Genomic DNA, 62,500 nt, shown 5'->3' with positions numbered 1-62,500 from the left:
CTTCAGAGACCCTCAGAGACCTTGAGAGACCTTCAGAGATTGTCAGAGACCCTCAGAGACCTTCAGAGACCTTGAGAGACCTTCAGAGATTGTCAGAGACCCTCAGAGACCTTCCGACACCCCGGGTCACATGACTTCACGCAACACGAAGCTAACATTGGACTAGTCCGCGTCGATGTCGTCTCTTTAGCGTTTTGTGCGCACGTAGCACGTTCGGGTTTTAAGGAGTTTCAAGTTCTTTATCATTGTTTTTCCTCCATTTCACTGCCAGCGTTGTGTTTTTTTTTATGTTCATATGTGTATACTTTTGCATATACATTTGTATTTATATTTGTAAACCTTTTATGCTTACCTTTGTTTCATTTTTTTGTTTATTTGTCTATTTCTGTGCACGTACGTTGAGAGCAACGGAAAATACGGAGTCAAATTAATTGCATGTGCAACACACACACGGCTAAAAAAGTCTGAGTCTGATATGCACAACAATTACAGCGAAGCATCTCAGGCGCCCTCGCCATAAATATGTACACACATATACACACACACATACATATTTATGAACAGAAATCATACAAGTAAAAGCGAAGTGAGAATCTGAGACGTTAAACGTAACATAAACATGTGCGAGACGGTATTTCAAATGGATAAACAGAAAGTGTTCATTCCAACGTGTGAATTGAACTTACAGTAAAACGGAAGTGTGAACGTACACAACGCTGTACACACACACACACACACACACACACACACACACACACACACACACACACACACACACACACACACACGTGCGCCTCGTGGATCTGATGTCTGGACAGAGAAGCTGTCAGAAGGCTCCGAGTGCCTCCCAATGGTCTGCTGTTGCATTTTCTGTGTAAAAGGTTTAATTTATTATTAAATATCTCACACAAGAAGAAAGAGGGAACACTAATAATATGTAATAATATGAAAGTGAGGGAACTGTGAATAATGTGTGTACATTGTGTGTTTTTACATTTCAGGGTGTAGAAAAACATGCTGTCCCTGGAAACAGAGGACGGAGCGGAGGCGGGACAAACGATAGGCTGAGCTGTCAATCAAACAGGTTCCATGAAAAGACCAAAAGCCCTCTCTGTGTTAGTCCGTGTATGAATACCAAAACATACAATTTCAAATACTAACAGAAAAAAATGAAGTCTGAGCGGATTATTGATATTTTTTAGGTTGACCTTATTCTATATTGACACCAAAAATATGTTAATCCGCCCCTCAAAGCGGCTTTAACTCAAATGAGAGGAAACATGTGTGCATTTGTTTGGGACTATTTCCAGCGGCGGATTAATCCACATTGGGTGCTCTGCGAGTATTTTTAGACGGCAGGGCGGTGAATGTAAAAGTTAGTTCAACTAAATGATGTTGTGTGTGTGTGTGTGTGTGTGTGTGTGTGTGTGTGTGTCCATCATGATAAACATGTCAACATTTTAGCTTCATGAATGAAAAAACTCATAGACGATAAAATATAGACTATATATATAGACAATAGAAATATAGACTATATATATAGACTATAGAACTATAGACTATAAATATATGCTATATATATAGACTATAGAAATATATACTATATATATAGACTATAGAACTATAGACTATATATATAGACTATAGAAATATATACTATATATATATATATAGACTATAGAAATATATACTATATATATATAGACTATAGAAATATAGACAATAGAAATATATATATATATATAGACTATAGACAATATAAATATAGACTATATATAGATAAAATAAATATAGACTATACATAGTCAATAAAAAATAGACTTTATATATAACAATAGAAATATAGACTGTATATATAGACTATATGTATAGACAATATAAATATAGACTATATAGACAGTATAAATGTAGACTATATGTATAGACAATATGAACATAGACTATATATATATAGACAATATGAATATAGATTATATATATATATATATATATATATAGAGATATAAATATATATATATATATATATATATATATATATATATATATATATAGATATATATAGATAATAGAGCGCTGTTGTTTTGTTCTTCCACTTTTATACGTGTTTTAAAAAAGACAAGTAGCTCAACGAGAGGACGAAAACGACATCACAGAGAACATTGCTGAGGTCATGTGACGTGGTTGTTCATTTACGTTAGCTTTTCACTTCTGGTGATTGCATTTAAGCAAAAAAAGATTTTCTTGCTGAATAAAATGTGTGAGTACCACAGAAAAAAAATCAAGAAAAAAATCTTATTTTCTGCAACAATCCAATCCTTTTTGTCGAGGGGACGAGTGTGACGTTAACTTCTGGGTTGACTCCCGATTGAGCGCTACATTTTTAAATCATATTTTAGCTAAAAAAACGGCTTAGTGTTGTCTTTAATTTGTATTATTTGGTAGTTTTTGAATTTATCGTTCTGTACCGTTTACAGACTTCCAATAGTCTTCTATTTTCTATAGAGCCGGCCTCTAGTGGCCACTATAGGAACTGCATGCACTTAGCACTTCGCACCGTAGCTCCTGCAGTGTGGTGGATAGCGCCTGGTTGGTTCTCACTTTCAGACAGCGAGACACCAGAAAAGCTGTCGGTGAGTAAGGATGAGTCTTTATTGGTGTTTTGGAGGGGGAGGAGCCAAACTACATATCCCATCATCCCTGTGGACACAATGCTGGTGAGGAGTCAGAGTAGTGCTGCGCTCGCTCATGGGACTTGTAGTTCATAAAAACAACATAACAACATGGAGAAGTTAGCTGAGAATCCACAAAGTAAAAGGAGAAATAAACAAGGTACATTATTGCTATCATCATTATTATTGTTGTCATAACTACCCGCAGTGCTGTTTCCTCCTACAGCGGAATACTGTGAAGACGCGCTCAACAACACCGTTACACAGGAAAACAGAGCTGTCAAAAGGTTTCTGCAACGTCTGTGAAGATGTCCCACATATCAAAAAAGCAACAAAAAAAAACTATATGACTTTTTTTTTAAGAAATTTTGAGAATTGTCTTCGAGGGATTTAACGTGTGCGTCTGTGGATCCGCTTTTAGACATTTATTCCCCAATAAACAAGAAAAAATCAAATAAATACATATATGTTTATCAAGGATAGAACCACAGCTCCCATAATACACCTGGGTGGACTGCGCGAACAGCAAAGCTATTTTATTATTCTCAAAAGGAGATTTAGGTGAGAATCAAATCCACAGCAATTACACATAAAAACTAGGACTGAGGAGCAGGTCACACAAACTTTAAACCTTTTAAACAAAATGAAAAGCTCTAAATTAACCGTCCATTAAGCCCCTCCCCCAAAACCACGACTGTAGCGGTAACCAATAGCCATTGCTGAGGCCAGACGGCTAGCATACCATAAGCTAACTGCATCATTGTTTGGCGTAACCGGTTGCTACAAATTAAGTGTCCAACATCTTAATTTACGGCTCGCTATTCAGAGTAAACTATTCAGTGTGAGGGGTGGAGCCTAAACATCTGATTTTAGACGCAGCGTAATTGTTCGCTAGCTATAAAATCCTCCACTGTTGACATAGTAAACGTTAAAAAGTTAAACAGGAAGTTCGAGAATGCAAGGCTTGATTGGCAACAGCAACAAAAGGGGCGGGGCTTAGCCAACGGTCAATCCGGTTGAAGGAAACCAGTTTCTTTTGGTCCCATTGCGAGTTAGAAATAAACTGGGAAACAACAGAATCAAAACCCATCATGCATTGCAACAGGAAGAACAATATAAATCCCTCCCCCAAAGAAAACAAATAAAACCACAAATTCTGTGATCCAATCAAATACTTTTTTTTAATGTGTATTTAATAACTCAGACAAAAACACCTGAGAAAAAACTGACAAAATGATTCCAATGGGATTTTCTGTAATATATTCAATTATGTATATTACAACTATTATCACAATAATTCAAGCATATATCATATACATATATATATATATATCTAGTGAGAGAATAGTTTAATATTCAATAGTACAGTTGTATGGTACAGTAGCAGAAGGGTGCATTTCTCGTTTCTCATTGGGTAAAGTTTGAAGGAGAGGTATAGACAAGTGTTCGTGTGTAAATCTATATACGATTTATCGATACAATATGCAACAAAAGAAAGAAAAGATAAAGGAATAAAAGACAAAGAAAGGGTATCGGCGGTTCAGTACTGTGTTTGAGATGGTGGAAGTGTTTGCACGTGGGATTTCTGTCAGTGTGTGTGTGTGTGTGTGTGTGTGTGTGTGTGTGTGTGTGTGTGTGTGTGTGTGTGTGTGTGTGTGTGTGTGCGCGTGCGTCAGGTGAAGGATCAGATCCAATCAGCACCATAGAAGTCCATAACAACATCAACAACAACAATGAGGGTTAAAACCTGGGTCAGGACTGTGTGTGTGTGTGTGTGCGTGTGTGTGTGTGTGTGTGTGTGTTGGTTGTGCGTCTGCATGCTGAAGGTTTCAGTCACTGTTCGATCTGGGCAAATCAACCCTAAACCAGTTAGCATTTCATTTTTGCACGTCCTGGACAAATCGTGGAGTAAACAGAGAGAGAAAGACCGCGACCACGTCGTGGTACTGAAAACAGATTGTCTGTCAGTGTGTGTGTGTGTGTGTGAGTGTGTGTGTGTGTGTGTGAGTGTGTGTGTGTGTGTGTGTGTGTGAGCGAGACACGTTCAATAAAAAGGCAAACCTGCCAGTGAAATTCTCCACCGTTCACATTTTCAAACATCTGCTCACATCCAGCTGTTTTGATGGCTATTTGCTTCCTGTTGTCCTCTCTCTCTCTCTCTCTCTCTCTCTCTCTCTCTCTCTCTCTCTCTCTCTCTTTTTCTCTCTTCTTCACCTTCGAAAATAAAAGCCCTGCGATTGTAAAAGAAAAAAAAAACGGAATCGAATAGAAGATAACAAATCAAGTGCTTTGAACGAGCCCACAAAGAAAACGAAACACAACAAAATCTTAAAACTATACAATTTTTGTTTCACCGTCTTCCATTTTCCTTTGCCCCTCCCCCTCCTCCACCCCCACAACCCCCGAAAAACAATCGTTACTAAGATGCCCCCCCGCCCCGCCCCGCCTCGCATCGTGTGAAATACCTGATTCAACCGTGATACATTCTCCGTTACGCCTCCGGCCTGCGCGACTCAACCAGCTCGGTGAAATCGAAAATAGATTATCTGTTGTTTTGCGATAAGCGTCCGGGAGGGGACGAGCGTTCCTGTGGCCCCCGTGTGGCCCCCGTGTGGCCCCCGTGTGGCCCCCGTGTGGCCCCCGTGTGGCCCCCGTGTGACTGTCCAGCTAAGCAGCCCCTCCCCGCCCATATATAAAATATACAAAAGATTATCTCCAAAATCCTCCTCCTGACTATCTCTGCTAATAGAAAAATATACAATAATCCTTTGTCAAAATCTCTTTGCGTTATGGACGAAAACCCCGCACCTCTTCCTCCTCCTCTTCCTCATTTTTGCTGGACTAGTCTTGCCTTCCTTCCCACTTCAAAAATATACATGTTTTTTTTTCGTCCTATTTATAGAAAAAAATTACACATCTGCCCTCCAATCCCCCCCCTGGCTTGAATCCGTGCCTTGAGCTTAAAAAGTGAGACTTCACTGGCATAAGTGTGAACTCGACACCCTGTTTTGAACCCGCGGGACGCACTGCCTGCTGGGAGCGGAGCGCCGTGCGACACCGGGGGGTGGGGGGGACGCAAAAAAAGCAACAGCACCGAGGGGTGACGCGTGGAAGCTGCCGAGGTGACGCGACGGCGAAACGGTACATTGAGTGGAGACGGCGAAGCAGCATGTACAAAGAGAGTCAAACTGGGGGGCGGGTGAAGAAGAAAAAACAAGATGGCGTCGCTGTGCTTTTCCTGTCGGGACGCACTTTAATTTTTTTGGGGGGGGGGTGTTGGCGCCCCCGGTGTCGCAAAGCGCTCACTGCAGATCTCCGCTCACCACTTCAACTAAAGTGCTGCTGTTGTTGGGTTTTGCCTTGTACCCTTTTACCCCTTCCTCCCTCTTCCTCTTCCTCTTCCTCCTCCTCCTCCTCCTCCTCCTCCACCCTCACAAGTCTCCGTGCCGGCTCTCGAACTTGTTGATGATGTTCCTGCAGCGGCCCAGCTCCTTCCTCATGTCGGCCACCTCCTGGCGGAGGGCGCCGTTCTCCCGCTCCAGGAAGGCGGCGCGCACGGAGATCTGGTTCTCCTTCAGCCGCCGGGCGTCCCGCGAGCGCTTCGCCGCCTCGTTGTTCTTCACGCGCCGGCACCAGTACTTGTCGTCCTGTCGTCGGGGAGGGAGAGACAACAACAACCGAAAAGAAGAAGAGAGAGTGTGATGAGTGGTGTGGAGTCAGATATGTGGTGAGAGGGAAGGTGGCAGGAAAGGAACACAATCACCGATGAAGCTAATTCAACATAGTGGCCAAAGGGAGGAATTACAACGTGCGGCCGCGAATTACTTTTTCCCATAGACTTACATTGGGAACATCTATTACGATAATTTCTTTCGCCGTAAACCAACTTCCCATTATTTAAATAATTAAGTCTTAAAAGGTCCCTCCATCCTATGTGAGGCCCGGGAGGCGGGGCTAACGGGAAAGCTCCGCCTCCAACGACCTATCCAGTTGTCTTTAAACATAAATGGAAATGTAGCCAAATGAGCTATTTCCTTTCTTTCTTTCAATCATTGTATTGCGTATGCAGGTTACACATTGCCTCAAACTAGACAACAAACAACTAAATAAATAAAAAAATAATACATGAACAATCAGACAGAAAACATACCAAAAAACACAGACAGAAATCAGACATAAATCATCATCCTCCATATTGAACCTACTATAACAATTATATATTAATGCATATTGTGCAAATATGCCCTCAGGGGTCCCTTGGATGATTAGCTATATTATCTACTTCCAATAATCTCACGTCCTAGCTGCAGTAAGATAAAGTGCAGCGATGGTTCATGACGGTTCTCTGGATGTTTTGATGACTTTTTCCATCGTATGAATGAGGATTCATTGCCACCTTCCTCTCGTGGGTGGCCGTGGCATCAGAACCGTAACACACCCAACACGTGTAACAACACAGCTAGCAGATAGAAACACATTTAAAGAGACAGGCACCAAAGCTTTGATCAAATAATTTTCCCCTTCTAGGATGACGAAGGTAAGATGGAGAATAATAAAGATATTCGTATTATTTCTGGGTTGAACGATGTTGTTTTTTTGGGACATGAAAGCAGCTTGAAGACGATGAGGCTCTCGTGAGAGGACGAGTGGAAACAGACTGTTGTGTTCAACGTTTGGACCGGAGAGCGAAATAAGAGTCCAGATTGAAATTAGAGATCTGTATCTGAGAAGATTAATGTCGGTGGAATCACTGCAGGCCCAACGGCGTCTGGTCGTCCTCAGAGTCTCAACTGGAACGTTGACACCATCCCACTTTAAACACAAAATCATGCACTTTCTGCTAAAGACGTATTTCCTGGATCCTCGACATATTTTCCTGCTCTTCAGCGGAGGGTTGGTATTAAACAAAGAGATGGATGTAAAATATAATTCAGGAGGAGCTGCAGAGCAAACCTCATCTTTAACTTTACTCAAGAGATCGTTTATTTTTCATACAGATGAAATCTTTCTGCAAAACATTCGCAGTTTGGAAGCGTATGTTGACATTTGAAATGTCATTTTAACTTTCTATTTTTCTGTGATTCCACTTCTATCCGATTTTATTTGCGGCTGTTTTTTTGTGCATTTATTACTTGTTTATTTCATCATTAATGAATTTGTTATTTTCTGTTATTTCTTTCTAATATAAATCACTAATTTCAGGACCTTTCTGTAAATTATTTCATATTTTGAACAACAAGGCAGCTTTATTAAATAAAACATGATTTAATAATTATTTAATAAAATACGCAAAGCAATATAACATAAAATCTATATTATTTTGTCTTATTTTAAGAAAGTAAGGTTATATTCAAATTACAGACAATAATAAAGGATATTTTTTGCAGCTTTGGTACAAATAACTTATCTTGTGTAACTTATCTTGTGCAACTTATCTTGTGTTTTTCCTGAAACATTCATGAATATGAGAGTGGAAACAAACAAAAACACACATATCTGCTCGTTGGCCATCAAAAACACGTATCTTTCAGTCAGAATCTATGTATTTTTTTTGTGGTCCGTGGGACCGCAAAGGACTGTGGGAGATGTAGTACCTTCTGCTCATTGGGGACCAGCATCTTCCGGGCCTTCTTGATCATCGGCTGAGGCTTCAGCTCCTCGTCGGAGAAGCGGTGCCGCCGCGGGTCGAAGGCCTCCTGGCCCGGCACGCTGGACAGCGCCAGGTCCGCCGGGTCGGGGTCAAAGTTCACCGAGACGTCGCTGCTGTTGCCGCTGGAGTCCCCCGCCGCCGGAGGCCCCGGGGGTCCCGGAGGGCAGGTAGACGTGGGGGACTGGTCCTGAGGCACCGCCCGACCACCTGGAGAGAGAGAGAGAGAGAGAGAGAGAGACTCAGTTTGTTATTCCAAACCGTTTCTGTGAAGCTCCGCCCACAACACACACACACCTTCTGGCAGCCATATTGGAGTTGTGCTGTTTTATTTTCATTTATTAAAAAACATGCAAAAGAACTTTACCTTTCTTAATATAATCACATGACATTCATTACATAACTACTAATGTTTAAAGTATAGTTATACAATATTTATTATACAGCTTGTTGGTCATTCACATGTTCAGATGACCTCAAAACTTAAATTCCTCTCATATATATATAGACTATAGTAATAATAATACTTTTATTTATAAAGCACATTTCACAGACAAAAGAGGTCACAAAGTGCTGTACAGTTAAACAAACACAGTAAAAACACATTAGAAGATGGAGGAATAAAAAACACAATAAAACAAATAGTGAAAATAAAATAAAAACAAACGCCAGCGATATTTATACATGTATATATAGCTTCCTTTATGTATATATATAGATCATATATATACATACATATATATATATGGATATATATATATATATATATATATATATATATATATATATATATATATATATATATATATATATACATAAAGGAAGCTGCCAAACTGTCTCCTTTGTGCCAGACGTGGATGCAGAGATGCACGACACAACTGCGAATCTATTAATAGTCAAAGGAAGGTCGGAGGTCAGTGGAAGGTCAGTGGAAGGTCAGAGGAAGGTCAGAGGAAGGTCAGAGGAAGGTCAGTGGAAGGTCAGTGGAAGGTCAGAGGAAGGTCAGAGGAAGGTCAGAGGAAGGTCGGAGGAAGGTCAGAGGAAGGTCAGTGGAAGGTCAGAGGAAGGTCAGAGGAAGGTCAGAGGAAGGTCAGAGGAAGGTCGGAGGTCGAGCGCGGCTGCAGACACCCTTGATTTGGAGTTTTGCTTGTTGGTTTGAACTTGAAACTCTTCAGTCCTCTGATGGTTTATATACAAACAGCCACCAGAAGGTCACTTTGCACGCCACTGAAACGACACGAAATCCAAGAAAAGCGAGCGAGGAAAGGAGGACGTGAGCGAGGAAAGGAGGACGTGAGGAGGAAAGGAGGACGTTAGAGAGGAAAGGAGGACGTGAGGAGGAAAGGAGGACGTGAGGAGGAAAGGAGGAAAGGAGGAGGAAAGGAGGACGTGAGCGAGGAAAGGAGGACGTTAGAGAGGAAAGGAGGACGTGAGGAGGAAAGGAGGAAAGGAGGAGGAAAGGACGACGTGAGGAGGAAAGGAGGACGTTAGAGAGGAAAGGAGGACGTGAGGAGGAAAGGAGGACGTGAGGACGAAAGGAGGACGTTAGAGAGGAAAGGAGGACGTGAGGAGGAAAGGACGACGTGAGGAGGAAAGGAGGACGTTAGAGAGGAAAGGAGGACGTTAGAGAGGAAAGGAGGACGTGAGCGAGGAAAGGAGGACGTTAGAGAGGAAAGGAGGATGTGAGGAGGAAAGGAGGACGTGAGGAGGAAAGGACGACGTGAGGAGGAAAGGAGGACGTTAGAGAGGAAAGGAGGACGTTAGAGAGGAAAGGAGGACGTTAGAGAGGAAAGGAGGACGTGAGGAGGAAAGGAGGACGTTAGAGAGGAAAGGAGGACGTGAGGAGGAAAGGAGGACGTGAGGAGGAAAGGAGGACGTGAGCGAGGAAAGGAGGACGTTAGAGAGGAAAGGAGGACGTGAGGAGGAAAGGAGGACGTGAGGAGGAAAGGAGGACGTTAGAGAGGAAAGGAGGACGTGAGGAGGAAAGGAGGACGTGAGGAGGAAAGGAGGACGTGAGCGAGGAAAGGAGGACGTTAGAGAGGAAAGGAGGACGTGAGGAGGAAAGGAGGACGTGAGGAGGAAAGGAGGACGTGAGGAGGAAAGGAGGACGTGAGGAGGAAAGGAGGACGTGAGGAGGAAAGGACGACGTGAGGAGGAAAGGAGGACGTGAGGAGGAAAGGAGGACGTGAGGAGGAAAGGAGGACGTGAGGAGGAAAGGACGACGTGAGGAGGAAAGGAGGACGTGAGGAGGAAAGGAGGACGTTAGAGAGGAAAGGAGGACGTGAGGAGGAAAGGAGGACGTGAGCGAGGAAAGGAGGACGTTAGAGAGGAAAGGAGGACGTGAGGAGGAAAGGAGGACGTGAGGAGGAAAGGAGGACGTGAGCGAGGAAAGGAGGACGTGAGGAGGAAAGGAGGACGTGAGCGAGGAAAGGACGACGTGAGGAGGAAAGGACGACGTGAGGAGGAAAGGAGGACGTGAGGAGGAAAGGAGGACGTTAGAGAGGAAAGGAGGACGTGAGGAGGAAAGGAGGACGTGAGGAGGACACTTTCAAATAGAAAAGATCTTTTTAACTATTGTTCATATTTACATTAGAAAGTAGTGAGAGTAGAAGGACCCATAAAAGGGAATAAACAGCTACATACTGGGGCATAAACATAGCCAGTGGAGAAAGTATTGACATTCAACTCATATTTGTGCCATTTTCTACATAAACCCCCCCAAAAAAAGATGCAAACCCATCCCCATCTCCATCATGGTCTTCATGTATTTGGGGTAACAGTCAGCAAACTCGTCTAAAAAAACTATACAAACAATGAATAAACTATAAATCACACACAGAAATAAATCAATATGTTGGCGTCCGTGTTTGATGACACAATAGCGATGAATGGCGGTCGCTTTGCCGGCGGGTAACCGGGGGCCTCGTCACGGTCGCGTGCACAGGGGCCCCTGAAAACTACCCCCACCGCCCCACCGCCCCACCGCCCCACGGTAACAGACGACTTTGTGTCCCGAGGGCTTCGTGTCGGAGTGAGACGTCCCGGACTCTCTGTCTCTCTCCAGCGAGCCGAGAAAGAGGCCCACATTTAATTCTCTGTTTAAAAATAAATGAAACGCTCTCTGTTGTTTCCTGCAGTGACGGCGACTCGCCACCAGATGGCGGTTTCGAGCCAGAAGGGGGGAAAAGCTGAGCGGGGCAGCGAGTTCACATCACGCCGGATTTACAGTACAGCAAGCAGGGGGAGATCAGGATTGTGTTTAACCCTTTGTGGCGCTCCGTGTGAGGAAGAAAAACATTTAAAATCATCCCTCATCTCTAACACAGAGCAACGAAACGATCATATCTGAACCACAGCGAGGAAATTAAAGAAAATGTGGTCATGAATCAGACATCTTGTGCCTGTTTTGGGTTTATTAAAGCTCTGGTGAACGACTGCAGATGATGCTGGTTGGTTGACGTCCATGTTTTTCTCCGCCAATTGGATTCCGGCACGCTGTAGCGGCAGCACTTCTCACGCGTGTGTGTTGAAAATAGATATAAATCAAATGTAATAAATCAAAACGTTACAATAGCAGGAATTTAGTTTAGTATTAGTAAGTAATATTAGTAAAGTGTGTGGCAGAGGATGTAAAAGCTCCTCCACGGTGCTTCCACCCTGCAGATATTCTGCATTATCTTTATTTCAGCACGAGAATAGAGTCCATCTCTTCACCAGGCAATTATTGACACAATTATTTTCAAATTTATTTTGTTTTTCTAGACGTTTCCTCTCTGGAATACCAGCGTCAGCTGAGCAATCATCCAGCAGCAGTCAGAACAGTTTTTTGTGGCAGCATTTGAACGACACATTTTTTTTTTTGGTTTGGTTTTTTAATGTGGAGCCACAGGCTTATAAATAACCGCAGAGCTGGTGACCGATATCGACTGAAACGGTAGAGGAAAGATTTTTGGGATACTTGCGAAACACAGAAAAGAGATTCAGCATTACGTTTCCTATACACACACACACACACACACACACACACACACACACACACACACACACACACACACACACAGCTGCTTAGTGAGCCAGTAAATGTCAGAGCAGCACAAACTGACACTGATTTGCTTCTGATTTGAGCCGCCAGTCATTTTTTTGTTACGCTCGTCAACTACGATACCACAACCAGGGAAATCAGGCTGACGCCGCATGGCGAGCGGGAAGGGGGCGGGGCCTATTTGACGTAGATGGTCGTTGCCCTCCTCCCAAATTCAGCAGAAAACACTTTGACTATATGCAACGAGCAGAGCAGTGCAGCGACAAGAGCCGGGCATTTTGAGTTTAAAATATTGGACGTAAACACAATCTGTGTGTGTGTGTGTGTGTGTGTGTGTTTGTGTGTGTGTGTGTGTGTGTGACGGGGTGGAGTTCTTCTTATGACAAGCGATGACACTTTCTGTACATTCTGTGAGAATAAATCCACGTCCACTACTTTCCGCATCGCTGCAAAGTATACGTCCGAGTGTCCCAGTTTAGAGCGCTGGGTTTTACGTAACCTCCAGTGTGCCATGAAGGCACCGTTCCGCTCTGCAGTTATAATCCTCTACGGTTGCTTCTCCTCGGCCCGAGTGGAAAACATCTTTAGTGTATTGAGTTATTTTTGGGGCTCCTAGTGCCCGGCTGCAATCAGCAGGCTCGTAAACAAGAGTCACGACGGCCGAATGCAGACGCGTGTTGACGAGACAGAGTCCTGCAACCTGTCGTCCTGCAACCTCTCGTCCTGCAACCTCTCGTCCTGCAACCTGTCGCCCTGCAACATGTCGTCCTGCAACCTCTCGTCCTGCAACCTCTCGTCCTGCAACCTCTCGTCCTGCAACCTGTCGTCCTGCAACCAGTCGTCCTGCAACCAGTCGTCCTGCAACTAGTCGTCCTGCAACCTCTCGTCCTGCAACCAGTCGTCCTGCAACCAGTCGTCCTGCAACCAGTCGTCCTGCAACCAGTCGTCCTGCAACCTCTCGTCCTAAAACCTCTCTTCCTGCAACCTGTCGTCCTAAAATCTGTCGTCCTGCAACCTGTCGTCCTGCAACCTGTTGTCCTGCAACCTCTGTCATCATGCAACCTGTCGTCCTGCAACCTGTCGTCCTGCAACCTGTCGTCCTGCAACCTCTGTCATCATGCAACCTGTCGTCTTGCAACCTCTCGTCCTGCAACCTGTCATCATGCAACCTGTTGTCCTGCACCCTTTCGTCCTGCAACTTCTGTCATCATGCAACCTGTCGTCCTGCAACCTGTCGTCCTGCAACTTCTGTCATCATGCAACCTGTCGTCCTGCAACCTCTGTCATCACGCAACCTCTCGTCCTAAAACCTGTCATCATCCAACCTGTCGTCCTAAAACCTGTCGTCCTGCAACCTCTGTCATCATGCAACCTGTCGTCCTGCAACCTCTGTCATCATGCAACCTGTCGTCCTGCAACCTCTGTCATCATGCAACCTGTCGTCCTGCAACCTGTCATCATGCAACCTGTCGTCCTGCAACCTCTGTCATCATGCAACCTCGGTCATCATCCAACCTGTCGTCCTAAAACCTGTCGTCCTAAAACCTCTGTCATCATGCAACCTGTCGTCCTGCAACCTCTGTCATCATGCAACCTGTCGTCCTGCAACCTCTGTCATCATGCAACCTGACAACCGACATAAATCATTAATATCTTTTCTAACAAACGGTGGGAGTTACAGCCGCTTATCAATCTCATGAAGGTAGAATGTAAGCATGTAAATAGTTTATAACGCACTGTCGTGTGGTTCTAAGCAGATATACGTGTTTATTTATGTATTATTGTCACTATAACTCCTCCTCTTTTGGCATGGAGGCCTGATAGGAATGACACCGTCTAGATTATAGTGTGTTATAAATAATTTATGCATGTTCGTATACTGCTTATAAATAACTTGAAATCCATGTTTCGTACATCGATGGAATTTTTACTAACTGGAAGGAAAGTTTGATTATTTTTAAATTATCATAAAGAACATTAATTCTTGATATGCATGTTCATGTTGTAGAATTATTTATTTTTAATTCAAGAGCATTTGCACAATAAGCACAGCCTGTTTGTTCTTTTTGCACACTGCACTTATCTTATTTTAAGCTTTGGACGCGAGTACTTTTTACAGCCCACAATGCATTGCAGCACCTCCTCTCCATCCGTCCTCCGGTCCATCTGTTTGTGCGCGAAGCCCGAAGACTTTCATTAGAGCGAACTGCAGCCGGCTCCATCGGACGCTCTGGCAGCTGGACGGCAGCTGATCCCGGATCAGTCTGCCCTCCAAAGCCGCGTCCTAATAACAACCATTTTGGGCAAAAAAAAGAGTTGAAACCGATCCAAGAACACGGCTCACTGCTGCTGCCGGGTAAACAGCCGGCCAAGCGCGGCTTCGCCTGGCTTCATTTCCTGTCTGTGAGCCGGAGCCATTTGGGCGAAGATTCTCAGATTCTCTGCTTTCATTAATTTAGCTGAGATTATGAGTTCTTCTTCTTCTTCTCTCCGCCTGTCGATCTCCGTTTCTCCGCGTCCATCAGCGGCTGAAAGCAGCGCATATATATATATATATATATATATATATATATATATATATATATATATATATAACGATTTTGGGTTTTAAAAAGCAGCTAATTCTCAACGCCAGAAACATTGATTCTACTACTTTAACTTTCAAGGTCTTTGAAGGTCTCGCTTTGGTGAAATTCAAGGACTTTCCTGCTTGAAAACCTTCATATAAAAATAAAAATGTAAATAAATAAATAAAGTAAATAAATAACATGAATAAAATACATTAAATAAATAAAATAAATGAAAATAAATAAAATAAATAAATTAAATAAGTGAAATAAATAAAATAAATATATATATATATATATATATATATATGTGTAAATAATGTAATTTAAGTGTATTTAGTTGTATTTTATAAAATAATAATTAAATATAACATGCACTGTGCAGCTGTGTTATGAGTTTGGCAGCCGTACCATCTCAAATCTCCATCCCAGCATGCAAAGCGCTGATCCTCGGGCGGAGACGCACGCTGATGAGTTTGATCGATGTATTTGTGACTTAACAACCCGGAAAACTGCATGAAAAAAAACACGCAAAGAAAGGTCCAAGAGAGAAGAAAGAAAATCAAACGGTTTCTCTCTCCAGCCGCCATTTTGCTGCGTGTTCAGCGAACAGGAGGAATCATCTTTCTGCCTCCGTGGGCAGAGTCGCCCACGGAGGCAGAAAATAGAGGGAGGTCGAGGTTTGAGAGTCAGGTGAGCCACTCTTCCTCCTGACTAATCGCCTCGCTTCATCTAACTATACTATACGTTCACTGGATGCACCTCCGGTCCGCACACTGAACTACACAAGCTCATCCTCGTCACCATCATCATCATCATCATCATCATCATCAAGTAGCTGTTTCAGTAACTTCTTCTGTAATAAAGGGAAACCAACGCAATTAAATGGGACAATGAGACAATTATGCTAATTGTACAAGCATGGAGGGAACAATATACTTCTATTGTGATTACTGTAATCGACACTTGTGCTTGTATCAGTGCTTTTAAGGCCATTTAAAGGTCATTTAAAGGTCATTTATATGTCTACTTTTTGCCGTTGAGGCTCAACGTCCGTATGGAATAAAGTTGCTGAATCACTGAGGTGAGTTTTTTTTTGTTGCAGTAACGACAAGAACGAGAAAGAAGTGACAGTGCTAACTAGCGGCTAACTAGCAGCTAACTAGCAGCTAACTAGCGGCTAACTAGCGGCTAACTGGCTAGTTGGCCAACTCACCAATTCCACGATGCTTTAAAGATGCACTGGTTATCAAAAACAAACAGCCAATGAGGTGCAGCTGGGACTAACGCAACCAACAACACTCAGCATTATTATATATATATATATATATATATATATATATATATATATATATATATATATATATTTGCATTATTTATTATTTTATATGAGTGAAATGGCCGCAGGAAACAGTTCAATGTCTGTTCTGGCAATCTTCTTAACAGCAGTACTAAAATAATGACTGCCAGTCCTTGAAGTAGTAGTAGAAGTAGTAGTAGAAGTACTAGTAGAAGTAGTAGAAGTAGTAATAGAAGTAGAAGTAGTAGTAGAAGTAGTAGTAGAAGTAGTTGGAAAAGTAGTAGTAGAAGTAGAAGTAGTTGTACTTTCATCACTAGAAGTATCAGGACTATATTTATAGAAGTAGCAGTACATGTAGTACACGCAGTAATGGGAGTCGTCTGAGCAGCAGCTGCATGAACTGAACACTCAACACTTGTAGCCCGAGCAGCAAGTGTCAGCAGTCATAGAACCGACACTATATCAGTAGTAGTAGTCGTAGTAGTAGTACTTGTAGTAGTAGTAGTACTAGTAGTAGTAGTATGAGTATGAGCCGGCTACAACCTGCTATCGGCGGCGGTGATCAGATAAAGATCAGCACTTCTAGCTGTCGCTGCAGCAGCAGAAACGTGCGCTGGATGTTCACCACACGTGGAATGTGATATAGGAAGTGTGTTACATAAGGGACGACCCCACACACACACACACACACACACACACACACACACACACACACCCCGCAATGTAAACACACCATGTTTGGCCTCTTCCATACTTCTAGAACACAGCAGCAGCGACGGGATCCTTCAAACAAAAGTACAAACGAGTATTTTCATTATTTATTGGTCTGATTAATTAAGTGTTTTGGTCCATGAACCTTTTTTTTTCTTTTTTAGGCCCAAAATGGCACAAGAAAAACATATTCGCATATTTAAGAAGCTGAATAAGAACAAATAATACAAATGTAAACCAGAATGTTTTTTGGGTTAATCTTCTGTTTAATTAACACACAGCCGAACACACACACACACACACACACACACACACACACACACACACACACACACACACACACACACACACACACACACACACACACACACACCCACACACACACCCACACACACACCCACACACACATGCAACTGGACAAACTGGTTTGCATCATGGTTTGGGATTTTTTATTTTTATGATTTAGACTTTTTACATAGTTTAGTTTCACGACTTTAGTCCTTTATTCGTGAAACTATTGACTGTTTTAATGTACTTCGTACGGAGTGACCTGTATATTTTAAAAGCAGGGCTAAAGAAGCACAAACACACATTATCTCCTAAATTAAATCCCCTTTTCATTAATGTTGGTCCGTGGAATAAAAGAAAAGTAATCAGCGTTGAATAAAAGACATTTCTGTGCGAGCTGCGTGATCATTTTTGTTTTCTTCTCTCGGCTTTCATCTTAAGACATCTGGTTTTAGTCTGGGTTCACGGTTTCACCGTCAGACACACACACACACACACACACACACACACACACACACACACACACACACACGCACACAAAGCAGCAGGCTCGAACTCGCCTCTGCACACACAAACAAACACCCAGCCAGGCACGTGCACGCTTACATGAGTGTGCAAGAATCCCAGTGAACAAACACAAAACACACACACACACACACACACACACACACACTCAGTTCAGGTGACACACCCTGGGAGTCTTGTTCCTGGAGTTATGTCACCACGTGTTGTTATTCGGATTCAGAGACACTGGCGGGTTTACACGTAACTCAGAACTTCATAAGTCATAACTTCATAAGTCATAACTTCATAACTCATAACTTCATAAGTCATAACTTCATAACTCATAACTTCATAAGTCATAACTTCATAACTCATAACTTCATAACTCAGTTCTGCATCAGGAGTTCAGCGGTTTGTTCACGCTGGACACAGAGCTCCACAAATACTACACAAAGTACGACAATTTTACTGCTTTAAAATACTTTACTTTGTTTGATGTAGAATCCCTGCGTTGGCTTTCATGTATTTATTTATATCCACGGATGGCTTCCTGTTATTTATTTTTATTTTTCATTATTTCATGGATTTTATGAAGTCTTGTAAAAGGCAAATAAAATCAAATACAATTTTATTAGAAAATAAAATAAAATTTTATTAGAAAATAAAATACAATTTGATTTAATTTAATTAAATTAAGTAAAAATTAAATTAAAAATTAAATTAAAAATTAAATTAAATTTAAAATTACATTTAAAATTAAATTAAATTAAAAAAAGAAATATTACAAAAATGCAAAAACATTTTTTGATTTTTTTTACAAAAATGTAAAATAATTTAATAAAAAAATACAATTAAACACAAAAAAATACTATTAAATTAAATGCAATTGTATTTAGTTGTATTTTATTTGATAAAATAATGAAATATAATATGCACTGTCCTGTGTTATGAGTTAGACTTTCCAACAAAAAACGATAATACAGTCAAACACAAAATCCTGTCCTCACCAGAAAAAAACCCAGTATTAATATTGTTTGTTAAGTCTTAAGTCGAGTGACGCAACGACAGCACAAAACCTCTTAGAGTGACGCCAAAGCTTCTGACTTTTAGCCGTGCTCATAATCTCCCTGCAACCTTCACCAGGTGGTCTGAGTTGCTGCAGCGGTGCGTTCAGGTACCAGTGAGACGAGGACACGCAACCCAGCAACCTCATCCTGCTGCAACTCCACATGTCAGAGTCATCTCTGCTTCCAGAGACGCTGCGCCGCTGCACGCCAACCAGCGTTCGTCTCTCCTGTTTGTTTGTTCCATGGTGCCGTTGTCAGCGTGGACACGACCTCAACGTGAAACACGCATTAGCATCGGCCGCCGCACGCGCTCCATGCATAATACAGGAGCCGGAATCCGGCACATCGGGAAGAGCGAATACGATTTAAAGTAAATCCCCAAAAAACGATGCACGCCGTCGCTGAGGAAAAAGGACAATGATGATGATGATGATGATGATGGTGGTGGTGCACCACTTGGTGCACGTCGGTGTAATTCTGCTTTTAAGCCACGAAGGCGGCACGTCGACAAGGAAAGGTCGTGCTCTTAAAAGGTCAAATGCATTTTTGGAAGGTGCCGACAGGTGATCACAAATATTCATTATGACGGCTTGTTTCGGTTTGATGAATTCAGGACATTCTTATTGGACATGCCGCTCAGGCAGATATGTGAATTTGTGCAGTTATTAGGGAATAATTAGCAGTATTATGTCTTTTTTCAATAGTATATATATAGAGAGAGATATAGATATATATACATATGTATCCTGCTACACAAAGATCTGCTTTAAACCTCCATTAAAATTCTCCTCCGAGCTCAATGTTTGCTCTGCCATACGGAAGAATTTTCTTCTTTTTTTTTGCCTCAGTGTTTATTCTCTCCGTAATCTCCACTGTTTCCTCTCCCTCTCCTTTCCTCCCTCCTCCCTCCCTCCTCCCTCCCTCTCTTTCTCTTGCATGCTGGCTCTCTCGCTCCGATGATTTCTGCAGCGGCACGTGACGTGGCGGCTGCACATGGCCCGATCGTGTGAGAGCGAGAGAGAGAGAGAGAGAGAGAGAGAGAGAGAGAGAGATTTCAAAACATGCACAGCGAACACTCTTGACTCGCTCTCCCCCCTCCAGCGTTGCTCTCTCTCTCCCTCCCTCCCTCCCTCTCTCTGTGCAGTGTTCTAGAGTGCAGAGTCAGTGTCTCGTTTAACCCTTCGTCTGCCAGGATTAATCACAGCCCTGAATGTTAAATCACTGCATTATCCTGCACGCTCCTCTCTTAAAGAGACAGCGCCCGGCAGACTCTCACTCTGAATGCGTCTGTCGCCCATCGATGTTCCTGAAGTCTAGACGCCGTGGTCTCTGGTCTGGTTTGGAGGTCCAGGTCTGAGAGTGTTTGTCTGCAGCGATACGGACCGCTGACCTTTTCCATGCACTTTGTTTTGATGTGTTTTTCTCTCAGCAGTAAAAACAAAGAACTGTAAAAGTATTTTTTGAATAATGTAGAACAGCAGCTCTCAGGGGGGCCGCGAGTTAAAGCAGCAGCGTTGAGGGGATCTATTGGCGGATATTAAATGTGATATTATAAAGTACGTTTTCGGTAGCACTTTATAATAAATACACACTATTTAGCATTAGTTGAGTAGTATTAATTCAGAAGTTACTACTTAACTAACGAGTAGTCACTCCCAAATGAATCATGAATTGTAGCATTTTGTTTTAACATTTACAAAAACTTTACAAATGATCTTATTAATCATCTATAAGTCCTTAATACTTCATTTACAAATGTGGAATCCATCATTTATAAAGTAGGAAACCATAGCTTATTAATCAAGAATGAAACATTTATAACTGTGTTTATGAATGAGTTACTAATTACTGGAATAATGCTTTATAAATGATGAATTCTGTGTTTTTTCATGCTTTACTTATGCTAAATAGTGTGCACTTATTATGAAGCTGAAACCTAGTTATCCTTAACGGAGAGTTTCACAGCGATACGACCAAAAAAAAACACAAACGTCAACGTCGTGTTGCCGCTAGAGGAAAGGTCATCCTCTGGGAACCATGAATCCATCGAGTGGATGTTAAGATATTCAACAGCATTTATACGTGAGAACTTCAAACCTGCTGGTGGCGCTAGAGGAAAAGTCAAGAGGATCGACAACGTCATAAGAAATTGTCCTTTTCGATATTTGTTGCAAGTTTCACTACAAAAAAAGAAAAATCATAAATGTTTAATGGAAGGAAAACCCCATTATGAAACTCTCTATTTTCAATTAACCATCTATTCTGCTTTTATTTCTGGATATTCAATTTCATTTCTGTAATCTCAAAAGTTTCATGAAGAGAAACAGGATAAAAATTCAAATATGTTACTTTACTTTTTAGTTTGTACACACTGTTTTAAGCCTTTATAACATATAATAATGACAAATACTCGCCAGATGTTTAAAGTTACATTTCTCCTGAAAGAAGGAGCAACATAATTTAGCCAAAGGGACATTTTCTGACATATTTATTGATAAATAAGACAAAAAGGACCTGGCGGACTGTCATCATTACAGATTTAAAGTCCATATAGAAGTGCGGTTGCTCAGAGCATAAAAAACAACTTGTGGGCAAAGAGATACCAGTCAGCTGAGAATCATCTGAAGATGGCAACTTAGGATGAAACTGAAAATGTTTAAAACACGAGCACTGAAATCTAGTTTATGAATAAGTAAAATGTCAAGTTCCCAATTTAGCTGCTGCGTGTGAACTCCGGTTTGCCTGTTTTTGGGGTTCAGAGCCCATATTGCAGTTTTGTCTTCATCTGCAGCCTCACCACTGAAGCCTGTCAGTCGCTCTGCGGGGTTTAAAAACCCGTCTGCGTGAGAGATTCTCTCAGCAGCTGCTTCATCGCAGGTCATCGGGTCCGTGCAGCCGGTGTAGAGATCTGTGTTTGATTAGGAAGCTTTGTGACGCAGGGAGCTGACCTGGAAGCTGCAGCCCGAAAACGGGGAGAAGTTACGCTGATCTGGTTCCTTGTAGGGAAGTAAGGAAGCAAGGAAGTAAGGAAGTAAGGACTTGATCTTGAGGAGGGAAAGAAAAGATAGACTCGGTGGGTTGAAGAGCATCGTTAGCGGTTCAAGGTGATTTAATTGAGCTTCAGATGACGTGACTATTGTGTTTTATAGTAAAAACGTTCTGTTCCGCTCTTGTGGAAATTATAAATGTTTTTCTAAATAATCCAGCAAAAATCATTTCTGATAAAAAATGATGAAAGAAATAGGCCATGAAGGGAGAAAATGTTTCCTCTAACAACACAGTGATTGCTAAATACCAGTTAAGAGCTCATTTATTATGATTTATGTTTTTACATTTTTAAGATATATAGATAATATATTAATAATACAGAAATCTGACTAATGCATATTTGTTTTCAATACAGTTTGCACTCCAGATTTATCTCATTCTCTGTTTAATGGATGTTTTATTAAAAGGCTGAGGATGTGTGCGAACAAAAAAAAAGGCCAAAATGAAATATATTAATATAAAAATACTTCTTAAAATCAAGTCAAACTGATAATAATGAGTTGTATCTACAATGTTTGAGGGTTTTGAAGGAGAATGAATGACATCAAATCAGTGTTTCACGTTTCATGGAACAGATGTTACAGCTCCGTCACGGCTGTTTAACACAGAGCTCATCCACTCGTCTCCTTTTTTGTCCTCTTTTCAACTGAAGACAATAAATGTTGTTTATAATAAATGATGTTAAAATGTAGCTTTTACGTTAGCAAACAGGTGAACAATAAAACAGCTGCATCCGTTTCTTCATGTCTTCTGAACTCCCATTAGCACATAAAATACTTGAGGGATTTCTGGCTGGATGCATCATGCTCATCCCAGTCACGTGTGTATAATTCAGAATATAGAACACACACACACACACACACACACATGAGAGCGTGTTCACATTAAACATTTGCATGCAAATAACGAAACAAAGAGGACACTCGTAGTCAGAAGTTCCACACACACACACACACACACACACACACACACACACAAGGACACGCATGCACGCAAACACACACAGATGGCGTATTCATATAAGCAGAAGCACTCAGTACACACACACACACACACACACACACTTGCAGAGCCTTGCAGCAGTATCCAGTGGTATTCGCTTCCTTTCATGCGTCTCTTCTGTCTGTCTCATTTTTTCAAAAAATCTTTTTTCTTTCTTTCCTTCAAGCGGTTCTCTGCGGCTCGTTCTCACAGAGAGAAACTTCTCCTCTCTTGTTGTTTATAACTCGGCAAAGAAAAGACAACGCTCACAATGTTCCAGCCAGACTTCTGATAATAGGATCCTGCTGGGCAGTGTCTCTCTCTCTTTCTGTTTCCTCCTCTCTTGTCTGTCTCACGCTGTATTTAAAGTACGTTCAGGGTAGAATTATAAAGTATGGAGCTGATTCTAGCTAAATAAAAGAGCAGGGACCCAAAACAAAGAAAGATTGTAATTGTATAGTTGTGCGTTATAAATATTAAGCCTGCGACTAGAAATTGAAAGCCACAATAATCAATATATTGTGTGTTACCCAACTGTGCAGCTGCTTTAGCTGCTTTAGCTAGTTTAGCTGCTTTAGCTGCTATAGCTAGTTTAGCTGCTTTCGCTGCTTTAGCTAGTTTAGCTGCTTTAGCTAGTTTAGCTACTCTAGCTAGTTTAGCTGCTTTAGCATCTTTCAGCTAGTTGTTTCGGTTCACTCTCTCTCATCTCGGACCGCTTTTCAGTTATCGACTCTAAAAACCCACCGTTTTGTTTTTGTTTTTTTACCGTCTCAGCACCAAACAGACAAACGGACCAGAGATGTGCTCAAAGCGGAGCCTTTGGAGGCCGAAGACAACGACTTTCCCCTCAGGAGTTCTCAGAGAAGAACCTTACGAAAAGTCACATGCAGTTTTTTTGTGCAAAATATACCTTCTCGTCTGCACAGGAAACAGCTGAATTATGTTGAGACCCGGTTAGGTTCAGGAAAAGATCGTCATTTGGGTTCAAATAATAAAAATAAGTGCCATTACTGAATTACGTGACGAATGTGTAAAATGTGATCAAACAACCGTAATGCGACCCTTTACAGATGTCGGGATCTGTCAATAAATCATCGTGAAATTCGCTGTGATGGCTCTGAGAATAAAAAAAATTAAAATAAAATAAAGCACATGACCGTCAGCATGATAAAGAATGGCTTTGTGGTTTTTAATTAGCCATAATTGGAACTCGTCAGGCTTGTGAAAAACATTTTAAAAAAAACAGACAGATCTGGTTCACATCAAAAGCATCAGAGAGTGGGAACAATAAATTATGAATATGTAATGGTTGAAAACAGGCTGCTGGAGAGAGAGGAGAGCTGCCGTTTATCACACAGAGATATAATTAGACAAAACCCCTCTCTGGTTATTGTTGAAGGAGCGGGTGAGTTAATGCAATGTATCATCAAGAGTCCCCGTGTCCTCATTAGGGACGGATTATGTGCGGTTTCATATACCATGGCGCCATGATGTCATATCAATGTCGCCTCCTCACGTCAAGACGGCACATTTATAGTCTCGCCGTCGACAGTCAGAAAAGCTTTCTGACTGTCGACTGTGGAAAAGAACTGGACGTGAATTCACCCATTAGGTTGTGGACTATGCGTTTTTGAAGCCTTGAATTTGGCCTTTTGGTCGTCGCCATCTTGGTTTCTTTTGCAACCAGAAGTGACACGAGAGGGTGGAGCTAAGCATCCCCTGCTCTAAATGGACCATCATTTACTAAATTAACTCATGTTTACAATGTTAACTGAGGGAATAAATCAAGAGAGAAGTCATTTATATAGACTTCTATACAACCAGAGGAATCGCCCCCTGGTGGTCACTGGAGATAATGCAGCTTTAACACATGAAGCATATACTTCTATACAACCAGAGGAGTCGCCCCCTGTTGGTCAGTAGAGAGAATGCAGCTTTAACACATGAAGCAAAGACTTCTATACAACCAGAGGAATCGCCCCCTGGTGGTCAGTGGAGATAATGCAGCTTTAACACATGAAGCATATACTTATCACATCTTTCTGTTACTAATTAAAACCCCAAATCCCTCATTCACTCACCATGATGACACTCGGGTCCTCCCATCATGCCCGGCGGTGGCGGTGGCAGCGGCGGTGGCGGCGGCGGTGGTGGCGGCGGCGGCTGCTGCTGTTGTTGAGGTGGCAGTGGCGGCGGCGGCGGCGGCGGCGGTTGTGGCTGGACGTTCTCCAGTCCCAGCAGCGAGGAAGAGGAGGAAGAAGAGGACATGGAGGAGGAGGAAGAGGCGGAGGAGCAGGGCGGAGGAGAGGTGGGAGGGCACTGGGAGCTCTGGTTGGGCACCGCCGACTGGGAGCTCTGGGAGGAGGAGAAAATGTATAAATTTAAAAAATTGCGTGCGTTTGACTGCAGTACAGCGGTCACCCGACACCACAACGTCAATTAATAGCGACATGCTAGCTCGTTAGCTCATTGAACACCAAAGATCAAACATGAGACGAATAGTCAACAATCTAGCGTTAAGTATTACAACTACACAAAAAATGAGGATTTTCTACAACACGTGGTGTTTGCTGTCAGATCTAAGCGCCAATCAGCTCTCTGATGTGGCGACAGCCAGGTGTTTCCCATCATGCACTGGGCCACGCAGTCGTTGGTGAGCTACTGCTCTGAAATCGACGGCCGCCTTGATCTCGTGGGATTATCGTTGACCACCAGAGCAAGTCGGGACCAAGTCGGACACAAATCTAACCAGCATGCATTGCGCGCCGATCGATTCTGCGCAGAACTGGCTCGTCTCGAACGAGCCTAATAATTGTGCTTTTATTGTGTATTTTTAACTGTTCCTAGTGAGTGGGTCGGCACAAGCCTCCAGGAGGAGATCCAGGCTTTGCAGCAAATTTTGAATATTGTTGTCTGTCACAAGTTGCAGAAAGACTTTTTCCCCATAGAACTACATCTGTCACTAATAATATCCCTTATTTGAATCGTTTCTTCCTCCGTGTATGAGCCTAGAGAACCGATTCGGTTTCGTGCGACCCCGTTGTGGGGGTTCTGGTCTTTACCTGGGAGGGGATCTGGGCGCTGGTGGAGCTGGGCCCGTTGCCGTGCATCCCCATGCCGTTCTCGGTCAGGAACTCCTCCAGGTCCATGTACTGAAGCTGGAACAGGCCTCCGTCACACGGCAGGGTCCTCTCCCACAGCAGGGGGCCCAGGAACGCCGACTGGGAGGTGGGCCGCAACGCGCCGGACCCGGGGGCCCCGCCTCCTCCCGCGGCCCCGCTGTTGGTACTCTGCGATTCTTCTTCAGATTCCGAGGGCTTGTCTTTGTCTGGAGGGAAACCAGAAGTGCGTTAGATTAGTTCACCTCGACACCCAACGACGGCAAACGCCTCCCTCGTAATCTGTTTTCTCGGCTTTGCTAGTTTGTGTGTTTTATTCAGTCAATCATGACAATACAACACCATGTTATTCTATATAATGTCTAAACAGAAAGACTGAAAAGGTATAGGTAGAAAAATGCTTTCATGTGGCGAACAATTTAGTCATTCGTTCATCCGCTGTTTTTTTAAATCCCTAATTACCCCAAAAATATATCAAAAATCTGACACAGTTGCAGACACAGAATGATTCATTCGAAATATTCCATCAAACATTCTGCAGAAAAGTGCTGGAAGGAAGAGTCTGGTGGCCAGATGGTCACAGGTTTGATCTCCTGAGGGTAACACACACACACACACACACACACACCGGCGGGCGCATGATGCACATCAAACATGTTAGCGTGTGACGACACTCCGTCTCTCGCGCTACGACTGTGTTTCAGTATTTATCTCCAACTGCCACATGATGCAACGACACAGACTCAGAAAGGGAAAAAACTATGTTTTTGGGTCATTCCTGACGGCGGGTGGCTTTGGGATCCCTTCAGATCTCGCATTTCGTTACAAACGTGTGCGACGTTGTGGGAAAGATCCCTCCAGAAGACAAACAGCTGCGGGCGTCTGCAGCTTTCTGTAAAGCACTTAGCCGCGATCATTAAAAGGCTTCTATAAATAAAGTTGACTTGATTGACCCTGCACTCTGACCTCCTGCAGAGGGGGCGGGGCTTCTGATGGAAAGATAGATGTGGACATCAATAAAGCATCATCAGAAAAAATGTAATACCGAACTTCATCGCAACACACGGACAGAACAGGAGCGATTTTATTTATTTGTTGTGCTCTGATGCTTTGATGATGTCGTTCTACAGAAGTATGCCTCCATAAGTGCATAGTGAATAAATAGCACACTGAATAATAAAACCCAATGAAATAGTAATAAAAGAGCATATTTAACTGAGCTGGGATGACAGCGTAATGAGACGGAGAGAACGAGAGGGAGAGAGAGAGGGAGATGCAGAGAGACAGATGGAGAGATGGAGAGCAAGGGAGAAAGAGAAAGATAGAGATGGAGAGATAGAGACCGAGAGAGAGATGGAAAGATTGAAACCGAGGGAGAGAGCGAGAGAAAAAGAGAGACAGGGAGATGGAGACCGTGGTAGAGAGAGAGAGAGAGAGAGAGAGAGAGAGAGAAAGAAAGATGGAGCTGGAGAGAGACAGGGAGATGGAGAGAGAGACAGATGGAGAGATGGAGGCCGAGGGAGAGAAAGTAAGAGATGGAGCGAGAGAGACCGAGGGAGAGAGAGAGAGAGGGAGAGATGGGCAGATGGAGACCGAGGGAGAGAGAGATAGAGAAGGAGAGAGAGAGATGGAGACCGATGGAGAGAACATCAGGAAGAGAAGCGGGAGATTACAACGTGGAAACAGCAGAGGAAGGACGGAGGGAGAGAGGAGAGTCAAGACCATCATAATCTCTCTGCTACCGTTATCACCATCATCACCATCATCACCATCATCATCCTCTACCTGCCTTTTTTCATTTTTAGATTAGTCTGTTTAATACCAATCTCAATATAGTGAAAGCAAAAAGAGAGCCGATGAAAGGAGGAAGAGGAACAATCCGGAGCGTTTCAATTGATCAAAAGAAAAACCACAATCTCCCTAAAGAGAGTTAGAAGAGCGGACCAGGTTCCCCTCTAAATGTATATTAATCCAGAATATCAATAAAAGAAAAGGTCCAATGCTCCTAATGTTCGTATTTACAGGTGCATTACCTGTAAATACGAACATTAGGAGCCGGTTCTTCGACATATAAACAGCTGGTGGCGCTAGTTCTTCAGTCAAGCGCGACGAGAAAAAAATGGCGGCAGTAGAACCTCAAGCCGTTCAAAACAATGTACAAAAGATGGTGGAAACACGGTGGAAATATAGTAGAAATACGATGGAAATACGGCGGAAACGCGGTGGAAATACGGTGGAAATACGGTGGAAACACGGTGGAAATACTGGGGAAACACTGTGGAAACACGGTGGAAATAGGGTGGAAACACTGTGGAAACACGGTGGAAATACAGTGGAAACACGGTGGAAATACGGTGAAAATACGGTGGAAACACTGTGGAAATACGGTGGAAATACAAAGGAAGAACAAAGGAAATACGGTAGAAACACAGTGGAAATACGAAGAAAATACAGTGGAAATACTGGGGAAATACGAAGGAAGAACAAAGAAAATACGGTGGAAACACGGTGGAAACATGGTGGAAATACGGTGGAAACACGGTGGAAATACGAAGAAAATACAGTGGAAATACTGGGGAAATACGAAGGAAGAACAAAGGAAATACGGTGGAAATACGGTGCTTTAACGTGTGGAACGTTTAAGTCTCATATTTCATTTACGCAGTGATTCATTCTCAAAGTCTGATTTCTTTGTAGAATTTTTTTTCTTTGTAGAATTTTTTGCTTTTATTGACAATCTTTTCCACCTCAACTAAATGTAAAAAAAATTGCGATATTTCATGCTATTTTTTCTCTGCATGTTTACGACAAAAAATGACATACCAAAATCTATGATGAAGGGACACCAGTGCACACGCAAAAATAAAACCCTTTATCTCCAAACCAAAACTGCATGAAACACAAGCAGCTTATTGAGAGTTCAGTGCTCATTGAGCCCTGCGGACGGCGACCAATAATATAAGAACTAAAGCAGCTCAAGGTCGACACACTGCGCAGACTCACAACTGTGTGAACATGGGAATCGAACCAACGCACAGCTGGTGGCCCGACACAACCTGTAACTCTGGTTGCTCCTGTAAAGGTAATGGAGGAAGAGGTGCAGCAGCGTAAATTCACTCGTCTGTGTGCACACATTGATTCATTCCAACGGCTCAATCTTTGCACACAAATTAAAGACACACCTGCGCCCACAGGCTCCATACAAGGGAAAGAACAGAAAGAAATGACAATATGAGATGCGACTTCAAGAGAAATGAGGAAATCCCTCAAAGAGCAAGAGAATAAAAAAAGAAAAGAGGAGCAGGAGGGGAAATGGAAAATGAAGACACAGAGAGATGAGAGCGCGCTGTAAAAGATGAACAGGGCCTAAGAAGAAGAAGAAGGAAAAAAAAAAATGTAAATCAGCAGAGGGACCGAGGAAGAGACGTGATGAAGAGGAAGAGGAGAGCGAGACAGGAAGGAATGAAACGGCGTGAGAGAGAGCGACAGGCAGAGAGGAAGCGATGAGCTGGATGGAGTGGGTGTTTGTGAAGGCGTCAAACAAAAGCCGAGCAGCGAAACATTGTCTCTGGGAAGAGGAGGGAAAAAAACATCACAGAGCAGAGCATCTTCTCTTTTTTTCTGTTTTTTTTCAACGCACCCCTGAACGCATCACCTATCGTTAGGAGAGTGAGAGCTCGATGGGAGCCGACAACGAGGCCTCTGAGCTGCTTTCTGGCTCCGTGGAGAGCCTGTCAGCCGCGCTCACCATCATCATCCCCTCCTCTTCCTCCTCCTCCTCTTCCTCTTCATGCAACGGAGTAAAAAACAATGGGGCTGCAGTAGCACCAAGCGGCCACCAGGGGTCGCCAGAACAACACAGCAGGGAGCAGGGGTGTGTTTTTCTCCCTCTCTTCTGTGTGTGCGTGTGCGTGTGCGTGTGTGTGTGTGTGTGTGTGCGTGCGTGTGTGTGTGTGAGTTTTATCTGCGCTTGTGAGGTCCGACTCTGGATGGTCCATTCTGCATTCCTCACCGAGGAGACAAAACTACATAACAGAAATAAATTGTCCTTTTAAAGTGTCCTCAATAAAACCCAGTGTGTGTGTGTGTGTGTGAGAGAGAGAGAGAGAGAGAGAGAAAGAGAGAGAGAGAGAGAGAGAGATAGCCTGGTTAATATTTGTCATGGCAGCTGGTGGGAAACAATTCAATCCCACTCACTAACCTTTATTTAAACAGAGCTGAGGATCAGAACGCAAACGAGTGCTGCTGCATTTTGGTGGCATCCACTCCAGATTGAGAATCTTTTTTGAAACCCTCTTCTTCCCTCCTCCTCATCCTCATCCTCATCCTCCTCTTCCTCATCCTCCTCCTCCTCATCCACCTCCTCATGATCATTTCATTCCTCCACCAAATGCAAAAAGGAAGCGTTTAATATGACAATCCAGCGGGAGGAGAGCTAAAGTGAAAACTGAGTGTGTGTGTGTGTGTGTGTGTGTGTGTGTGTGTGTGTGTGTGTGTGTGTGTGTGTGTGTGTGTGTGTGTGTGTGTGTGTGTTGGACAAGCAGTGCCTCTGTATTTTACAATCACACCTACCCACTCAGTCACACACACACACACACTCAGTCACACACACACACACACACACACTCAGTTACACACACACACACACACACACACAATGAATAATCACCGTAATAAGTCTGTGTCATTTCTGCACCGACGTACGTTGATAGATCGAGGCTCTGAAATGAATATGCATTGTTGGTTTTTCATTTTCGAGCAGAAACTAATATATTATGTCGGTTGTCAATTCAGATGCCGTTTACTTTCTTGATTAAAATGTCAAATAAAACCCAAATGAATGCATTTTAGTGTCTGATTTGACAAAGAAAAGCAGCAAAATCATCACATTAGAGAAGCTTGAAACAAAGAATGATTCAAGACTAAATGATTAATCAAACAGTATCTTCAGCTCTATTTCAAATAGTATCACTAAAATACTACTAATACTACGATATAATGTTTCTGCAGAGGCTTCAAAATGTCTCCACGGTGCATTTATAGTTCAGGATTATGTACTTTATTTTATTGCACAATAATACAATTCACAGCAGTGCATCAAACAAACAGAGGCAGCATTGTATTTGTAGTACTTTAAAGTATATTGTAGTACATTTGAATGCACATGTAGCACATTAACATGTATTGTAGTACAATTGAATGCACATGTAGTACATTTCAATGCACTTGTAGTACATTAACAAGTATTATAGTACATTGTAATGCATTTGTAGTACATCAACATGTATTGTAGTACATTAACATGTATTGTAGTACATTGGCATGTATTGTAGTACATTTGAATGTACTTGTAGTACTTTTAAATGCACTTGTAGTACGTTAACATGTATTGTAGTACATTTGAATACACTTGTAGTACATTAACATGTATTGTAGTACATTTGAATGCATGTGTAGTACATTAACATGTATTGTAGTACATTTGAATACACTTGTAGTACATTAACATGTATTGTAGTACATTTGAATCCACTTGTAATATATTAACATGTATTGAAGTACATTGTAATGCACTTGTAGTACATCAACATGTAGTACATGTGAATGCATGTGTAGTACATTAACATGTATTGTAGGATATTTGCATGCACTTGTAGTACATTGACATGTATTGTAGTACAATGGCATGTATTGTAGTACATTTGAATGTACTTGTAGTACATTGACTTGTATTGTAGTACATTTGAATGTATCTATAGCAGATTAACATGTATTGTAGTACATTTGAATGTACTTGTAGTACATTTGAATGCACTTGTAGTACATTGACTTGTATTGTAGTACATTTGAATGTACCTATAGCAGATTAACATGTATTGTAGTACATTTGAATGTACTTGTAGTACATTTGAATGCACTTGTAGTATATTGACTTGTATTGTAGTACATGTGAATGTACCTATAGCAGATTAACATGTATTGTAGTACATTTGAATGCACATGTAGTACATTTGAATGCACTTGTAGTACGTTAATATGTCATGTAGTACATTTGAATGCACTTGTAGTACATTTCAATGCACTTGTAGTACATTAACAAGTATTGTAGTACATTGTAATGCACTTGTAGTACATTAACATGTATTGTAGTACATTGGCATGTATTGTAGTACATTTGAATGTACTTGTAGTACTTTTGAATGCACTTGTAGTACGTTAACATATATTGTAGTACATTTGAATACACTTGTAGTACATTAACATGTATTGTAGTACATTTGAATGCACATGTAGTACATTTCAATGCACTTGTAGTACATTAACAAGTATTGTAGTACATTGTAATGCACTTGTAGTACATTAACATGTATTGTAGTACATTGGCATGTATTGTAGTACATTTGAATGTACTTGTAGTACTTTTGAATGCACTTGTAGTACGTTAACATATATTGTAGTACATTTGAATACACTTGTAGTACATTAACATGTATTGTAGTACATTTGAATGCATGTGTAGTACATTAACATGTATTGTAGTACATTTTAATCCACTTGTAGTACATTAACATGTATTGTAGTACATTTGAATCCACTTGTAATATATTAACATGTATTGAAGTACATTGTAATGCACTTGGAGTACATCAACATGTAGTACATTTGAATGCATGTGTAGTACATTAACATGTATTGTAGGATATTTGCATGCACTTGTAGTACATTGACATGTATTGTAGTACAATGGCATGTATTGTAGTACATTTGAATGTACTTGTAGTACATTTGAATGCACTTGTAGTACATTGACTTGTATTGTAGTACATTTGAATGTACCTATAGCAGATTAACATGTATTGTAGTACATTTGAATGTACTTGTAGTACATTTGAATGCACTTGTAGTACATTGACTTGTATTGTAGTACATTTGAATGTACCTATAGCAGATTAACATGTATTGTAGTACATTTGAATGTACTTGTAGTACATTTGAATGCACTTGTAGTATATTGACTTGTATTGTAGTACATGTGAATGTACCTATAGCAGATTAACTTGTATTGTAGTACATTTGAATGCACATGTAGTACACTTGAATACGCTTGTAGTACATTAACATGTATTGTAGTACATTTGAATGCACATGTAGTACATTTGAATGCACTTGTAGTACGTTAATATGTCATGTAGTACATTTGAATGCACTTGTAGTACATTGACTTGTATTGTAGTACATTTGAATGCACATGTAGTACATTTGAATGCACTTGTAGTACGTTAATATGTCATGTAGTACATTTGAATGCACTTGTAGTACATTGACTTGTATTGTAGTACATTTGAATGCACATGTAGTACATTTGAATACGCTTGTAGTACATTAACATGTATTGTAGTACATTTGAATGCACATGTAGTACATTATCATGTATTGTAGTACATTTTAATGCACATGTAGTACATTAACATGTATTGTAATACATTAACATATATTGTAGCACATTAACATGTATTGTAGTACATTTGAATGTATTTGTAGTACATGAACATGTATTGTATGATATTGTAATGAGCTTTTAGTACATTGACATGTATTGTAGTACATTTGAATACACATGTAGAGCATTCACATGTATTTAAGTTCATTTGAATGCACTTGTAGTGCATTAACAAGTATTGTATGATATTTGAATGCACTTGTAGTGCATTAACATGTATTGTATGATATTTGAATGCACTTGTAGAACATTAACATGTATTGTATGATATTTGAATGCACTTGTAGAACATTAACATGTATTGTAGTTCATTTGAATGCACTTGTAGTAAATTAAAATGACATGTCTCTTGTATAATCCAGTGACTTGTCCTTACTGTCCCTTTAAGAAGTTTCTCGCCTATCGGAACCCTTTCTCTCTCACATACACACACACACACACACACACACACACACACACACACACACACACACACACACACACGAACACGAACACGAACACGTGCACACACACTCACCTTTCATCTCGCAGCAGTCCTTGGTTCCTCTCTGGTCGGCCTTGATTGGCAGCTGGAGCAGAGTCTTCAGGTTGGTCATGGAGGTCAGGTGTCCGCCTTGGGGGCCGCTAGGCGCGCTGCTGGCCCCGAACTGAGGGCTCGTGGCCCCGGCAGGGAGATCCGGCGGTAGGAGCTGAGTGAGAGGCCTTGACATAACTTCCAAGGGAGGAAGAGGAGGAGGAGGAGGAGGTGGGAGTTCCAGGGGGAGGGAGGAGGAGGAAGAGGCGGCGAGGAGCGGAACCTGCAGCCCGTAAGTTCAAGATCAAAATAATCCAATTAGCGACACTAATTGACAGGCGCGACGTCGAAAGATGCGCGCGCTGAAGACCTCCACCTGATGTCCCGCCTGTCTTCCCGTCCCATGAAGAAGAAAAATGTGTGTGCAAAAAAAAAAAAAGAACCAAAAAAAAGAAGGGGGCACTTATCTCCAAAATGGCACCATGTTCTCCCGAGCCTAAAGCATCCTCTCACACCGGCGGAGCGGTCGCGAGCTGCGGACCCCTCTTGTCTTTATTCTTCTGTTTTATTTGTATTTTATTTTTTTATTTTAACTAACTCAGCGCCGCACTCTCGCACACGCGCGCGCGCACAGGAAGACGGATTGAATCCCGGAGCTTTCTGCAGCGAGTGAAGTCCTCCTCCCCCCCCCCCACCCTCCCCCCACCCTTTAGCCTTCGAGTTTGTGTGGGGGGGGGGAAACACTCACAAACTCACCCTCGGGTCCGGCTGATCGATCGATCGACCCGATTGATCGATCGATCGTTGGGGGGTGATCTTAGTCCAGAGGTGGGAATAAATAAATAAGCAAAAAAGGAAGAAATAGAAGCGGAGTCAAACGGCGGTAGAGTCCCATGCAGTGAGCAAGAGAACAGCAGAGGCAGCAGAGTCTCCAAAAGGAAATTAAAAAAACAACTTGTGATTAAATATGAGCGAGAAAAATATAAGATGAAGGAAATAAAGAGAACCCCCCCCCAAAAAAATAATAATATCCAGTAGTATGAGAGTCAGATAGATGAGACTGATGGCTCTTATTTTCCTCCCTCTCCCTCCCTTTCTCGCTCTCTCCCTCTCTCTCTATTTTCGTCGTTCTTTCTGATTCTCTCTCTCTCCCAAGTCAGCTGGAACCAACACGGGCCGCTCGTGTGACGTCACCGCTCACGGGGGAAAGGACTCTTGGGGGCGTGGATCGTTTGCATAGCGAGGCCACGCCCCCTCTTCTCGGTAACGCGCTCTGCGTTCACGGATGCATGGGAAAGCTGGCAAATGTGAGCTTTTACACACGTGAACCTACCATTCCAACTCGAATTTCTCTTTTTTTTTAAGGTGAAACATACAGGATATTGCATTAAAATTGAAATATATATATATATATATATATATATATATATATATATATATATATATATATATATATATATACACACACTATGTGGACAGTTGTCTTTGGCTTCATTACTATCAACACATAAACTAATATAAACGTTTGTTGAGAGTTCAATAACATGTAATCTAATAGCCAACTTTTTTCACGCTATTATGACAATGTATCATCTCATTTTGAGTTTAACACTTTATTATCACTACCAGTTCTACTTTAACAAGCGCGCTCTTATTTGCGATTCCTCCGGTATGTACGTGAACGCAACGAATATTTGCATAAAGTACAACACCTCCCCGCGGTTTCAGCCAATGGCTGCCTGCAGCTGGGGCTGCTGCGCGCTAAGCCACGCCCACCCGAGCCGAGCTCTTTCCTGGATGGACCGTGAACGCACCCCGCCCCTTGTTCTTCTCTCACGCTGTCATTTTTTAAAGCAGGGAGGCCAAAACAACAGCGAGGACCACTGACTGAGTTGTAAACCCCTAAAAAAAAATAAAAGAGTACTGACACGTCAGGATGCGGTTTGCTTTCCTCCATGATGTTTCCCTCCTCTCTGGTTTTAGACATGTAGCTCAAACAAAGTGGGCGGATATGACGCATTACAAATCTCTGACGTGTGTGTTAAAAGATAACAGTTTGGCACAAAAAAATAAAAAATATAAATGTTTCCCTTTTTTATTTATTAATAAGTGTTATTACTCATGAAACAACTTTAATCCATTGCGTTTTTAAATTATTACGTTTTATTTAATGTGTTTTAATCCCGGGAACAGAGAGTCACGTTCGTCTGTTTTTCTCCTTGTTAAATGTCCCCATCTGCCTCTCGCGCTCGGAACACCGAAGAAGCACATGGCCTCGGCACGCGCCGACGGTTGCCTACCGGCGACCCTGCCGCGTCGCGATTGGCTGAATCTAGGTCACTCGCGGCCTCTCCCAGCCTCCCATTGGCCAAAATTAGGTCACAGTCTCCGCCCACAGGTTTCCCCATGCAACTGCCGCGTGACAGGCCGTCTGGAGAGGGGGGGGGGGGGGGGGGGGGGATTGAGGGAGGGGGAAGAGGAGGGGGGCAAGGGGGGATTTGTGTTTGAACAAATAAATAAATGTTTCTCTATAACAAATTCAACAGAAATAAATGAAAATAAATATAAAAAATAGAAATAAAATGTAAATTTAGATGAAAGTACCCACAAAACAGAAAATTAAACAAATACAAAAAGAGTAGGATAACAAATAAAAACAAATAAATTAAAAATTAAAAATAAATTAAATATACCAAAAACGTAATGTTTCTGTATGTAGTACTTGTTTTGTTTACCTATTATATAACATAATGGTGTGTTGAATATTCATAATATGCTGTATGTATTTGCTGTTTATGTGTAGCATGTACTTCTGTGTTGTATCATACAATAGCTTGTTGCCTTTTAATGTTAATATATTTAAATTCGGACTTTACACTGCATGCATACAACCAATTTAAACATTGTTTTATTTTATTTTATAGTCTTTTCTTAAGATGTCTTTGTGCAGAAACTACAGCTGAAAAAATAGACTTTTGGTTTAAAAAAAATGTAGAAAATGTAATACAACAAAGTGGTAAATAAATGACAAAAAAAAATACCCTTGTGAGTAACTTTAGGACATTGACAGTTTATGCATGTACACAGTCCTTGATAAATCAATCCACACGTGTTCTTTGATAGTGAACACAGGTTTGTACTTAATTTACATGTTTGGTCTCGTTATTCACGTGTTGAATTATGTTGTGTGTGCAGATCAGAATGAAAGCTGCAAAAGGCACATCCATAACTACAATAATAGCAATAATGATAATAATAATAACCGCCTATGAAGGAAATAAAGGCGCAAATCCTTGTTTCCTGTTTATGCTAATTTGTCTGATTCATAAATCAGACGCAGCAGCTGCACTCTGGGAACAACAGTTCTTGGAAAGGACCTGAAAAAAAAAAAAAGCCTGCAAGTCTTATGTGGTGACAGGGTGCTGTCAGATATACGTGACAGGAATGTGCTAGTAGTAAGAATCCAAAATTAACCCTGTGTCTGCGTGTGCATGTGTGTGTGTGCGTGTGTGCGTGTGTGTGTGTGTGTGTGTGTGTTGGCATGCATTAGTGAAAGTGAGGAACAACAGCTTGACTCCACTAATGTGTGATCCGAGTTTCATGAGCCATTTCCAAGTCAGATTATTTCCCGCAGCCGTCATTTTAAAGTGTTTAAACGGCGCCATCTAGTGGCCGTTTGGCAGTAATGCGGCAAAAAATATGACAAACGTCAAATTAATGTGCAGCTCTCACAACTACAATACACTTGTTCTCCAAGTACTTCTACAACATTGTTTAGTGAGAGTTCAACATAATGCAATCAAATAAAATGTACATTCTACAATACTTTATAAGCTTTTACGACAATATGTGTATAGTCCCATTTAATAAACTATACATAATCATAATAGTTCCTTCACTTGGCAGGATAAAAGTGCTGAACGCGGGAGAAACAAACCTTTAAAATCACCACGAGGCGCTCGCCTTCCACAGTGTTCGTGTACTCGTAACCAAGTACTTCTTCAGTGTATTTTGAGATACTTGTGCTCAACTTTGTGTATTTATACTTCTACTCCAGCCTCCTGGATCAGCTGGAAAATGCATAAAAGTAAAAAAAATGTAAAAGGCACGAGATTTTTATAGAACATGATGCATTGCTGTGTAGATTTAAGTTAAAATTCAACACATTTATGCAGAATATAAACCCTGAAACGTCACTTAAGGCCAACATTTCACTGCACATTAAGTACTTTAAGTGCGTCTTTCTTGCATCTGTAAGTAAAAGGTTTTGAATGCAGTACTTCTACTCGGAGCGGAGTCTTTGTTTACTTCAATAAAGGATGCGAGCAACGCTTCCACAGCTGTGGAAGCACGCGTGGATGCAAACGAGGCCCCAGGTGGGCTGGAGGTGCACCACACCTGAGCTGCGGTCAGGATGGAGCTGGAGGAAACGGTGGTTAACACACTCAGTGAATTCATTATCAAGAAACCAGCTGCTGTGTTCGTGGCGTTCAGATCGGATATAACATAACCTTTATGTGTGAAAAAATATGGATGAATCTTTATTAAAAAGGAGTTGAAAGTTATTCAAGATAATCAAATGTTGAAACTGAAATTTGGGACTTTGTTTTTGTGTTTAACTGAACAAAAGTAATTAAATAAATGTTGTCAATAGTTTTTATACAGAAAACTTGACGGTCCCCTGAATATCTTCACTGAAATGTTAGATTTATTTTATTTATAAAAAGGAACAAAAGGAATTTATCTAAATCCAAAAATATTCTTCACTTTACACTTTTTTTAAATTAAATTCTGCGAATTTATATTCATATCTAAACTATTGAGTAAAGTTTACTAAATGTTTATTTTATTAAATGTTCAGCATACTAAAATTATTTATGTAACCTCAATTGCCGTTTACCTTTTTGTACATGCAAATCAATGTAATGGTTTAATTTCTACAAAATTAAATTTCATCCAATTAAAAATGTTTCGCTGTTACTAATATCTTAATGTTTGTGGAAAGAAATATTTAAGTAATGTTTTGATGCTTTTAAATGACATGAATTAAATCCCACTCACTGACATTGTAATGTTCACCTGAACAAGAAGAAAGAAGAAAAACAACAACTTCTAAACGATCCGATTGGTTATATAGAACAGTGTGTGGATACGATTAGAATAAATATAATAAACGTACAGTTGAGGAGGAGCAGCTTGAATTAAGTGCTACTGGCACAATATTCTTTTTTTTGGTGAACAATTGTATAAAAAGGGCTGTAACTTCATTTTTTTTTTTTTTTATAATAAAATGTCCTGGGGGAGAAAACATATAATTGACAGTAAATAAGAGATATTATTTCATTGGTGGCCTTCTTAATACATTTTAAATCTGTCAATAGAAAGTCAGTTACAAAAACAATGTTGTTTAAGGAAATCCTATTTCCCATACATTTTGTAATAAATTAGTTTTATCTTGGAAAATTCTCCTAAAAATAAAAAAAACTTAGTAATTTGCACCTAAAATTAATACAAAAAGTCTGAAATACTTTCTAGTATTTATCACTACTAGAAAACATGAACTTAAACCAACTCAACCAGTTCAGATTTTTTTTTTTTTTATTTGATTTGAGGGTTTTCAACAACTCACTTTTAGGCAAAGAAAAGGATAGTAATTTAGTAATAATATTACATGTTTTAGTTTTACAGAAAACAAAAAAGGAAAAAGTAAAAACACGCCTGGACAGGACCTAAGTAATAAACTATGTGTACACGCTTCTGTTACAAAAAAAGTGGGCATAACCGTGGCAGGTCAAAGGTCACAGGGAGGGGAAACAATATCACATGATACATGAACTCATCCCGCCGCCCACACAACACCAACGGTGAGAAAGGAAATGATACTTGGGAGTAAAAAACAGCAAATAATCAATATATAATAAAATATAATACGAATTGTACAGTACACTCCGGTTATTTCTGTCGTCCTTTTTAAAATCCCGAACACATTAACAGTTTTGAGTCGCGTTTGTTTTCCTCCTCCGGGACGGAGGACACGCCTCGTTTAAAAAAATGACAAAAGTAGTGTACATTAAAAACAAGGTCAACACTTTGTTTCCTCCTCTTCATCCTCCTTTTTTTTGTTTTTCCTTTTTAAGTCACTTTTGTGACGGATTAGACCCTTTTTGTTTTTCCATGGAGGATTTCTTACTTTTCCTCTTAAAAAGATGAATTTATCTAGAGGGCAGATGTCATCTCGGTTTATATATATATTTTTAAAAAAGAGAGAGAGAGACTCTCTACTCGGGGGAAACAAATATGACACATACAGACGATACGGTTCAACTGTGAATAATGCGGAAACAGTTTGAAAAAATACACCGGTACTAAAAAGGTACCTCACTTCTACAGTCGCCTTCCAATCCACACGCTAACGAGGGAACATTTTAAATAAAATAATGAAAGGATGGAAAGGAAACTGGATTAATGCATTGAACAGGTGCTACTAAAACAAGGGCTCCTCTTTCCTCAGGAGGACAGAGGAGGGAGTGGTTCTGATTTTTGGGGCCTTTTTGAAGTCCTTTAATGAAACCACCTCTGCTGCAGTAAGTGAAGGGGTTGAACACAGATTTATCCGGTGAGGCGGCGTCACGCTAAACCCTCGCCCGTTGTCCCGTCTTGTTCTGTTAAAAACTTGCTCGCTTCTTGGATTATTTAAAAAAAATAAAACATCAAAAACAATCTAGTCTAGAAAACTGTTTTTTTTTCTCTTTTTTTTTTTTCCTTTCTACGTCGTCGTCGTCGTCGTTGTTTTTACTGGCTGTACTCGGTCAGAACTGTTGATCTCTCCGGCGGCTGCACCGGCGCCAGAACCGCGGCCGTTAGCGGTGGTACGACGCCGACGACCGGCGAATTGTCACTCTCTGCCTGCGGCGTTTTCGGCTTCGCCAGCGCCCAGTGGGCCGACGCGCCCCGGCAGCAGAACTTGTGGCGGGCCAGCAGCCCGGCGTTCCAGAAGCGGTGGCGGCACCGGCGGCACCGGAACGCCGCCTGCTTCAGGTGCCGGCCCCGGTGCTTCAGGGCCTTGTGCAGCGAGCCGGAGCGCCGGCCGCACACCTGGCAGCGCAGCCGGGCGTGGCGGCCCGCGGTCCTCGGCGGGTGCCGGACGGCGCAGTGGACGAGCAGGGCGCCCTGCTTGGCGTACGTGGCGCTGGGGCAGATGGGGCAGGGGAAGCGCTTGATGGGGATCTCCATGGAGGTGAGCCCGGTAACCCCGACGGCGCCGCCGGTCCACGACTTCACCCGCATGAGCCCGCCCTTCACCCTCAGCTGGGCCAGGATCTTCTTCTTCTTGAGCTGCGCCTGCAGCCGGCCCCGCCTCCTCCTCAGGAGCAGCAGCTTCTTGCGGGTGTCCTTACTCAGCGGGACGCCCACCAGCTTTCCGTCTCGCATGATGCTGTGGATCAGCAGGCGCTTTTTTTTTTTCCTTTGCTTTTTTGTTTGTCCATGCCGCTTTTGGGTGTTTTTTGAGCGGTACTGAAAAGGGTGCTGCAGCTGCTGATGTGCCGGTTGCTGCTGTTGTTGTAGTTGCTGCTGCTGCTGTTGCTGCTGCTGCTGCTGCTGCTGCTGCTGCACGGGGTTCCCTTGCTGCATGTGAGACGACCCGGCGTAGTTGGCGCCTGATCCAGACTCGTAGAAGAGCGGCGAGTACCCGGGCGGTTGGGTCTGGTTGACCCGCTGGCCGCTGCGGTCGATGCCGTGCTGGGACAGCTTGTGGCGCACCAAGCTGTTGGAGTAGGCGAAGGCTTTACCGCACACCTCGCAGCGAAAGGACTTTTCCAGGCCGACGCCGCCGCCGTGAACCGTCTGCTGATGCGCCGTCAGGTGGAAGTAGTGCCGGAATGATTTCCAGCACACGGTGCAGGTGTAGAGCCTCTGAGACGGGGTGCCGGACGTCGGGGACTTTTCTCCTTGGGCGCAGGGCGAGAAGTAGTCGGCGTTCCCCGCGGTGGCGACTTGGGTGATGGCGGCCGCGGCGGCAGCGGCGGCCGCCCCTTTAATCCGCCTCCCCTGGCTGTCGATCTCGCCTTTCCTGTGCAGCTTGCCGTGCCTCACTAAGCTCTGCGCGTAGGCGAACATCTTCCCGCACAGATTGCACTTGTAGTTCTTCTGACCCGAGTGCACGGTCAGATGCTTGGTGAGGTGGAACGGCTCGCGGAACATCTTGCCGCACACGTCGCAGGCGTGCGGCTTCTCGCCCGTGTGGACGCGGTTGTGGCGCCGCAGGGTCTCCGCCCGCCTGAAGCGCTTGCAGCAGATCTGGCAGCTGTACGGCCTCTCGGTGCCGTCGCCCGGGGGCGCGGGGCTCCGCCTCCTCCGGACGAGGTTGCTCGGGTCCCTCGGGTCCCTCTTCTCCCGGGGCTTCCTCGGCCTCCTGGGCTTGGCGTGCGGCTGGCTTGGGTGCGTCAGCGGCATGGTGGAACCGTTGAGGCCCGACGTGGACGACGGTCCACCCATGTTACCAAACCCCAACCCGCCCAGCAGGCCTCCGATGATGTCCCGCCTCTCTCCTTCCCGGCCCTCTGAGTTTATATCGCAAGAGGCGGCGGCCGCGGCAGCGATGGCCGACATCGCGCTGCTGGTGACCTCGTCCTCCGAATCGTCCAATAGGGAGGAGAGTGGGAGGTGTGGATGTGGATGATGCTGCTGCGGCGGAGGGTGGTGATGGTGGTGGTGGTGCGGCTGCTGCTGCTGGCTCTGTGGGTGGGGATGAAGAGTTGGAGCTAAAGGGGCCTTACGCAGAGTCTGGCTGCTCATTTCACCGGCCAGCGTACTCTCGGGGGAGTACAGCGACGCGGATTGCGATCGCCGGTAGTCGTCGACCCCGCTGTTGTAGGCCGACGGATTCTGGTAGCGATTCCTGGAATAATCCGTTGCATACTTGTCATTAGTCATTGCTGCCCCATCGTTTGGGATCCCCACTCTGTCCGCGCCGCCGCTTCCCATTTTGCCGCCGCTCGGGTTGGGCCCGCCGCCGCCGCCTCCTCCTCCTCCGCTCCCGCCGCTGTTGACCCGGTTCTTTGAACTCCGCGGCGGTTTCCCGCAGGCGCCCGACGCGGCGTGGTTGAGGAGAGAGGTGCTCTCGCGGAAGCAACGCCCACAAGCCGGGCAGCGGAAGGGCTTCTCGTCGTGAATCTTCTCGTGTCTGGTGAGCGACTCCCGCCGGTTGAAGGACTTCTGGCAGATGGTGCAGGCGAAAGGCCGGTTTTCCGAGTGGGTGACGCTGTGTTGGATGAGGTGACCCCTCTTTTTGAATTTCTTCCCGCACTCGCCGCAGCAGAATACCCTCTCCGGGCTGGGGGAGTTACAGTCCGACTTCCTGCTTTGGCTTTCTGGCGTCAATCCGTGGCTGCGGAGATGCCGGCGGAGGCTGGAGAGATGGGTGAAGGTTTTGCCACATTCGCCGCAGTGGTAAAGGGCCTCTGGCTCGGGCTGGCCGGACGAACTGTTACTGTCTTGGGATTTGGACAACTGTTGGTTCCCGTTGGCCACGAGCACAGAGGTGGAGTTGGAAGAGGGGGGCGCAGACGAAGAGGAGACGGCGGTGGAGGAGGACGGCGAGAGGAGGGAGGAATGCGGCGGCTCGCCTCCGATGCCGCTTATCCCGACGCCGCCGGCTCCTCCTCCCACGAGGCCCGCCGAGGAGCTCTGACTGTGCCCGCTGGAGCCGCTGTTGAGGCAGTTACCGCCACTGCTGCTGCTGTGGCTGCTGCTTTCCGACTTCCTCTGCGGCAGGTAGCCCGCCATCGCCTTCTTTCTCCGGCTCCCGCCGCTCGAAGCGGACGACGACGAGCTGTCGCCCGTCTTCGCGTCGTCTTTAGAGAGGGACAGGTGTAGCGGCAGCGGGAGGGGGAGGCCGGCCTCCTGCTGCATCAGCGACGCGATCTGGTTCGAGGAAAGGACCGGAATGCCTTGGAAGTCGAAGCCGCCCAGCGGGGGCGGCTGGGGGGCCGGGTGGAGCGGGTGCGGGTGGTGAGCGTGGCTGTGTGGATGAGATAAGGCGTGGGGGGTCAGCTGCTGCTGTTGCTGCTGAGGCGGCGGAACTGCGTGGCCGTGGCTGTGCGAGGAGTGGAGGGCCGGGGGAGGGGCCAGGGCCGAGTTTGACTCGGGCCCTTGCCCCAGGCCCAGGCCCAAGTGGTTGTGAGTGCCTTGCTGGACAAGGAACTGCTCGAGGCTGCTGTTGGTGGGGACGCCGGACAGGAAGTACTGGTTGGCCGCGAGCATGCAGCTGAACTGCTGGTGGAGGCTGCGGGGGTCCGACTGGCCGACTAAAGGCACCGCGGTGCTGCCGGAAGGGTTAATGGAGGCCGAAGAGGTGGAGGTGGAGGCGGAAGAAGAGGCGGGACCGGGGGTGGGCTGGGGGACGGAGAGCCCCGGATGCAGCGGCGGAGGCGGGGGCGCGGTCGTGACAACGCCGCCGATGACCCCCGCACTCCCGCCGCCGCTCCCGCCAAAGTCAAATCGGCCCATTCCCGAGTGGAGCTGCTCCTGAGCCAACGCCGCCTCGGCCGGGTGGAACGGCCGCAGGAACTGTGGGTAACCCGAGCTGCCGCCGCCGCCGCTGCTGCTGCTGCTCATCTTGCTGGACTTCCTGGAGCTGTGGGACGACGACGACGACTGGCTCTGGTGGGAGATGGATGGGGGCGGGGCGCTCATTTTGGCGAACAGCGACGACGAGTCGGCGAAGGCGTTGCTCCGGGAGCTCTGGAGGGCGCCGAGGCCGAGGCCGGACAGGAGGCTCCCGGAGCTGTCGGCGGAGGGCTGGTGCTGCTGCTGGAGCTGCTGCTGGTGCTGCAGCTGGACCTGCTGCTGGTGGCTCAGCTGCCGCTCCAACCCGAGGCCCTTGAACTGGTGGGCCTGGTGTCCGCTCAGCATCTCCAGGATGTCCATGGGGTACTTGCTGAACTGGAACATCTTCCAATAGAGCTTTGGCAAAGTGGCACGGAGCCACGACTGCCACGTGCACTGAGGCTGGGATTGCTAGGGACCCCTCGTCCAACCGACGAGAGGGTGGGGTATTCAGAGGTAGTCCGGACCCTCGAGCGTCCAACAAACACGCAATAATCCAACGAAAGCCGATGCTTTGATTTTCTCACATAAGTGTCAAACTTTTTTCAAGAGTGAAGCCTTCAAGTGCTTCTGTGGGATGTTTTTATATATAAAAAAAAGGTCATAAATAGGTAAAACTAAATCATACTAAAAAAATAAAACAAGAGTCTGTAGTGTTTCTTGAAAGTGTTCCATAATAGTTTTAGTTTTTTAGGTCAGCAGTCCCATGAAGTGGAGTGTGTCCGTTATTCCCGTGGAGAAAGAACCACCGCTTCTCTGCCCGGCCGTCTCGTCATGGAGTTTTTTGGACAGTCTGAAGAGCGAAGAAAGAAAAGAAAAAGGAAACAACAATGTCAGTTAATGATTCAGCGACTTCATCCGGAGCAGATAAACAAAACATTTTTGGTACAGCAAGCTCAACAACACTGAATAAACAACTCGGATAAACATAGTTTTGCATTTTGAGCTGCTGTTACTAATTACCATTTAACATGCAAGGGGTTTGCCAGAAACTACAACGGTAACTTGTTGTTTTGGGTGATATATTACTGCATATTGCAAAATTGGAAGGTTTTATTAAAAAAAAAGCGTGGTAAGTTTTATACATCTCATTTTCAAAAACACATTTTGTAACCGCGGTCACCACATCTGAACCTGTCGACTATAAATACACGCGCGTTGACAATGCCCGACTCGAGAGAAAATTGCGTTCCCTCTTCATACCGAATACCCACGCAGAGGCCTGAGCGAGTGGCACGATTATTTGTGTGTCAAAAACTTGGAAAGCGCTTCAGCCTTTTTGGTTGTTTGTATAACAATGTATGGTAAAAAAAAAAATAAAAAAAATGTTCTTCAGGCGGCTTTCTAATACAAGCCCGCTGGAACCCGACGAACCAACAGCTGCCGTCAACGTATAACTCCACAAGGTGTTTTCTTTGGCTCCAAATAATACACAAAATACCAAAAAAACATACTCTTTATAGTCAAATGTTTGCAAAATACAAATACTTTATATAGTGTACTGTATGTATGCGAGAGAGCAGTTTTTAAAATCACATTTGTGTGAAGTTACTCAAGAAAATGAATCATTAGAGACAAAACGGAGATGTGAAGAAGCCACATCCATCCACTGGTTTCCAATTATGGAACCGCAATTCTGTTGCAATAATCAGAAAATAGTATAATTAAACTGGTTTTGTGTTACTTAAAGCGGCTGGTGGGCCCAGTCTGACTGGTGTTTGTCTCTTCACACTGCAGAGAGACCAGTGAGAGGGAAATGAAATGAGAGTGGTGGCTCAAAATGCCACACGACTCCTGTCCAGCTCCTGCTGGATAACATGGCTGCCCGCCGCCTCCAACACACACACACACACACACACACACAGACACACACACACACACACACACACACAGCTAAATGCCAGATATGTCTGGTGGACAGTGTCTTTGTGTGTGAGAGCAAAAACAGGCTGCGGAGAACCAACATTCAAACTCAGCGAATCCCTTCACTCAAAGTAATGTGACATTTAGAGATTTACATTTTCAATTAACTTCACTGATTATGTCCGTTATTATTTCCCCGTTAACCCATCAAAGAATGAACCAACCAACGTGCAGATGGATGCAACTCAGTCGCTCGGCATCTAGAGCATTAACAGCTGATTCCCAATCAGGTCCTGTTAAATCTTTTTATTTCTTAACAGTCAGTCAGAAATAAGAGTAATATTCTGCTAATAATACACCAGAGGAGTTTCTACGACTGCAATTTTTGGCCACAACTCGATTTAAAAATATATATATGCAACAAGACACCCGGGACAAAGCACCGCACAGACGGGTCACCAATCTTAAGCCCAGTTCACACAAAATGCTCAAATGCAACTCTAAGTTTTGAGCAATCAACACAGCTTTTTCAGCTTTATATTGTTTGTATATTTTTTCTTCTTCTCCTGAACAAAAAGCATCAGCAATTCCAGACTTGTGTTCTTGTCACTGGCCTCCGTGGCGTATCTTTTTTCTCTCCTTTGGGTTAATTCTGCTCCCTTTCCTGACCTTCCTCTGGCGTTCACACAGCGGACTCGACATGAACGGCTCTCCCCCGAGACGGAAACCAGAGACGCCAAACATCCTCGTGTGTGCCGTCACATCTACGGCCAGTCTGGAGCTCGTACCGTACGGCGGCCTTGTATCTAAAGAACAGTAATGTATGTGAAAGGCAATATAAAATATCACAAGACCATCTATTAAAGCCGATTTCCCCCTACTCGTATGTCTGAAATGTTCTTCGGAAAGCTGATGGACGACAACAGCTGATCGCTGTTAGAAAGCTGATGAACAAACCAAACGCGGCAAAAACAAACAAACGATGACGTCAAGATGAAAGACGCTTCTGCAAAAGAAAAAATCCACAGAAATTGTGAACAGACGTATAGTTTTGGCTGCAGCTGCATTGCAGAAATTGACAAAACTATTGATAAAAATCACTTTCTCTAAACTCAAAAACCACAAAACAAACTTCGGCTGCTGTCCAGCTACTTGGTGCAAAAGCAAATTAATCTGAATTCTGCTCAGTTACCAGTTTGTCCAATACTGGGACAGCCTGAAATAAATGGCATCCAAGTTTAAGACCTGTTAAAAAAACAAAAATATGTTCCAACCAACCAACACCTTCACACATAACAAAAACAACCCAATAAACTACATAACAAGGACAAAAATGTCACTTTTACAGATTTGTTTACATCAATTAATTCCTCAGGAAGCAGCACGAGGCAGTGGACTGTCACACCTGTCTCATTTCATCCGTGCTCTCCACCAGGTGAACTAGTTCACCACAAACTAAACACAAGAAACTGACACCAACGTTTGCACCACGACCTTTCAGTGCACAATCCTTTCCATATTTTAAATATATTACGTTTGGCAGTGCTGAATGTGAGCCTGGACTCAATCCTCCAAACGGTGAACATCCGCCCAGCTGAAGCGTCCCGTTACAGGACGAAAACTAACCCCGTCTCCCTGGAGGACTCATCAAAAACAACAAATAAATTAATGTTTGATGGCGAGTAGAAATAAAGAGCCTTAATTATATTTCCATTCGCTTTTGGAACCAATGTACTCAATTAAATTAATTTGTTTACATACTGGAATTTTTGTGTTTTAACCAATTTGTTGCGGCATTAAAAAGGTTGACAAATTCTTAAATTATAATGACCAACAAATAATTAGATCCTCCTTTAATGGTTCAATTTTGTTTTGGAAAGTCAGGAAAGCACAGTTTAAGTCAAGCCTCACACAAAAGATCAGTCACTTCCAGATTATTATTAAATATTAGTATCCATGAGAGACCTAATAAAACGAACATCAATGTGTGAATATTATCCGTACAGTTAAGAGGCCAATAACAAGAGTCTGATTGAGCGTCTCCATTTGTTACGATTGTCCGTGGCAGCGTCTTCACTTCACTAAGAAACATCATCTTTACATCATCTTTAACGCTTATTTGTCACCAATCTGCATTTTGCTCATGATGCTTTCTCCACTAAGCGATGACAAATCTAGTATCTTATAAAGTGAAAAAAATGACCTTAGTATGAGGGAAAAAAAGCACAACTTGTGAAATCTCAGCATCACTGTGCGGGTTTCTCAGGTTATTACTTCATTTTCAGGTCCCAGAAATCTAGTTACAGAAAAAAAAAAGTAAACTATTCAAGAGCTGTCAAGCAGTCATGTGAAATTAAGTATGACATACTGCAGAGGAGCTCAAAAGGGATTATAGTGCAACAATGATAATTATATACATTTCCAACCTATTTTCTTGATTGCAGTGTCATACTTATTTAACAAGTACCTGAATTATATTTAAGTACCTTAACAGTACACGAGTGATGCTCCTGCAGTTCACTTCATTTTCAGATCCCAGAAATCAAATATCATGTAAAATGAAGTACGACATACTGCAGAGGAGCTCAAAGGGGATTATAGTGCAACAACAACAACAATAAAAATATTATATTTGAAACCCATTTACATTCCACATAGCTACATGTAGTATTCAACAAGTACCTTAAATTAAGTATAAGTACTTGGATCAGTACACTAGTGATGCTCCTGCAGTCGTGACACAATATCTGAGCACCCTGTTTAAAAAAAAAAAAACTAATTTCCCCACACAAAAAAAGTAGAATGCAACTTTTAAGAAATATGGTAAAAAGAAATAACAATCTTTGAGAATAACTTTTTACACACAAGATCAGTTTAGTCTGTTTCCCCTCTTCATCATCATCATCATCTTACAGGCTGATCCACAGGTCTGAAGCCCCCCGCAGACCCGCAGCTGTCCGCGGGGAGAAATGGGGGGAGGAGGTGGACAACCGGTGACTTTAGGCCGACAGACTGAAACAGACATGCCGACGAACGAGACGGTTCGCCGGATACAAACTACTGTCAATACTCGGTCATAGGCGGTTGTTGCTTAGCATCCGAGCTAACTTAACGGCCGACTAAATAACAAAAAATGTTACACTAACGGTCGCGAAACCGTTATTTTTTCTGCCCCGTTTACCGGACACCGACACACATAAGAGGGAGTTTAAATAAAATAATAACATTTTCAACACTTATGAGTGTTAATAAACGGATATAATTGAGGTATTCCGGTTTACACGGCGTAACGGGAGCTGAGCTAACTAGCTCGGCAGCTAGCACATTAGCCAACTGCTGGGCTTTTTGTTTATGTTTTGTTTAATTGTTTGTGTGTTGTTGTTGTTTTTACCTTGTAGCATACGACGGCTGGGTGTGTGCACACAGCTCATAAACACGGGAGGGAAAGCGGGGAGTGCGCCGAGAGAGCGGGGTCCCTGCTGCCCGTCGGGTTCGGGGCCTTGTTCTTCACCCGTGGAAAAACGCCGCGGAAGGCCCGTTTCTCCATCGGCTGCTCCTTCACTCGCTCACAGAAACTAGTTCCTTCCGCCGGTCCGGTCCGGTCCGGTTCGGTTTGTCTGCCGCCGCTGGTCCTCGCTGCTGCTCCGCTTCACCGAGAGGCGGAGGGAGAGTTTAAAAAAAAAAAAAAAAAAAAAAAACACAACCACCAGCGCCCTTTTGTTTTGTTTCCGTCGTGTTTTTCCCTCTTTTCTCCCTCGCTTGGCTGTTTTCCGCCCCGTGTCAGATGTAGGTGTCCCCCCCCGCCTCCTCCTCCCCTCCGCTGTGGAGACGACGGATCCCTCCGATGCTGCTCGCGTTAAAATGGTAGTTTCCTGTCCGCATAATGGTTCCGGGGTAGAGCCGAGAAACAGGTCGGTCTGTCCGGGCGTATGGAGCCGAGACAAGAGGTCGGTCTGTCCGGCCGCGACCACACCGCCGGAAAAAAAAACAAAAAAAAAACACCTCTTTTGCACCTTCCGTTTGCAAAAAAAATAATATGGATTCAATCCAGCATGACGCTCATGAATAAATAAACCGTGTGTACACTATACGCGTGCACGTACACGAGTGCGTGTGAATGTGTGTTTTCATTTCATTCAAAAATACATCACATTGCATTCTGACGCTGGAGCGTGTGTGTGTGTGTGTGTGCGTGTGTCTGTTTGTACGCGCGTGTGTGCGTGTGTGTGTGTGTGTGTGTAAACGGGTGTGTGTGTGTGTGTGATTTCTCACCAAGTGTGTGAAATGTTAATGAGTCAATTAAGGGATATCATTACGGCGCATGCTGCATAACATTACAAGGCGTGTGTGTGTGTGTGTGTGTGTGTGTGTGTGTGTGTGTGTGTGTGTGTGTGTGTGTGTGTGTGTGTGTGTGTGTGTGTGCTGCTATTTGCCTACTGCCTAATTTGCATTTAAATAAAAGTTATCATTAGTACAGTTTTTCTGCTTGTCGCTGGCGTGTGGGTGTTTTTTTTAATTGTGTATGTGCACATCTGGCTGTTTACTTTGCGTGCGCATGCGCGTGTGTGACAAAATATTGACAAAATCATTTGGGCTGCACTTCTGCATGCCTGTCCTTCTATTTTTTTGCATGCACACGTGCACCAAGTAATAAACATGTTATATTAATATAATATTTGTAGTCCGTTTTTGGGGGGGAAATATTAACACTGACAATATACATATTCTGGATATTAAATGAATAAAGAAACGCTCAAAATGATTATTAAAAAGGGACAGATTGCATAAAAAATACAGAAAACCATCTATTAATACATTTTTTCACAAGGTTTGAATATGGTATCCATCGTTTCTCCACTTTTACATTAATATTATATAAAAATCAAAGCGTTGGATATCAAAGGGCACTGAGGTGACAAGGAGGCAGTGAATCTGAACAAAGACGGCTTCTCCTGTGATTTCCTCACTTTCCTAATTTAAGGGCCCTAATTAATTTAATAAGTTGTGCTAAATTGTGGGGTGTGGTTCCCTGAGGAGACTCAGATTGCTCCCTCGGGGGTAGAAACACAATAGTTGGCATCGACCCCCACCACACACACACACACACACACACACACCCACACACACACACACACACACACACACACACACACACACACACACGTTTCCAGAAAACTGTTGGCATTACACTTCTTTTAATCAAATGTGCCTGATTGTAATGCAATTTAAAAATATATATATATTCAATTTCACAAAAGGACAACATAAAATGAGTTAATAACAAACAGAACAGTATACTGTGTTTTTTGAGGAGCAGCTTGAATGAATGAGAAGATATTAAAGCTTTCAGATCTTTATTATGCAGACGTTTGATTTATTATTTATGTCTCTAAATGCCAAAGATTCACTCGTTCCTGTTCTTCTCAAGCGAGAGATTTTGCCGCTTTACTTGATTTTATAGGCTCGTAACTTAAGAGACAGATGATTCAACATGTCACGCTGACTTTGGGAACGTTTCATGGCTGGTTCTCACTTTTCTGTGACATTTTAGAGTATGAATATATGAAAAGATCATAAATTGCTTCCCTGAAAGCCATTCTGTTACACCTTGGATCATTATTTATTCATCTAGCTTCTTTGATTAAACAATTGGTTTCGTCTAAAATGTCCAAAACAAAGTGTTAAAAACACTTAACGTGTCTAATCAACACTCCCAAACGCAGAAATGACAATATAAATCCTCACATTATTACTTTTCTGTTGAATAATCAATCAATTAAAAACAGTTAAATGTCATCACAAAAGACACAAACAAGGTTTAGTGGGATTTTTTAATTGTTGCTATCAATTAAACAGTGTGGTTTCTACAAACGCAAGAACTGATCACCGATAACAAAAAGGGGGTTTTGCTCGTCTGCGAGACTTTCGCTTGGATATTCTTGGAAATAGACATCATGTCAGGGGGATGTAATAAATAAATGTATCTTACAGTTTGAGGTATGCAGAGTAGCTTTGAGATTACAAATATGCCCACCCTCCCCTCCCAGTGGCTCACACACACACACACACACACACACATACACACACACACACACACACACACACACACACACACACACACACACACACACAGTTTTATTAGGGGGGCAATTAACTGAAAGTGGATTACAACATCTGTTTCAGACCTTTAGAGGGCCGAGGAGAGATGAGACATTAAAAATACAACTGGATTTTCTCCTCATTTACATATCAACCCCTCCTCCTCTTCCTCCTCCTCCTCTTCCTCCCCCCCACCCCTCTTTTAAAAGTTTAATGATGTTCTCATAGTAAAAACCACAGAGCCGTCCATCCTGTCAGCCGAAGGCAGGTCCCGATACATTCTCCTCCAAGACGCACTAAAAAAAGTGCGTTTCCCTTTTTTTGTGCCTCTTTAATAAAGTTCTGTTTGAACGAGCAAACGAGATAGAAACAAATCTCCTCTTTGCAGATGACTTCTGTTCAAATCCCCCACAAAAAACTCGACACAATGTGAGCCGTCGATAATTTACACTTCTCAAATGTTGCAAAAGTCTTCGCTTTGGTCGACAAGGAAAGCTGCGATTGATCAATGTCCCTTTTTATGATTTTTTTTGCTTCAATTAAACGATGACAGGCCTTTTTAAAGTTGATATGAACATAACGCCGGCGACTTTGGTCAAAGATGAGGTTCAGCATTCCCAAGAAGACGAGGACAGCACTGAGGGAGTTACGCACACGAAACACAAATTAAAAAAACCGACGCGTGGACATATACACACGTACGCGGCGTGACATCATCAGTCAGCGCTATGACATCATCACCGCTGGCTTCCGACGTGGTCACGCGTTTGTTCGTCTTTTCTCTTCGATTGCGTCGGCTCTTTTTGTTTGTTGTCGAGAATACAAATGTTTTCTTCTTTCTGTTTCTTTTAGAATCAACCAGAAAGTTTGTATATTCAAAATCCAGGATTAATAGGTTAAAATTCACAGAGTAAAAGGAACAATAAAATCACGATGAGAGCGATCAGAAACCAGTAACGTGAGCGAGGGTCTTTGAGTAAAAGATTTAAAATGGCTGCCAGGAAGCGTCGCTCATGAATCAATCATGTCTGTCTGGGAAGCTGAAAACCCCACGAAGGAGAGATCCAGCCTCAAAGGCTAGAAGCTCCATCTCAGCCAAACAAAAAAAGGGTCCAAAATATCATCAGCCGTCTCCTAAAAAATTACGTTCCCATGAAACAAAACCGTTTTGTGAATTACACTTTAAAAAGGAAACACTGTGCCTTCAACCAGGAGACTAGTTGTGTTGCCCAAATATAACCAAGTAATACTTTTTTATGCATTTTTTTTGGTTTTGTTTAAATTTTGTAGTAATTTTAAGCTTAATCTTTTTTCACTAAACTAATTCATTATGTAGTGTGTTTCGCTTCTATTTAACGTTCACAGCAGACGGCAGAAGAGAAGAGAATGCTGAAGTGTATGACACCTGCATTCTGTCTAATGTCCACCAGGGGGCGACTCCTCTGGTTGTATAGAAGTCTATGCTTCATGTGTTAAAGCTGCATTCTCTCTCCTGACCACCAGGGGGCGACTCCTCTGGTTGTATAGAAGTCTATGCTTCATGTGTTAAAGCTGCATTCTCTCTCCTGACCACCAGGGGGCGACTCCTCTGGTTGTATAGAAGTCTATGCTTCATGTGTTAAAGCTGCATTCTCTCTACTGACCACCAGGGGGCGACTCCTCTGGTTGTATAGAAGTATATGCTTCATGTGTTAAAGATGCATTCTCTCTCCTGACCACCAGGGGGCGACTCCTCTGGTTGTATAGAAGTCTATGCTTCATGTGTTAAAGCTGCATTCTCTCTACTGACCACCAGGGGGCGACTCCTCTGGTTGTAAAGAAGTATATGCTTCATGTGTTAAAGCTGCATTCTCTCTCCTGACCACCAGGGGGCGACTCCTCTGGCTGTATAGAAGTCTATATAAATGACTCTACTTCTCTTGATGTATTCCCTCAGTAAACATTGTAAACATGAGTTTATGTCTCAATCTCTAGTTTCAAGTCTTCTTCAATACAGCATGATGTTCATTTAGTAAATTATGGTCATTTAGAGTCAAACAGACCATAAAGCAGGGGATGATTTAGGGGCGGGGCTACAAGGTGATTGACAGCTACGGCGTCTCTACATCCTCCACCGTCCAAATATGGTCACTTCCTGCTCACTGGTTGCAGAAATCCAAGACGTCGAACTGGAGGCTTCAAAACGTCCACAAACCATCGGGTGTCCTTCTCACATCCAGTCTGTGTGTTTGAAGCGTATATTGGGAGGAAATATATTTCCCTGGAAACGCAATTGAGAATTCAGTTTAATTGTATGGGAACATATTTTCGTAAAAAGTGTATATTTTTTTTTTTCGTGTTTGTTTTTTTTTATTTTCTCTCGACACAAGACACATTAAAACACATGAAATAAAAACAGGACAAACGTATGCACGAGCAGAGGAAACGTAAATGAGAAGCAGACGCTGTACAGAGCACGGACACACAAAGATAATTCGGTATAGCCCTTGGTGTGAAGTGTCCATTGCCAGCCTCCCTCTCCCGTTCCTACGAGGCGAGCAGCTCGACGTGCCGGTGAACACGTGGACATCGTAGAAGCACAGGAAGGTTCGTTGGCACGAAGAATAAAAACCCTCTCGACTCACAACGCAAAGAGTTGACAACAGTGTTTTGAGGGATGTTTTGGTCGGTCGTGAGGTCACTTCTTCTTCATGAGGTCAGTTCTTCTTCATGAGCGGCGGTCCAATTCATTTTTTATTTTTTTTAATAATTACTCAATGGGTCACAGCACAATGTTTTCATAGATATACACCCCACTGGAGGTCACTGTACAGGGTTAAGCTGAATTCATACTGCGGAGGAGCGGACTTTTTACTTTTCCAAGGCCCGGTCACTCCAGAAAGAGGCAAACGTCCAAAAAATCCACCTGCCAAGTCTGGAGCTTAAATTTTGGATTTTCGTGACGATGAAATTCGCAAAAAAAAAAATAGAAGTGACTCGTCCGAGTATCGAACCCACGACAGACCTCGTGGTTAAAGGACGGGTGGGAGGGGTCACTTCGGTCGCCGCAGTTTTTTTGAAAGGAAACTTCAAAAAATTCATTCAATTAGTTGCGGCAAATTTCATTGAAAAGAACCGATTTTGCCGCGAAAAAAGTATTGCCTTGTAAATGCTGGTGTGACTGGGCCTCTATGACAGCAGCTTATGTCGATGCAGGTCTTGTTTATAATTGATTCCTATAGTAAAATGAGCCGTAAAAGGCAATCGAGTGAGGTTACTTTTTGCAGAGAATGTTATAGTTTTCATGATCGTCCAATCACAGCGAGAGAAAGAAGGTCAACCTAGTTACAAACCGGCTGGCTGAAGGATAAATACGTTTTAAACCAAGTATACACAGCGTCTTACAGGGCTCAGTTAAAGTTCATACTATCATCATCATCATCATCATCATCATCATCAGGTTAGTTTCATACAAAAGCAACTGGTTTGGTTTTTAAATACTTTTTCATAAATACAAAGACAAGCAAACCCGTCTGTCTCCGCCCCGGCGCTCTCCGTCATCCGCGGTGGATTCAAAGACAGACGAATCTGTGGGAGCTCGGAGGACTCGGAGGACGGTGCAATAAAACCCCAGGACTAATTTTCAACAGATTTGATTCGGCGGGTATCCTTCAATAAAAGTCACAGCGAAAACCCGGCAGCTTTTTTCTTTTTATAAAAACTGCTCTCGTACGATATTATTATGTTTTTTTTTTTGCTCTTTTTTTACTTTTTTTTTTTTTTTAAAGTGGACATTTCTGTCTTCCCTTTTCAAAGAATGGCTGAATATTCTCTTCGTCGACACACGAGCGACGAGGAGGAAATCAATTGGCTTTACTCACGATGAGATCAATGGCGTCATCCGCCACTTTTTTGTTTTATGAAAATGCTCATCTCTCCACGCCATCTTCCCACTAAATGCCTCTTCGGCTTCTTTACAGCCTCTTCCTCTTCCTCTCACACTGTCACCTCGTTCTTACTCCCAGTCCGCAGTCCCTGCACTCCCCCGCCACCGGGGATGAAGTGCAGCTGTTCGATGGTGTTCTGCCTCTTGTTGGCGAACGCCATCCGCCGGGCGTTGGGGTGACCTCCTCCTCCTCCTCCTCCTCCTCCTCCTCCTCCACCTCCTCCTCCTCCTCCTCCTCCTCCTCCGTGGGGATCCCAGCCGCCGTGCATGCCCATGCCCATCCCCGGGACGCCGGAGACGCGGTCGCGGTCGTGGTCGTGGCCCGGCGTCGGGTGGGAGTTCATCTTGATCATGTGGTGGCGTTCCATCGACGGCGTGACGCAGATGTTCTGCTGCGACTGGGTCTTCTGCTGGTGGCTGAGCCGGCCCATGGTGGGCACCATCCCACTTCGGTCTCCTCGGTCTCCTCCTCCTCCTCCTCCTATCAGGCCCATCATCAGCCGGTCCTCCAGCCGGTCAGGGGAGACCAGGAGCCTCTCGTGGGACCTGGAACCAGACATTCGTTTATCCTCTTTATTATGTAATTATGCTCATTAAAAAGGCCTAGAATAACACCTTCATTTAATATGTTCAGGTATAATATTTCAATGGAGATGTATCACTATTATATTAGCAAATCACATCATCACTGAAGAAAATATGCTTTAATCTTAAAACAAAATTGTATTTTTTACGTAAAAATACGTCTATCAGAAGTAAAAGTATAACAGGAGCACAGTTTTAAATTATGGATTTACATCAAATGTGGCAAAATGTATTATTTTAAACTACCATTGTTAAAATACAGCACTATGGAGACTAGTACTGGGAATTATCTTCTTGAACGCCGAAGTTTTCTGTGCAGTATATGTACTTTGATGCGTATCAGTAACTTTATGTTTATTATCTTCTGATGTTTTTTTTCTAGAACAACCTGGGTGTATACCTCTTTATATATATATATATATATATATATATATATATATATATATATATATATATATATATATATATATATATATATATATATATATATATATATATAATGTATATACTGTGTATATATAAACATACTGTATGTATATTTTGTATTATAAAACCCTGCCTTCAGTGGTCTGAATTGCCAGTGATGTGGTTGAAAGCTACACATTTTGACCAATGAATTTATTTTCATGACTTTAAACCAAATGTCCATGACAAACATTTAGTGAAATCTGTGTGTAAACAGTAAAAAGTGAGTAAATGTAGTATTTAAACTAACAATGAGAATACAAAGCATACAGTAAACCTTAAATGACTCAAATGAATGAGACAATAGTTTGATTAAAAGAATAAACACTTATATAGATGCCTGTATGTATGCCTGCTTATATTTTGAGCGTCTTTCTTTTAAAAGCATATTAATAATTTCAAACTCAGCGTAAATGAACGTCATAAACACATGAATATAACACATTTACATGACTTTTACAAACAACTTTTGGGATTAAAGGACTTTTCCAGGCCTGGAAATAACCATTTTTTAAATTCCGTGACTTTTCCAGGTGTTCCAACCCCGTAAACGAAGCATTAAAACCACGCCCCCCTCCCTCCCCCGCCCCCCGAGTCTTTACCTGCGGAGCGCCTGCGGGTTGGAGCTCCTGCTGGTGCTCATCATGGCTTTGTAGTACTGGTGCTGCTGGTTCTTGGACAGGCGGGACAGCGTGGTGTTGCCCTCGCCGAGCAGCTGGTCCTGGGAGCGGACGCGGCGCGGCGGCCGGTCGAAGGAGGAGCTGGTGTAGTGCGTCTGGGCGGGCAGCGGGTACGGGTTGGGCGTGGAGGCCGGGATGTGGAGGCGGGGCCGCGAGCCGTGCAGCGGCAGCGTTCCCCGGGACGAGCCCAGCGTGTAGTCGCCGCCCCAGGGCAGGTAGTGCTGCGACGAGTAGAAGGAGGGCGGCGCGTTGTTGGAGCGGCGCTTGGAGTTGTAGTAGTTTGAGTACTCGTCAAGTTCTTTCTCTGGTTCAGGGGAAAAGAGGGAGAAAGAAAATTATTAGTGTTATTGAGTGGTATGTTAGTCAATTTATTCATCCTGTGGTCTAAGTGTCAAGGTAGAAGGTGAGAGGTGAGATTTGGGTCTCTTTTTCCTCACACACACACACACACACACACACGCACACACACACACACACACACACACACACACGCAAAAGCAAAAGGAGGTGAAATACCGGGATGTAGAAGAGAGAGAGAAAAAGAGACATACAGACAGACAAGAGAGAGAGAAACAGAAAGAGAGAGAGAGGGAGAGAGAAACAGAAAGAGAGAGAGAGGGAGAGAGAAACAGAAAGAGAGGGAGAGAGAAACAGAAAGAGAGAGAGAGGGAGAGAGAAACAGAAAGAGAGAGAAACAGAAAGAGAGAGGGAGAGAGAAACAGAAAGAGATAGAGGGAGGGAGGGAGGGAGAGAGAGAGACAGAAAGAGAGAGAGACAGACAGACAGACAGGAGAGTGAGAGAGACAGAAAGAGAGAGAGAGGAAAAGACAGAGAGAGGGAGAGAGAAACAGAAAGAGAGACACACACACACACACCATCATTAATCATTTTATTGTGTCAAGAAACACAACTGTTTTCTTTTCTTTTAACAAATCTACTGTAATGTCGTTTTTTGGAACATTCATGACAATAAAGCACATTGAATTGAGAGAGAGAGAGAGAGAGAGAGAGAGAGAGAGAGAGAGAGAGGTGAAATGGAGTCAGAGGAAAGGAAGCGAGGAAGCGAGTCAAAAGACAAACTGCGTGAGGAACAACAGAACAGAGGAGAGGAAGAGTTGAGTCACTCTACGTGGAAACAAAGGAGTAAAAAGGTTGGAGAGCTTCTGCTTCATGACTTATTGTTCTGAAGCGTTCTCCGCAGCTTGAGTCCACTTTAATCTTCAAAGCGTTGCCAATGGAAGCAGCTCCCCACGAGCCAATTTAAACATGACATTTCACCAGCCACCTCGCTTCCTCTTCCTCCCCTCTCGTCTCCTACTCCCTCAGGCCTCCCCCTCTCCTTCCGTTTGTTCCTTTGTCTCCTCCAGCCCTCTTTCTCCTTCCCTCTTAAGGTTATCTCCGTTTCTTTTTCACCTTTGTCCTCTCTCTCTGTTTGTCTCATGTCCTCTCGCTCTCTGTGTTTACTCTCCTCCTCCCTCCCACCCCCCATGTTAATTATCTCAAGGTTTTCCCTCTCTGGCTCCGACCGCGGACAAAGAAGCCCTTCATCCTTTCTGCAGCTCCGTGAGGGGAACTTCATCAAAAAAAGATTGACAGAACAAAAAGGATGAGCTAAAACGGTTGAACTCCTAGAATCACAGGTGGACGTCATCAGGGGAGGTTGTGTCAGAGATAGTAAAGAAATGTGTGCATCACATCTTACACATCAAAAATAAAACATGGACGGCTTGAAATGACTGGCCGTGCCGTTTACGGTAGTGAACTAGCAGTAAACTAGTAGTAAACCAGTAGTAAACAAGTAGTAAACCAGTAGTAAACAAGTAGTAAACCAGTAGTAAACAAGTAGTAAACCAGTAGTAAACTAGTAGTAAACTAGCAGTAAACTAGCAGTAAACCAGCAGTAAACTAGCAGTAAACTAGTAGTAAACTAGCAGTAAACTAGTAGTAAACTAGCAGTAAACCAGCAGTAAACTAGCAGTAAACTGGTAGTAAACTAGCAGTAAACTAGCAGTAAACTAGTAGTAAACCAGTAGTAAACTAGCAGTAAACTAGTAGTACACCAGCAGTAAACTAACAGTAAACTAGTAGTAAACTAGTAGTAAACCAGTAGCAAACTAGTAGTAAGCAGCAGTAAACTAGCAGTAAACTAGCAGTAAACTAGTAGTAAACGAGGAGTAAACTAGTAGTAAACGAGGAGTAAACTAGTAGTAAACCAGCAGTAAACTAGCAGTAAACCAGCAGTAAACTAGCAGTAAACCAGCAGTAAACTATTAGTAAACCAGCAGTAAACTAGTAGTAAACTAGCAGTAAACCAGCAGTAAACTAGTAGTAAACCAGCAGTAAACTAGTAGTAAACTAACAGTAAACCAGCAGTAAACTAGTAGTAAACCAGAAGTAAACTAGCAGTAAACCAGCAGTAAACTAGTAGTAAACCAGCAGTAAACTAGCAGTAAACTAGCAGTAAACCAGCAGTAAACTAGCAGTAAACTAGTAGTAAACTAGCAGTAAACTAGTAGTAAACTAGTAGTAAACTAGCAGTAAACTAGTAGTAAACTAGTAGTAAACCAGCAGTAAACCAGTAGTAAACTAGCAGTAAACTAGTAGTAAACCAGCGGTAAACTAGTAGTAAACCAGCAGTAAACTAGCAGTAAACTAGCAGTAAACCAGCAGTAAACTAGCAGTAAACTAGCAGTAAACTAGTAGTAAACTAGCAGTAAACTAGTAGTAAACTAGCAGTAACCTAGCAGTAAACTAGCAGTAAACTAGCAGTAAACCAGCAGTAAACTAGTAGTAAACCAGCAGTAAACTAGCAGTAAACTAGTAGTAAACTAGTAGTAAACCAGCAGTAAACTAGCAGTAAACTAGCAGTAAACCAGCAGTAAACTAGCAGTAAACTAGTAGTAAACTAGTAGTAAACTAGTAGTAAACCAGCAGTAAACTAGCAGTAAACTAGTAGTAAACTAGTGTTGAACTAGCAGCTTGACAGAAGAGCTTGATGAGGTATCAACATGCTGTTCTCATCACCACATTCCGCCGCGGCGTAAAGGATCATTATTATAATAATAATAACAATAATAATAATAATAATAATAATAATAATAATAATAATAATAATTTGAAGATCTGTGTAACTTTTTCGAAGCGGTCTGGTGAAGTTTTGCGTCTCTGCACAAAGAGCACTGGAGGCTCCTCGCGGACTCAGATGAACTGTGGACTTGTTCGCCCCCGTAAAAAAAAATATAACTGGTACAGCATTTAAATGATATCTATTTTGTTGTTTGTCCAATAGACGTGTATGAAAAGTCTCAAATTGTCTTCAATCATCTGAAGTGGTGCAATTATGTGAAGGAGAGACGGCAGGAAACAAGTGACGGGGAGGAAGAAGGAAAAAGAAAGGAGGAGGAGAAGGAAGGGAAGAGCATCTGTTCCCAGCTGCTGCTGCAGGACGGCTGCGACAGAGATGCGGTTTTTAGAAAGGAGACGACGAAGAGGATGTGAGGAAGACCTCCGAGAGGTCCGGGTGTTTTCTCCTTTTGATTGAATGGAAATAATAAGGACTTTCACCTCATTACTGCGCACACGCACACACACGCACGCACACACACACGCACACACGCACACACACACGCACACACACCATGTAGTAACCATCCATCACTCAGCCTGCAGAGACGAATCCCCTCCCCCTGCAGTCTTCAGCAATATCAGGGCGAGAGAGGTAACGAGAGAGCGAGAGAGAGAGAGAGCGAGAGGGAGAGAGAGAGAGAGAGAGAGAGAGAGAGCGAGAGGGAGAGAGAGAGAGAGAGAGAGAGAGGCAGACGCTGCCTCTCAAGTGTCTTCTCTTCCCCGTTGGAGGCAGCAGGCCCTGCAGACCAGCAGCCAACGCCCCTCCCCCCCAATCTCCTCCACATCTCCCCTCCTATCCTCCAATCCTCCCTTTCACCGCCTCTCTCTCTCTCTCTCTCTCTCTCTCTCTCTCTCTCCGTCTTCTCCTCCTTCTGCATCTCTTATCTTCATGGATATCTCCGGGTGTTTGTTTGTTTGTCTTCCTGCTGCATCCTTATTTGGCCAATCGGCTCCTTTCTCAAATCCTCTCTCTTTCTCCACATTTGTATTCTCCTTTCCTCCTCCTCCTCCTCCTCCTCCTCCTCCTCCTCCCCTCCATCTCTCTGTTCTCTCCGTCTGCTCCCATCCCTCCGTTAATTCCCCCCAAACCCTGTTTTCTATGTTTCCGTTTGCTCTACCTTCCTGTTATGACTGCTCAGCAGAAACAGTTTACACATTCAGGCCACACAGAGACCATTATTTGTTTTTTGG

At 43.2% G+C, this 62,500-nt stretch overlaps 3 protein-coding genes across 3 annotated transcripts in view; all 3 read right to left on the bottom strand.

Moving 5' to 3' along the window:
- Window positions 1-6,100: 6,100 nt before the first annotated feature.
- dbpa (D site albumin promoter binding protein a) lies at window positions 6,101-34,154 on the bottom strand (the record flags this gene model as incomplete). Its single annotated transcript, XM_079231864.1, has 5 exons — window positions 6,101-6,316; window positions 8,264-8,526; window positions 24,906-25,179; window positions 25,887-26,152; window positions 33,962-34,154. The coding sequence occupies 5 exons, from the start codon at window positions 34,152-34,154 to the stop codon at window positions 6,101-6,103; spliced, it is 1,212 nt and encodes a 403-aa protein (XP_079087990.1).
- Window positions 34,155-39,551: 5,397 nt separating this feature from the next.
- Window positions 39,552-44,911, bottom strand: znf865 (zinc finger protein 865; the record flags this gene model as incomplete). Its single annotated transcript, XM_079232227.1, has 1 exon — window positions 39,552-44,911. One exon carries the CDS (start codon window positions 44,909-44,911, stop codon window positions 40,751-40,753), a length of 4,161 nt encoding a protein of 1,386 aa, XP_079088353.1. The 3' UTR covers window positions 39,552-40,750.
- An 11,592-nt stretch (window positions 44,912-56,503) lies between these two features.
- Window positions 56,504-62,500, bottom strand: part of shisa7b (shisa family member 7) — a gene marked incomplete at both ends in the record, with an annotated part of 16,791 nt that continues 10,794 nt past the window's right edge. Inside the window, 2 exons of the mRNA XM_079231931.1 lie at window positions 56,504-56,999; window positions 58,106-58,487. Coding sequence (XP_079088057.1) covers window positions 56,504-56,999; window positions 58,106-58,487 — 878 coding nt within the window. The remainder of the gene's footprint in view (window positions 57,000-58,105; window positions 58,488-62,500) is intronic.

Source organism: Taurulus bubalis (genome assembly GCF_910589615.1).
Source record: "Taurulus bubalis genome assembly, chromosome: 16".
Lineage (NCBI taxonomy): Eukaryota > Metazoa > Chordata > Actinopteri > Perciformes > Cottidae > Taurulus > Taurulus bubalis.
This window is presented reverse-complemented; position numbering and strand designations above follow the sequence as displayed.